General features: G+C 36.4%; 2 protein-coding genes and 1 non-coding gene across 3 annotated transcripts; all 3 read left to right on the top strand.

Annotated features, from left to right (window-relative positions):
• Nucleotides 1-13,177: 13,177 nt before the first annotated feature.
• Nucleotides 13,178-36,150, top strand: LOC103179349 (sodium/hydrogen exchanger 2-like). The gene is given in 13 exon segments (XM_007894579.2): nt 13,178-13,472; nt 17,132-17,595; nt 20,629-20,879; nt 26,325-26,542; nt 27,449-27,514; nt 27,517-27,644; nt 29,356-29,445; nt 30,047-30,117; nt 30,746-30,910; nt 31,508-31,610; nt 33,195-33,314; nt 33,783-33,846; nt 35,470-36,150. Coding segments are annotated over 13 exon segments (2,316 nt in total). The 3' UTR covers nt 35,751-36,150.
• Nucleotides 36,151-44,959: 8,809 nt separating this feature from the next.
• Nucleotides 44,960-54,979, top strand: LOC103177752 (transmembrane protein 182). The gene is made up of 5 exons (XM_007892067.2): nt 44,960-45,223; nt 47,895-48,009; nt 49,767-49,859; nt 50,005-50,142; nt 54,188-54,979. The coding sequence occupies exons 1-5, from the start codon at nt 45,056-45,058 to the stop codon at nt 54,412-54,414; spliced, it is 741 nt and encodes a 246-aa protein (XP_007890258.1). The 5' UTR covers nt 44,960-45,055; the 3' UTR covers nt 54,415-54,979.
• A 14,391-nt stretch (nt 54,980-69,370) lies between these two features.
• Nucleotides 69,371-69,442, top strand: trnae-cuc. Its single transcript has one exon. It is a non-coding gene; the product is annotated as a tRNA-Glu (tRNA).
• Nucleotides 69,443-72,089: the final 2,647 nt, after the last annotated feature.

Genomic DNA, 72,089 nt, shown 5'->3' with positions numbered 1-72,089 from the left:
ATATATGGAAGTCAGATAATACATAATTGCCTGCAATAGTTTTAGATTCAAAGCATTCAAAGTAGACATAACATAATGAAACAAATATTACTCATCCCAAACTCAATTTTTTGATTATTCACTAATTTCCTAGGCAACTTGTGTCTGTTTCCTAAATAACAAACTACCACAACAGTTATTTTCTTCTTTTGCCCCTAGTTTTAAAGGTTATTAAAATAAAAAGACGGAACTAGACCATTACGCATATTGGAAGGTAGCATTGCCCTGACATTATTTTTATGAAACAGGAGGGAAGCTGGCCTAACACATTGTGTAATGAAACCAGTAAATGAAGGATATATCCTGTGTTGTGTAATGAAACAGAAGAATAGGAGCCCTGACATCCTACATCTGGCTCTGAATTTGAGATTTTGGAAAGCCTTGATTTTGAATTTGTAGGAGATGCCCGTGTCCCTTTAAAGACAAATGTCACTGAATCAAACTTTATCTTTGCATGTGGAGAGCCAGTTTCCTGACTGTATAATGCAATAATCTATAATACCTGCTGTCTGAAACTGGAGACAAACAATTATCTCATTTATTCTCCTCCAAACTGGTGCTGCAAATGAATACTTATGTCTTCAAACTGAATAATGTTTCCTGTGCCTTTTAAATTCATTTACAGGGCTTTGTCCCTGTATTGAGTTAGGCATTGAAATGAGATGGGATTTGGTTAATGGTGGGCATACATCCATTTCACTAGTTGTTTATGGTATGGTTATATTTGCAGTGGTAGTTCACTATTCCAGATTACTGGTGCAACAGGCTTTGTCCCCTTTACATTGAGGTGCAGGGTCACTGTTTGGCAAGCTTTGAGGAGTATAGCAAAGAGAAAAAAAAGCTTTATATATACATATTTTTTAGTGTGTGTATATTGGGCTACATGCAACACTAATAGAATACATTTGGAGATTATTAAGCTGTTTAGGTTGGTGTAAAATGTAAATTAATTCAGTTTATGTGAATTTTGCAAACGTAAACAATGATATGGTAAATGCTTCACCTTTAACTTTAAACCAGGTAGATGCTGTTTGTACGGAAACTTTGAGTTTATAAGTTCATCACTGAACAAACTGAAAGCCATTGTAAAGTAATATATTATTAAACCTGCTTGTTGTCCTGCACACACCATGATTATAAAACACAATATACCTTCTATATACAGTATCACTCTATCAAACACAAACAATCCTGTAAATGTCTGCAACGTTAATAAGTTACTAATACAAGTTGTTGCATTTAAGAAAATGTCACTGAGTCAAACTTTACTTTTGTATATGGAGAGACAGTGTCCTGACTGTTAATAATAGAAGGATGTTTTATTATTATGGTAGTGATCTGGGTAAAAGTACAACAGCATTAATGCCATCTTGTGGCTTATGTGGTGAATAACAGAATTGTAAATAAAGGAATAGAAACTGGGAGAGGATCAGGGATAATTCATTTGTTGACTGTCACATTTGAATTTTTTTTAAAAATAATGTGATTTCAAATGCTCCAGTATAGAACTTAACTGTGACTTCAATGAACTGAATTGATACACTCTTGTCTTAGGCTCTTAGGCTTCGCTATGCCTTTTATCAAGGTATTGTTATGTAAATAATAATAATAATCCTTGCACTTGATGTAGCGCTTTATCACATCTTCAAGATGTCTCAAAGTGCTTCACAGAATACATTGTCAAGTGTAGTGACTGTATATTCTGTGGGTGAAATGCGGCAGCCCAATTGTGTACAAATGTTTAAGAACATGTATTGGAAGATCTGGAACTCCACATACTTTGCATTCAGTACTGAGTTCTAAGTGAGAAGGCAATAGTAAACTGGACAGCTTCAATGACACGGATGACAGCTGTACCTCAAATAGTTAGCTGCTACAATTATAATTTTGTAAGGCATTTGATTTTATGAAAGTCTCAAGTTTTCTAAATCACTTTAACATTAAGTTATAACTTGGTTATAAATCTTTATACTTGTATGATCTTCCACCTCCCTCGATCCCACCGCCCTAGCCTCCCTCCAAACCTCTCAATTCCCTTCCCTCTCATGTATGCATCAAATTTACTCGTAAATGCATTGATGTTTTCTGCTCAACGACAAGCTTTTGACAGTGAGTTCCACATTCTCACCACCTATTGTATAAAGACGTTCCTCTTGCTGCTCTATGTCCTGCCAATGAGCCCGGCTGGCTGGGCTGTCAACAGCAGCGAGTTGGAGGACTTCTCTTAAACCTCGTTTAGATCTGTTATTGGCGACCATTATTGAACCCCTTCATAATTTTAAACATATCTATTAGGTCTTAGCCATTAGTAAATGGTAGGTCATAAGGTTCTCTGTTATAATTAATTATAACAGGAATTCTTCCCTCTCAGCTCCTGTTAACCCAGCAAGCCAAAGTTCTAATGAGCTGGGTGATCCCAACTGGACAAGCAGCAAACAATTTGTCAGACAGTATTTTCAAAGGTAGAGCTATGTCGTTTTAGCTAGATAAACTCCAGCAGTACCCCAACGCACACTCTGGGTGCACCAAGTCTTAGCTCTTGTCAACCTGCACCTAATACTATCCAGAATTAAGTAAGAAGATGTGTCGTTTTGGGGAGAGAGTGTGTATTATAATTCAAGATCCTCATCCTCACCTACAAGGCCATTCACGGCCTCGCTCCCTCCTACCTCTCTGACCTACTATCCCCCTACCTACCTGCCCGTACCCTCTGTTCCTCTGGCTCCGGTCTGCTCCACATCCCCCGCCCCAACCGCCTTACCATCGGTGGCCGGGCCTTCAGCCTCTCAGCCCCTAGGCTCTGGAACTCTATCCCCCAGTGCCTTCGCCTCGCTTCCTCCCTTTCCTCCTTCAAGGCCGGTCTCAAGACCTTTCTCTTTGACCGTGCCTTCAGCTCCCCTCTCGACTCTCTACCCCTCCTCGCTCCCTCCCTTCCCTCCCCTCACCCTGACCATTTCCCCCCTGCTCGGGTCCTGACCTAACTGTGCAGCGCCTTGGGACGTCCTCCTGACGTGAAAGGCGCTCAATAAATGGAATCTTGTTGTTGTTGTTGTATTGCACTTCAAACACGGGAATTTCATCGTGTAGATGGCATGCATGAACTCTGTGTGGTTTGGATTCTCTTAAGCAAGGTCATGAACTTCCGTCTTAAGATGTGACAGAAAACCTTTTATAGTATCAAATGATGAAAAGCAATAAACAGTAAATTGTACCTTAGGAAATGGATGAAAATGAATGATTGGAAAAGAGGCAGATTTTCCTTTAAAATTGACTTTACCTCAAGGAGGGATGAAAGAATGAGCTAGAGAAGAAAACCCTAGCTAATGCATATAACTTTGCAAAACATTTTGACAATCAATAATCTCCTTAAAATATTTTTCATAAGAAATTACAAGTTACTCATTGAAATATTACAGATAACACTTCTGTAACGGTCCATTTCATGAGCAGTGAACAGTTGACACTATTCAATCAAACATGGATTAGTAGCAACATGTACACTGAGCTACTATCATTTGACCGTTTAATGCTCCAATTGCATTTCAAGGATTATTCATTATTTCCAGCTGAGATAACCAATTAATTTGCTTCTTTAATTTCTGAACCAAATATGAGTGAGAAATTACTTATGCTGGTGAGTGTTGATACACACTTGTAATGGGATTTTCCCATTGTAAGCACATATCATAAATTATTCTATATTTTGACAGAAGTTAATTGATTCAGCATTGAGGTTCTCAATTTAGTGAGTATTCATAATTAAGACATGAACCTGCTACAAACCCCAAAGTGTTTCAGGCAAGTATATTGTCACCTTTGATGAAATGGATATCATGCCCAATGGGTACTTTGAATCTGGAATTATCTTGCATATTTATGAGCATTAGAGCCACGAATAGGTTATCTATTTAACAGAAAGAGTCTTGATTTTATTAGGTGTATCTCTTTAGCTGTCAATATTTCAGAGATTCTAATACCATTTTCAACCACCATACTGCCATTTAATGCCAACAGTTGCAAGATACAATACACAAATTTACCATAAAAATTTACATTTATAGTGTCTTTCACGTTGGGAGGACATCCCAAGACGCAAAGATCCCTGGTTGGTAGATTAGATCAATATCTCAAATAGACTTTGTAACAAAATCATTGAGATAATTAGTAGCAGATGCTTGTAATATCCAACCAGACACTTAAAAGGTGCGATTTCCATGTATAAGTATATAATGAATTTAGCAGAAAAGGTGTAACTCTGGCTAGTACTGCATTACAGAAACCACACAAATGAAGACAATGTCAGTGTATGAGACAACACTCATGATCGCCAGATAGAGAAACTTCCAACCTTAAAATATGGAAAGGTTGTCAATTATTATTCACACAAACTGGTAAATTACAACTATTGTTTTGTTGTGAAAACATTACATCAGCTAACCGTTCAAGGTCTTCCCTTTGTAACAACAAATTACAATTGTATAGCGCCTTTCACATCAGGAGGATGTTTCAAGGTGCTGTAACTATCATTAGTGTAACTTTCATTGCTGATCTAATCAGTCTTAATAGATAAGATGCCGAAAAATGTTTATGGTCAAATTATAATGGTTAGACTCAATGGGTTGAGACTACAAATGCATTTCAATGTGGTTGCAGTTCTCAATTCAGGCTCAGATTCATATCTGGACTACAGACAATGAGAGGATAATGATCCATTCTGACTGCTGTATTACAAAAGTCCATCTTTATTGTTAAAACTAATCATTAAAGTTTCTTCAATCTTAATGCATTTGCATTTGGGGTAACAAACACTGTCCATTTGATGGTGGGAGTAAATTGATACAGCCAGATATTTTTATGAAATTACCAGTATTGACACCAAACCCATATACTTTACCATTTTCTCAGGTGCATATCAAGGAGAGATGCTCTAATCTAATCTGCATGTAATTTACTTCAGCAACGAATCATAGATTGGATATAATTTTTCCAATAAAATTACTTGATACTAGTACATGAATTCACCTTCAAATATAAGCAAACACAGAATGAGAAATCTTATTTGGGCATCAAGCCCTCTTACATCAGATCAATGAAAACATACTCAATTGTAGCCTCCCAATCTATAGACTCCAACGCACCCAATCTGCTGAGAGAAGGCTTTGCAAGGCTCTCCCAACCCCTAAAGACAATGAAAGAAAAGTCCAGACCTTTCCACCTTAATAGGTACCCAGCAATCGGTTTGATGATCCTATGTTCTGAAACTCTGCCCTGTGTGTGGAGCCGTTCAATTGCGGAATTAACGCAGTTACTTACTGAACTGGACCATGCAGCAGGTGTTGAGAAGTTGGCCCCAGTCCAGGACAAATCCTCCAGCCCATTCAGTGCTCATCAGGGTTAATTTTGTCCTTGTCTATGTGCTTGCAATTGCACCCTGTTGTTATGCCAACTGCTGTAGGAAAGAAATAGAAAGGCACGCACACCTGCGCAGAACATGCAGCTGTGGACATGAACCTCCAGCAGGGGATCATACCATTTGGATCAGGACTCTGTGTTCTTTAACTTATGTCGCAGTTTTCGAACATATGGACTTCAAAATTAGTCAATTAAATTGCTAAAAATAGATTACCAAGACTACTATGAGTGACTCAATCCTGATACTCTATTATCAACTTGGAGCCACTTTAGCCCAAAGGAGACGTTGCTTACCTCCACACCTTATCTTGGAAATTTGATTTTTATCTCCTTTTTTTAATGTAAATCTCTACAGCTAATTATACGCCTCTAGCGCATTCGAACTATCACACATCCTCATAGAATAAGGGTTATTTAAAACAGTAAATCTATTTAAAGTTAAGAAGTTCTTAAAACTAATGGGTTAAAATGTTACAAACATTTTTAAAAAGTACTTCCCAAAAGTAGAAAACGACTGTCCCCACTAAGCATGTGGGGGTGAAATGTGCATAATGTATTCAGTGCAATAATAATCACAATAAATGCATTATGAAATGCCATCGATTTAACTGTTATTTACTAAAAAGATAAATCCCCCCCAAAAAATTAGATTGAAAACCTGATACCAAGGCTGTTGATAAAACACTGAAGGTAGCGACTCTATACTGCTTTCTTGCATAGTTAATATATTCAATTATTCCTAGTCACGCTTGAGCTATTTGTTGAGTCCTGGCTCAGTCTTTTTGTCACTATAAATGACAAACCAAAGATAAATTATGCGACAACGGATACCATGTGCGTGACAAATCCTGACTTCACTGGAAGATATCTACTCCAAGAGGTTAATACTGAGAATGAGTGGGGGAAAAAACTGCGCTAAAAAAAACCCAGAAGATTAATAAATAACATCAGTAGCTAAGAAAAGTACTGCTTGTGCTTGGAAGGAGGTGAAGCAAAGTAAAGACAGCTGCCTGCAATAATATATTGATGTATTGAGAGAGATTGCGACCAAACCTGAGAAAGATAGTGTCAAGGTCAAGGATCGGAGAATGGAACAAGATTGATTGGGACAGATTGGATGAAACAGTGGGGGACAAGTCAGGACAGACATTAAGAAGATAACAGTGGTGCATCAAGCAAGAACTTAGCAAATCTAGAGAAAGCATTTACAGACGGTTGGACGCACAGGGAAGATGCTTATATAATAATAATAATAATAATAATCCTTGCATTTGATATCGCGCTTTTCATGTCGGGAGGACGTCCCAAAGTGCTTCACAGAACACACTGTAAAGTGAATTAACTGTATATTTGTGGGCGAACTCAGCAGCCAATTGTGCACAGCAGTGTCCCACAAACAGTCGTAGATTGAAAATGACCAATTTATTATTGTTTTTGGTTTTTTGGAGGGATTATTATTAGGCGTGTGGAGTAAGGAATCTTGCCCAAGGTTTCGCCCTGCCTGGAATTGAACTCAGGTCTCTCACTTGCAAAGCGAGTGCTCTAACCACTGAGCTGCAGGACTCCACGATAGTACATATAAGGATAATACATATGTGTGTTCTTTTTGAGGATTGAGGTTTTGACCAACTGAAATGTCACTGTTTTTTGAAGTTAAAGAAAAAAAAAAGTGACCTGGGCCACTGAAGAGCAGAGATACAACATCCCCTGTACATGGCTAGAGGAATTCTGAGAACTCATCTTTACGTGGAATAAATTCAAACCCTCCCTTAATCTGAGTATCAGCACTTTTTCACAAAAGTGACACGTCACATTTCACAAATTCGGTTGTAATGAGAAAAGTTTCCCCTGTTGCATCTTTTACCGTACATACTGTGCTCATCTAGAGCCAGGATTTAAAACTCATCCACCTTCAAAAACAACGACAACAACAATTTACATTTACGTAACAGGCCTCAGGCAAGATAGCATCCCAGACTGCTTAACCTCCAGGTTTTAATACAGCATTATGTTTTGTAACAATCATCCCTTAATAGTATAACCACTGGAATTGTTTGTTGCTGGCCATTGAAATGTGTTCCTATTGTGTATTTGATTGAGCAGATGGACCACAATGAAAAATGTGACTACCTCTCCCAAATCTGTAATGATGTAAATGTTATCTGCTTACAGAATAGTAACTTTTTTTTATATATTTATCTGCTGAGTTTTGTTTCTGAGTATGTCAGGCAGCTTGTTCTGTTTGACCTTGGTAGCTTAAATTGATTCACTGTTACTGAAAGCTCCAGTACATTTCTTTGACTTCACCCTTGCCTTTTAGAAAGCTTTCTAAATCTTAATGCTGACTATATCAATCCCACTGCACTGCCAACATTTAAATTAGCAATATGCAAGCATCACTGCCAACATTACATCACAGAACACGTTGATTTCTGAGGGCTACACAACCCTCAAGAAATCTCAGGGGATTTATATTTTGGTTGTGAGTTGCAAGCAATGTGAAAAGCTTTAGCTGGGGCCAGGAAAGATTCAGCAGTTATCATATCACACTGTTCTCTATGACACATCACCTGTATGTGGTCTGGACCCTTTTATATCACCTCATGTACTGTATATTAATAAGCTTGCTTTGACTTGGACAAGAAATGGGAATATCTTTTAATTCCCCTCAAACACAAATTCCAGCCTTTAGGTCTTGCATGGGATATTCCAAAACCCTACAGTTTTGACACTGCCTGGTTATCTGAAAGTGAATTACTATAAATGGGAATCCACAGGACAAAAAGCACATAATTTATCAGTAATTCGCCTCTTCTGTTCAAAAGGGTGGTGGGGTAAGAATGGGAACGGGGAGAGGACAATTTCATAGTGGTAGGGATATTCTTCTGAGATTTAGGTTAAAAACATTATGTTTTTACAACTGTTTCCATGACTGTTTGTGAGGAAACTGCTGTTCGCTATTGGCTGCTGCTTTTCACCCACAAAATATAATCACTCTACAGTATATTCTGTAAAGCTCTTTGAGATTTAATAATATAATAATAATTGTTGCACTTGATTTAGCACTTTTCACATCTTCTAAACGTCTCAAAGTGCTTCACTGAATATACTGTAAAGTGAATTGACCGTATATTTGTGGGCGAAATGCAGCAGCCAATTGTGCACAGCAATGTCCCACAAACTGTCGTGGATTGAGTGACCAAATTATTATTGATTTTTTTTAAGGATTATTATCCTGGAAAAGCGATCCACCAATCAACTAACAACTGGGTTTCTACTTACTGCTAGGTAAATAGAGGCGTGTGGAGTAAGGAAACATGCCCAAACATTTTGTCCTGCCGGGAATAGAACTCAGGTCTCTTGTTTGCGAGGCGAGTGCTCTTACCACTCAGCTACACGACTCCACATGTCTTGAAGATGTGATAAGGTGCTATATCAAATGCAAGGATTATCATTTTTATTATTATTATTATTGTTATTATTATCAGAGGAATCCAAACTCTGAATATAACTATAATTATACCATACCTGAACATGGCTGATACTGATACTGTACTCTCAAAGTAGGAAAATGTTCCATTTCCTATTTCATCCATGTTGACCATAGTATTCAGAATGAATGGAATGTTGGTGTTAGACGGTGGACAATATCATAGATTGCAGTAGAGATAATGTGAAGTTATTTAGAATTTTTAATTCAGAATTCTAACCTGTTTTTCTTTCTTTATCTTTATCTATGACATATCCTCTTTATGTGATCTTGACCCTTATATTGGTACCTCATGTATTGTCTATAAATAAGCTTGCTTATAGTGTGTGTTTGATGGGAATGTGTTAATTCTTCTCAAACACACCTCCCAGCCAATATGGCTTGCATGAGAAATTCCCATCCTTTGTTTTATCTTTCTTTATTTTCCTTTCCAACCTCCTTGCTTTATCAGAGCTTCAGCCAGGGAGCAATGATTCAAAAGAGCTGGCACTCATTTTTTTTCTACATTCGTACTGAGCAGATGCGCATGAGCCAGTCTTCAATCACTATTTCTACACACAAAGATGTACAGAGCAACAATTCAGTTGAAAGCTAATAGGATTTGTCTCACACATGACTAATTCTCGAACAAATCTGTTACTATTAAGATGGGTATTATTATCAAAAGTATGTCAGTCTCACAAAAGCAATTATATAAAGCTTTGCATGCAACTGTCCAACAGTGCTCTGAAACTATAGCCTGCAAGAAAAGTGCTATATAAATATAAGTTGTTGTAACATACACTGAGCATTTTCATCCTATACATTATGTATAATTTGTTTAATTTTTGGTTACAGTAATTGGATCTTTGATATAATAAAATAATGCTGTATTCCATTAAGCAGGTAAGGTAGTTTGTTATCTGCTGAGTCATCACTTCTCAGATTGCTACTGGGCAGTTACACTGGATATAATACAGCCAAGAATTGATCGTTGACAAATGGATTTAAAAGATAGAATTCAGGCCAAAATTGAAGGAAACATTAAATTGTTGAAGATAAACTAAATCTATTTTTTTTTAAATGAAAATAATAATCAACAGTGAAGCAAAATGACAACATTTACCCGATAAATGAAATATATTTTTTTCTTGTACAGTCGCAAATTTGACAAACCAGCAGTAATTGGAGTTATAACAGGAGAGCCTATCCCTACACTGTGATGTGGCACTGTGCAAAGCACAACTACGGGCCTTCATTGAAAAATAAATAACAGAAATCTGCTTTTACTATAATTCAATCATGCTAATTGCTAAAGGGTCTTGCTCTAAATCACACAGCACTCTGGCTCTGGAAGTAGCTGAGGTTTTGATAAATACTATTCTGCATCAGTATACAAAGCAGCTTTCAATATATTACAATAAATTATGACTCAGTAGAGATGATACCTAATGTTTCTATTTTAACATAGTTTATGTCTTATTCCAAAAGTGTATTTGTAGAAATAATACGAAGCAGAAACACTGATGATTTGTATCTAAATACTGCCCTTACATCTCTGATATTCAAACCTCGTTCCTTTAGAAAATTTTGCTTTGATTATTTCTGATAAGTGTTGAGGGTCTCAAATGCATATGCTTGGGCAAATCCTTTCTCAGTGAAAGTGAACACATTATAAGTTCTCAGCAATAAATTACACACCATCAGCAGTAGTAAGTAAAACATCTTATCCAATCCTTAAAACAAATCTTGGGAATAATCTACAAAAGAATCTCCTTGTAATGCTGTGAGTTTTATAGTTACACTCTCCAGAGGTGAAATAGATTCAATCGATCACATATTATCAGCATGAAAAGCAGCACAATGTTTCCTCCTGTTGCGACTGCTTGTTCATGCAAGTGAGAGAAACCTTCTGTGGCCTTCATTTACACTAGCTCTGGTGAGGGTGAGATGGCAAGCTGATTAATAGTCCAAGCTGAAGATAAGACAGGTGGAAAAGGATGCAGACTATGGCAGTTCCCCAGATACACATACGTCTGATAAATGAGATGGACAAATGGCATTTGTGGTAGTACTGAGCAGCAAAAGCTCTTTGTGGACACACACACACATACTTATTGGAGGAGCAAGGAAAGGGGAGAGGGAATCTCAAACAGCACACTTACTTATTTTTTTATCTGTTGAATTGGAAAATCAATGCTTTTGTCAATTCAACATGCAAGAGCTGTGCGTGAATTAAACGAATAACAGGATATATAATCTTTCTAAATCTTGTGCTGACGCTTCATTTTTGTTGCTGTCTATGGTGTACAGAACACTCCTGAGGTTATTTCAGAAGCTCTGGCTTTGATATGGTTTTACACAAAGTACAAAAAAACACAATGCTTTCATATTTTAGCCACTCAAAATCATTTGATACACAGAAAAACACTGAAAGCACACAGTAAAGCGAAAAATTGTAGAAAAGATTTTCCTGATCTAATTTGTAGGTGAACGCAGCTGTCAATTTGCACACAGCAATGTCGCACAAACAGTCGCAAATTAATTTAAGGATTCTTTTTAATTGTTACTAAAAGGGGTCCCAACAGAAACCTTTAATAACATTGAAAAATTTAACAGTAGTTGGAGTTAATTCGCTCATGAGCAGAGCTATCTTCCGTTCAGACTGTTTCAGCAAAATAAACAGGGCATAAACATAATGAATATTACAGTAGTATTCACACGAAACAGTGGTAGGTTCCCCAGTGGCTTAGCCTCTGCTAAATGTGGAATCTGACTCATGATAAGGCTCCAGTTGATTCATTGCTGGTCTACAATGAGCCACTGTAGTTCACCTCAGCCAGAGTGTTATAAATGGCCTCAATGCTCTACGCCTGGGGAACGGAGGAATATGGATCTGTCTGCATGTATGTGCATTTCAACAACAACAACAACTTGCATTTATATAGCGTCCTTCACGCGGGGTTGTGTCCTAGAGCGCGTGAGAACAAGAACAGGGGAAGTTTCAAATGAGAAGAGGATTGTGCTAGGCTGTAAGGTCTCACTGAAGGAAGGTCTACCTTCCGTCACATAGTAGATTCTTAGATCTCCATTCTTCAAACCTCAGTGCTCAAGAACATAAAGAACATAAGAAATAGGAGCAGGAGTAGCCCATTCGGCCCCTTGAACTGCCCTGCAATTTAATAAGATCATGGCTGATCTACTAACCTAATTCCATTTTTCCGCCTTAGCCCCATATCCCTTAATCCCTATAGTTTTTAAAAAGACCTTCTGATATTAGATGCATGACAGCATCTTATACCCCTTGGGGAGCAGTCAAAGATGTTATCAATTGATCATGTAGGGTGGCGTGTTCGTAAATATTTTGTCTTTATAGCACTATAATATGTGTCATTTACCTCAAATTGTTCAGGTTGTTGGTTATGATTTTTTACCCAATAGTTTTAATATTGGGCATTGGATTGCTTTTCAGTTTGGTCACTTAGCACCTACACCAAGTGCTCATTAGTTTACCTGAGATTGGGACCGCCCCAGAGTGAAGTTCCCTCTGCTTTGCCTCAGCAATTCAGCATAGTCAGGACTTCAACAACTCCCTCAACTGAACCAATGTGATCCTCCCAACCTTCCCCTCCAATCTCCAGGACACATGAACATTAAAACATCTGCTTTGTGGTGTGAATAATAATAATAATAATAATAATCCTTGCATTTGATATAGCACCTTATCACGTCTTCGAGGCGTCTCAAAGCATTTCACAGAATATACTGTAAAGTGAATTGACCGTATGTTTTGTGGGAGAAATGTTGGTAGGATACTGAGTAAGGATTCACATGATGGAATGAATCTGGTGAGTAATAACCTTCAGGGAGGGAGACTTTCATCCCATCATGTCTTGAATTAAAACTTAGCCCCGGGAATGAAAAGCCAATATTCTATTTCACTGCACCCCCTGCTTGAATTTCTATGAATATTTCATCAGAAATGATTTTTATTTCGAAAGCTGTCAACATTTTTTTTTACATTTTTTTACATTTATTTTTATATATAGATATATATATTAAAAAAAAGGGAGAAGCAGAATTTGCAAGAAGGACAGGTCAGCTTCCCATTTAGTCCTGAAAAAATGCAGAGAATGTTATAATAGAAAGCATTGCTGCTTTAAACGCAGAGCAGTTGGTGCATATCCTGAAGGGTGCAGTGTGGAGTGAGCACAGACTGACTGTATTCAGTAACGTGGTTGCTTCAGATTGCTCATCATGTCCCACTGCAGTCTATGTGTTTGTATCCTCTTATTTGAACTTTCAACGCGGAGTTTGTTCCTCAGCGTTGTTAATGAAGATTCATTGCATTCGAAACTAAATGCACCGCCTAATAACACCAGCAACCACCTGAACCCAGGGATCAGCGAAGGTTCGGACTCTAAACCCACCACCAGTTTTGAAGGGAAAGGCAATGGGAGTCAACTGAAGGTCTTCTCTCTGGATTACTCTTACGTGCAGATTCCTTTTGAAATAACACTATGGATTATGTTAGCATCACTGGCCAAAATCGGTAAGATTGCAATTACTTGTAGTTGTATTTGAATGCTGCTGATCGTTTGAGAACTTCGCTCCTGATTTACAAAAATGATTTGACACGTTATTCTTGCCTTCCTTATGGCAGTGGCTGCATCAGCTCTTCCAACGTTCAATGTTGTCTTTGGGTTTTCTTTGACAATGCAGTAGGTTCACGTTGTTTGTTTAAATCAGTCAATAAGCATTCGTTCTCACAGATCGCCTTTTAATGTTTGTTGATGTGTGTTCTGATTATGGACGAATTAAGAATATATTCTTAAGCATATATTCTTAATTCCTAGGAATTGAGAGTATATTATCTAACTTTTTGAGACAGTTTACCAATTCCACCAATTCTCATTTTAAACTCGTTGGACTTATTTTATATTCTTATGTTTGCTAAGATGACCCCAGAATCATATTAAAATGATATTTGAAACTTCAGTGCTTGAATTGCAAAAGGTTGCACACTTTCAGAAGCATCTCCATTTGTTTATTTCCCATGAGTTTGTAAAGTGACATCTCTGCCATATCACGTTCTCATCAAAATGATAATAATTCATATCTGACTGACTGTTGCCTTCCTTCACTTTTTCCCACACATTCGGTGTTTGGTGGAATATATAACAATAGTGGTAGCTTTATTCATTTAACTAAGTTTGTTTGGTACCTGTCAGCTAAGTTATCTGAAATATTAATTATCCAGAACAACTTCCATTTTTGATAAGATAGATTACTGCTTTCATCTTGATTGGACAACAGAACCCCACATCCTGCACTCAGATCATCATGCTGCAGTAGAAAATTGGTCAAATTGTATTCTGCAATGAATAATCTCTTATCCATTGCCAAGACCCTGCCATTGCCTCATTTTGCTTGGATATAAGAATTGATGCCAGAGTTTCTGAACTTCACTGAATGAATGTCATATGAGCATTATCAGTATTAAGATAACTTCATGTTAACATTGGGGTTACTATTGCAGGCTTTTCTTCCGATCTGTATTCAAACCCTATATCTCTCGTGATCTGCCTGTCTCCTTCAAGTTCATTCTGACATGAATCATTCCAATTCAAAACATCTCAAAAGATCACATTTGCCTCAATTCCAGTTAATATGAACAAAATGTCAAAATTTAAACCCAGTGTACTGTTCTTCAATAGTAAATACAGGCTCAGAACCTAATGGCTCAGAACCTAATGAAAATATTCCTTCTGATTCTAATTCTAGCAACTAGATCTCTGGTATGGTATCCGTATGAAATTAACCCGTCTTCTTATTCCTAATATTTGGAGTGTACTACGATTGACCCAGAAATTGCCTACTTCTAACATTTGCCTTCCACCATGTTTGTTGTATTACAGCAATTCAATTGTAAAACATGGCCAGATTTGAGCTGTGGCCATTTTCAGGTTTACATTATTAACTTGTCCAGGTTTGTTGTTACCATTATTTCCCACAAGGCTTGGGTTTGACAATAAGCTGTATCTATTTATGCTATTGATTCATCTCATGGCAGAGTTCTAACAACCATTCTGATCTCACGCAGTGAGCACAGATTGAGTTTCTAATTTTGTCTGGGCTGTTGGATCTGAATGAGTTTATACTCAGTGCCTAATCATAACAATGCACAGGATGGTGTGGCTTGGCTTTGAAATATCTGATTAAATTGTCAAATTGTAGTTCCCACAACGCTTGCTCCAGCTTACAGAGCAAGAACATAACTGTGTTGCCGAATTTATTTTCTTTCAAATTCATCAGTGCCATTGATTTTCAGGTACCTCCTGGTATGTTCATTAAAATATAACTTGCCATAACGTTTAAATCAATTGTGCATGATCGGCTGCCTCATTTCACCCTCAATATACAGTCAATTTACTTTACAGTATATTCTGTGAAGGGCACAGTATCAATTGCAAGGATTATTATTATTTTTTTTCACCAATGCAATGTCAGATACTCCCATTAGCCATTGTTGGGTTGGATAGTTTGGTTAGGTTAGGGTTTAGTGCTTGATCTGCTCTGCTACTGATCACATTTTTTAAAAACAATATCTTTGGGATTACTGCAGATTGTTTTAATCTTGTCTTCTGTCAGAAGTTTATATTTTGAGAAGGGTTATAGATAGAATAAATTAAACTGAGGGACGTGTTACTTCTGAGATATTATGAAAATTACAGAATTCAGGATCCTTTTTCAGACTCTTTAAAATACTGAAAGGGTTTAGTTTGCTAAGTGGAAAAATTGTTTAAAGCATGAACTTATGATCTGGACATGCTAAATTAGCCAGTAGCAGTTATTTAAACTAGAAGATATAAAATCTGAGTCTGAGTAACCATTCAAATACATTTGCCAATTTCATTTAATGCAAGCTCAGCAATGAGAAAATATTCTTCAGCTGTAAGCTAAATTGAGCGTTCATCATTCTAAAACTTCCAGATAATGCATGAATTAATCACATTTCTCATAGTTGATGTTTTAGGTTTGGTGTTATGTGACCATTTTCTCTGAATTGCTCGTATACATCTTGTCCAGAAATGTTATTATGTCTCAGATGTACATTAGGCTGAGATCTAGAATTTTGTGACTGGATTCCTCTTTACACGAATGCAATTTTGTAGTAGTAGAAATTGAGGTTAGACTGCTGGTAGTGAGTACTATCTAAGTTCACAATAACTACTTGCCAGGCAATATACAACAGAAGAGTGTTATATTGTAATGAAATGATGAGTCATGTACTCACTTACCTTTCTGTTGAAAGAGCATTATTGGGGCTTCCAGCTAGTTTCATGATTCTACTGTTGAGATGGCAGAAACATATCCATAAGTTTTTTCTGACAGTACAATGAACAGAATAATGTGAAGATCTCTACTGATTTCAAGAAGCTCAGGGGCTCAATGTTGCATCTTCAGCAATAGCCTGGTATTTGTAAGCTAACATAGATCATTCTTCGCAGGTCAGCTACTAGTTTCGATCACAGATTTAAGGGTTAGAGAGTAAACAGACAAGAATCGTTTCTAATAATAATAATAATCATTTTTGCATTTGATTTAATGCCTTAACACGTTGTTGAGCTGTCTCAAAGTACTTCACAGAATACATTGCTAAAGTGGATTGACTGTGTATTTTGTGGGCGAAATGTGACAACCAATTGTGCGCAGCAGTGTCCCACAAACAGTCATTGATTGAGTGACAAAGTTTTTTTTGGTGGGGGGGAAGGATTATTGCTTCCGAATGCATTAAACCTTGAAAAGAGAAGCAAAAGGTACAAAATTAAAAATAACTTACCTGTTTATCTCAATGTCCTGGATGATTGACAGATTTAAGTAGTTATTTCTGTTTGTTTGTTTATTGAAAATCAGCTATAGACGTTTATTTTCACACCCATTTAGAAAGTTGCATTTGGGATGTGAACTCCTCATTTATAACAGTACCCGTGCTTCGTTCCCCCTAAACAATACACAGTCACTACACTACAGTAAATCTTGTGAAGTACTTTGAAATATTTCAATAATATGATAAAGGCACTATATCAGGCACAAGGATTATTATTAGTTAGTGTCATTAACAAAACTTGGTGATTTAAATAATGTTCGCTTTGCAGGTTTTTTAAATTGTAAATAATACTGATTTTCCTTTCTTTAATCCCTATTCAGGATTTCATCTCTATATCAAGCTGTCCAAAATTGTACCAGAAAGCTGCCTATTAATAATTGTGGGCCTTATAATGGGAGGAATAATCTATGGAGTGAATGAGAGCCAGGCACCTGTTATGAGCACAGATGTATTTTTCCTTTACCTGCTTCCACCAATAGTACTTGACGCTGGCTATTTCATGCCAAGTAGACCCTTCTTCGAGAACATTGGAACCATCCTTTGGTACGCAGTGGTGGGAACTATGTGGAATGTTTTTGGAATTGGTCTGTCTCTATATGGGATTTGTCAGATTGAGTCATTTGGCCTGCAGGATATTTCCCTGCTCTATAATTTGCTGTTTGGCAGCTTGATTGCAGCTGTGGATCCTGTAGCTGTTCTTTCGGTGTTTGAAGAGATTCATGTGAATGAACAGCTTCATATTCTGGTGTTTGGTGAATCATTGCTCAATGATGCCGTTACTGTGGTAAGTAATGTTACAGCAAGTTTACTGAATGATGCTTTGCAGCATCATTCCATATCTAAATACGTAATACAGTATGTCTTTCATCACTGTTTGTACTTGCATTACATTTTCTATTCATTATCCGGAAAGGCTTACAATTTTCTTTATCCATATCCATGTCCGTGTCAAAATTGTTGGTCCTTTCTGTTGTGCAAAAGCTGTTAAAGCCCAGAACATTGAGACATTCCAGTACATAACTGACGTGGATCAAAACATTCTAATCCTATTTTCATTATGGAATATGATAAGTTTATAATGACGGTAGTTTATATATTTGTGTTAAGAAGCCCAGCTCTAATGTCATTGCAAGTATTCAGTCATTTTGTGATTCTTTAAACCATTTGTTTGTCTAATTTTGACTTCCTGGAAGCAAGATAAAGAGATAGCTCATTAGGACATTCAAAGAAAGCATCATGTTCCTTGTTGCGCACTTAGTGTACAATTCAATTGTGGTAGTTGGCAAGCTTTGGGCAATAATAGAATGCAATGGTTGTTGAGAACACAATGTTCCTTTACACGGTTAACAACAGTGCATTGTTGGCAGCGTTAATGTAGAAATAGTGAAAAACAATATAAAATTCTGTATCTTTCGAATGAACTTTCATACTGTGTTTTTCATGAATCTAAAAGGAGTTTACCATTAAAAGCTAAGTTTGTATGTGCACAACATCATATTAAGATACACATATTCAGGATTCAAGTGTTGTCTGCAAATTTACCATCAGCCAATTTAAAAATGCTCAAATTGAATTTTCTGCCAATTTAATTTGTATTAAATATAAATATAGGATTTGTATATCAAATGAGTCATAGCTAAGAACATTATACCTGCATGCCTCCAAATTAATTTAGAGGAAATTAAAAAGTTAGAGAGTAGCTCACATTGGCAGAAATGTTTTTGATACATTATTTGAAAGTGGATGATATTGTCAGTATGTGGTTAAAATACTTTCAATGTTATAATGCTTTCATTTTATTCCAGTCTGAAATATACATTCTTTTTAAATAATTAATGTTGCACACAGTTCCATGACAACAGGTAAAGACTACCTGAACTTGACCAAGCAAGTCACATCTGAGCAGCAGTGATCTCAATTGAGATTGTCTGGAGAAAAAGCAATTTACCATACAATCTAAAGCGAGAAAGGCAGGTAAATTGAAAGAGAGAGAGGAAGGGGAGCAAATGAAACAGGGTAGAAACAGTGATAATCCAAAACAACAAACGGAAAGCAAAAAATGCCAGGAAAGTATCACTGCATAATTGAATAGTATAATTAATACGTACCACATGGCAAGCAGAGAAAAACGGATAAACAAAAGCGTACGTTCTATGACACTAAGTGTTTTACCTCTATAAAACAGAGACGTTGAGGATGAATTCAAGCCCTAGCAAGACTGCAACAAAAAATACAAGTTATATTTATCACTATATCAAATACAAGGATTCTTCTTCTTCTTTTTCTGATTATTATTATTTTATTATTATTAGGGGAGTAACAGAAATAGCACCAATGACAAATCACCTCCATCAAATCATCTGTTGAAAATTAATCTGTAGCCACACTATTATGAGCATTAGAAGATGTCTCACAAGATGGGACTTTGAGGAAACCTCTGGTGAGGAATTTGTGAGGAATATAGTAATAATACTCATCTTTGCATTTGATATAGCCCCGTATCATGTTTTTGAGACGTCTCAAAGAGCTTAGCAGTCCCAAATAGTATTAGTCCTAATACCCAGAGACATTTTATATGGTCGGTCTCTCCAGCATGGCAATTCAAAAGAAAATAGTTGACATGGAATGTCATATTTAAACAATGGAAGAACAGTACAAGTTATTAGTATTATATAATTTCAGCTTTTCCAATTCTGCCTTTGAAAGAGGGGACATTAATAGGTGTGATTTTCCCATTCCTTCTTTTAATGATCACAGAAGGCTACTGGGGCTGAGAGTGCAATGAATCCAACAGTAACAGCATGGAGCATAATGATATCAGTGCAATAAAAGGTTAACCCAAAATTCACCACTATTATGGAAATCAATGCAATCTGTTTAATTGGAGTTTGATGTATTTGAAAATTCAAGGTCATTCCACTAGGTGCATCAAATGCAACAGGACAAATGTTCTATTAATGTGCAGTTGGCATATGTTTCCAAGAACATTATTGCCAAGTCTGCATCCATTACACAAACTCTTCTATCTTTGCCAATTCTTTACAATTGGGTGATGGATTGATGTAAATACACCATGACTTCAGCTGACATTAGGATCATCTACAGATGTTCAGAGGCCTAACATTTTTCTTGGTCTTAGTCTTAAGACCAATGTCTTGACATTCAAGATCACGCTGAATTTGAAAACACTTACAAGTTACTGTATCAGTCTGTGTTGCAAGTTCCACAACATGGAAATCTCTCCTGAAAATACAGTCAATCTGTCCGAGGACAACAATGACAGATGGATGGTAGAAACAGATAATGAACAAAGACATGTGACCAGGAGTGACATATGGTAACACATTTGTGATAGCTTTATATACTTCACTATTGATGGGATGCATAGTGTGTGGCACAGTTGGCGATGTGATGGCAGCCATATTCTGTCATTGGACCATGGGGTGTCTTTTAACTTTGGTATTTACAGCACAGGAGTAGGGCAGGGACTGAGTCTGCCCCTGCTGACTTCTTGAAGTGTCACGTTCCTCAGTACTCTCAACCTTGTTAGGCAGCAAGAGAGCAGAGTCCTGATCTTCCTCGAAGCAAGTTGTATGATATTTTCCGACCTCCCCTCCCCCCTTTCTGATTGCTCAGAATATGTGGTTTGTTACTGAAGATTCCTCTCATTCATACAATGGATATACTATTTATATGGAAATATTACGAGTGCAATATTGGATGCATATGTTGTAGATCATCCTATCTGTAAAGTAAAACAAAGTAGCTAATAAAACAATACAATTTCATAGTGTTGCTTTTTTGTTTTCAATTGCAGGTTCTGTACAAACTATTTGAGACTTTCTGCACGATGCCCTCGATTGGAACGTGGGATATTTTTGCTGGAATTGTTAAATTTTTTCTCGTGGGATTTGGAGGCTTAATAGTAGGCGTTGTTTATGGAATCATTGCATCGCTAACCACACGCTTCACTGAGCACATCCGTGTCATCGAGCCTCTCTTCGTCTTCCTGTACAGCTATCTGTCATACCTGACTGCAGAAATGTTTCATTTCTCTGGTATTGTGGCGTAAGTATATCAACTAAAGCTCTGATTTTAAGATTAGGAACCTTTCCAAAGGTCTCCACAATCACTTACAATGTAATAGTGATAAGCTGAATTTATCACGGAATTCGGACACTTGCGCAAGGATTTTCTACAATTTGCAATAAATAATATAATTTATTATTATTATGATATAGAATCCTTGGCTTTATGTCCAGAGGAATCGACTACAAAAGTAGGGAAGTAATTTTTAATTTATACAAAACTTTCATTAGAAGGAGAACCATATGGAGTTCTTATTCCATGATAGAGGAATGATATTGGTGAGTGAAGTGTAGATTTGCAAGGATGTTACTAGGGATGAGTGGCTACAGCTATCAAGAAACGTTGAGCAGTTTGCAGCTTTTCTGTCTGGAGATGAGACGATTGCGACGGGACCTGATATAGGTGTTTAAGATTATGAAAGGATTTGATAGGGTGAATGTTAGTATTTCCATATAACTACTTTTTGACAAAAAGAGAGTTTAAAAGGAATTTCAGTACACAGAAGGTGGTGAGAATGTGGAACTCACTGATGGAAGCTGTAGTTAAAGCAAACAGCATTGACACATGTTAAAACAATTAATGCTATACTCATAAATACCTGTAAAAATATATCACTACCATAACGGCTCAGTGGGTAAATCCATATACAATAATTATCATATTACGTATTGCATATTTCTTTCCATTGTTTTTTAATGAGCAATGCTCCTGCGATCTAGGGGACTCTGCTGAGATAGCTGATCTCTATTGGGGCAGCAGCGGAAGTGGTGTTGTATTAACCTCATGTCCGAGGGATTTGCTGTACGCTGACACCTGCTGGAAAGACTACATGTAAATATTGATGGGAATATTTTGGCCCAAGCTTTATCTAACTATCAATACTCAAGGTGCAAGGATTGCAAACCTGCGTTTGCAGAGAACTGAAGAGGACCCTTAATATTTAGTATTTTGATTAAGAAAATCAGATGTAGGTAATAATATGAATACATACGATAATCAAAGCTTTCAGTGTTAAACAATTGATGTTGTTGTATTGTGAATTATTTATAATAGCCGTAAATTCATAATCATAATGGCAGGGGCTGGTACAGAATGAGATGTAGTTTAGCTTTATTCCCACATGAGCTCAGATCAATGATAAAAGGAATTTAGCATATTCACATCACTTTTGATCATCGTCAGTGAGCAATAATGGACATTCTAGGACTGATTATTTTTGCAGTTCCATATTTCATGTGTTGAATCATTGCAGTGGTCTATCACCAATCTGTTTCTTTACTAGCGATAGTAGAAGCATTTGGATTATATCAATATAAATATAGAGTCAACAATGGTTCAGAGTGTTGAGGGTATCTGTTTAGTTTAGATTTGTTACATGCATTTTTGCAAAGATAGAGATGCATCAAATACACTTTTGCTGCATTATTCAAGGTTGTTTAATTCTTCTTTTCTGCATTGTGTTGTGAAGGAGTCAAAACTACCCATCCAGGCAAATTTGTTAGCATTTCATTGGCTATTTCATTGATTATTCTGTTATATGTATTTTGCTTATTATTAAATTCAATGCCTATCTAACCAGCTGACATGGATTCCATTCTCTGAACTCATTTGTGTATATGAGAGCAGAAAATAGCACAAAGCGACAAAGAGCATTATGCTCTTGTGTTATCCTAATCTTTTTCATAAAATGCAGCCAGGCCTGAAATTGATCAAGTTATTCCTAATCTGAAATTGATCAAATTATTCCTAATCTGAAATTGATCAAATTATTCCTGCTGTACGATTGTCAACCTGAAATCTTAATTAAAACTTCTAATTGCTGCAACACCTATTAGATTGAACTCAGAGAAAAAATAAATCACATTAATGTACCTCACTGTCACTGAGGAAGAGTGTGTCCATTGCTATTAACCAACTAAATTAGTCATGCCTATTCAAAGTGTAACCAATGGGATTTTCCCTACTGGGATTTTTTTTATTTGCTAAAATGATGAAACACCAGTAGAACACTAACATCCTGATTTCTAGACTAGGCATCTGCTCTCATACAATATTAAATAACCTTAGAAATAAACAAATAACAAGAAAGTAAAAGCAAAATGTTAAGCTGAGGCATCATACAATAACATATATTCACGTATACATTAAATCAATAAATTACAATTAGAAAAGTATTTTTTTTTATGTGAGTTTTATACATAGCCTTTTTAAGAATTAACATCCACATTGTCTGAATACATTGATATTCAAATAATGTGAAACAATTGCATATTTTGCTCCCTGCATTCAAATACTTACAAATATCAGCTTTAGCTTGTTTTTTTTTGACCAAAGGTTTTGATAGACAATGTGCAGTAAAGAAAGCTAAAATGCTTCTGGGAAATTGAATGTAACTAATTTAAGATAATTTTGTTTCAGTGTTTAAAATAAACAGTATAGCTAACATCTAACAATGCCTTCATTTGCAAATACATGACAGCTATAGACAACCCAGACAATTGGAGGTAACACTGCAGGATGTCTTAAATCCTTGAAAATCACGTAGCTATTTTTAACTTCTTATATGTATTCTGTGTGCAAAATATTGTACCATCTACTGACAGCAGGATGGAATAAGTGTCAATGCAGTTTAGTGTGCAAGGTGACAAATGAAGGCATAATATGATTAATGTATTAATGTGTTTCAGGGAATAAAACTGTTTCAGTAGAAAGTTTTCAACACTGGAATATGTTAGTAGGACAATCCACATTGTGCTGGTTAGCATTAGGTAATTATGCTACATTAATGTGGAGACAGAGACTGGTGTCCACACACTAATATAACATCATGAGGTATTTTTATTGTTATGCAACTTAATTCTGGATCTAAGTGAAAAATATTCAGGATGATTGTACAAAGCTACCGAGGATCAATAAAAGGTCATGAGGAAAAGAGAAATTAAGTTCATTCCATTCATCTTTAATGCGCAAGAGAAATTGTTGACACTTTCCTCAGGAGATTTAAAAGAATGGTTGTGTCTATTCAGGAGCAGATGAATTATAGAAGGAACACACTTAATGGACCAATTGGCTTTTTGCCTATTCTGGGTTTTCCTGTTTCTTATCAGGGAGAATGACAGCAGTTTCATTAGTTCTCAGATTTTTTCAATTGTGGTATCTTTGTAATAATGCAGATGTGACAGCTTTTAAACAAAAATTATTTACAGAATCATGCTGCAGTAGCTTTTTTTAAACCTTAATCTAATATATGATTTATAAAAGCCAATGCATTTTGTCTCCTGTTTTGAATAATTCATCAGATTCTACTGAAATTCATCAGGTTCTACTCCAACTCTTTATTTTAGTCTAAACGTTCATAAGTGGAATGTGTTTAATGGTATAGGGCCATTTTGTAGGGCTAAACTCCCATAAGCTGTTGTCTGTTAACTATATGGTATATAGTTTACCTGATAAACACCATTTTTTTTTGCAAGATACAGCATTCTTAAAGATTGAAAAGCACATCTGTTTTATTGGTCCAAAATTCTAATTGTTCAGCAAGTGATCGAAGAACCTATCACAGAGAGAATGGTATTATTGCGATTCAGAATGTTGGTGCCATGTATATACACAAAAGAGTATAAAGTTTATAAAATAGAATTTAGAAAAGCATCAGAAATGAAAAAGCCATATCTAATAGGTATTCCTGATATAGGATCCATCTACTGTGCAGATCAAAAAAATCAAATGCCCTAAGAATAAATGAGCTGGTCATGTAAAGTTCACAGCATGGCTATTTATTCCCTTATAATGAACCCCTTAGTTTAGTAATAATTGATGTGATCTTCTCTCTTTTATATTATATAATATTCCTTGCATTTGATATAGCGCTTTTCACGTCGGGAGGATGTCCCAAAGCGCTTCACAGAATAGACTGTAAAGTGAATTGACTGTATATTTGTGGGCGAACGCGGCAGCCAATTGCGCACAACAATGTCCTACAAACAGTAGTAGATTGAAAATGACCAATATATTATTGTTTTGTTTTTTTGAGGGATTATTATTAGGCGTGTGGAGTAAGGAAACTTGCCCAAGGTTTCGCTCTGCCTGGAATTGAACTCAGGTCTTTCGCTTGCAAAGCGAGTGCTCTAACCACTGAGCTACAGGACTCCACAAAAAAACTTTTGGTTAAAGCTCATGAAAAATGCTTGAGTTGACTCATCAAAATGCAAACTCTGACCTTTGTTCTATTTTCTCTTCTGAGAAAGACAATTTCATAAAGGAAAGATCTTAGTTGGAATATTGATAGTTTAAAATGGTATTCAGAATCTCATTGACTTGTTTTCTTCGAATCATAATTTGAACCTTTTAAATCACAGAACATGGTACCAATACTTTCAGAATGTATATTAGCATAGAAAAGCCCTTTTAATTTACCAAAAGAAATAACTAGTGTAAATGTCACTGATGAAATGCCACGGTTAAAGTTGAGCACAGCTTAATCAAAGCTAGTTGTCTTTGATGAAACACACACTGAGCTTATACACATTGAACTTTGATTTGGTCTGTGTATATAACACCCCCCCCACCCCCCCCCCGCCCCACCTCCCACTCACCCACATTAATTAGATATGATATGCTTTCAAATTCATATTTATTAAGTAAATACTTCAGCACAATACATTCTTCACAAGAACATTTTGCCAGATGCATTTTTGACAAGATAATTATTTCCTGATTATCTTAATATTTGGAATTATTTCCTCTTATTAAACAGGGATGTGTCTTCTGACTTTCTGGCTAGTTTGCAGGGTTTTAAGCAGAAAAAGAGAAGGCATTACATCCAGTTATAATATAGCACTTGTGGACACCAGTTCATCGCTGTCTGGGTATACGTTTCCAGGTAATAGCACAGTAAGTCCCATTCCACTCAACCTGACAATAACGTTTCCTAACCTAAAGCTCAGAGCAGTGCCCTGACTGAAGCAATAAGATTGTTTCCACTTCCTGTATTAGCTAACTATGGCTTGAGTAAGATTTTAACTCAACATTTATTAATGCCAGACTGAATTGAATATTTCAAATTGAATTCTTACAGCCAGTATGCGAAATAAACAGATTTTATGATTTGCCTAAAAAAAGTTCCCATTAAGAGTGCTTCACATTCATTGGTGTATCAGCTTAGATTGTGTGACTTCCAAATCCCGATGTGGGAGCTATAACTTTCTGACTCCGAGGGGAGAGTGCTACCACCGAGCCAGGCTGACACGTAAACTAGATTTCAAAGTGGGTCACCAGAGGGGTTTTTTGGTTGCCAATGATTAATTTTTTGAAAGATATTTACATTAACTGTAGACCACGTTTAATTTGAATCAGTTCTGTTTGTTTGGGAAGTCATGGTTATTCTTAAAACGCTTGATAATTCTATGCAAAATTTGATTTCAGAATTATAGCTTGTTCCATGAGCATGAAACGGTATGTGGAGGCTAATATCTCTCAGAAGTCTCACACTACAATCAAGTACTTCATGAAGATGTGGAGCAGTGTGAGTGAGACCCTCATCTTCATTTTCCTTGGTGTTTCTACTATTGGGGACAACCATGACTGGAGCTGGCCCTATGTATGTTTCACAATGATATTTTGCCTTGCCTGGAGAGCAGTAGGTAATTTGAATTTATTTCCTAACTATTCTAAAATGTATTAAAATGCTTTACACGATTTACTGTAAAGTGTAGTGACTGAACATCCAGGCAAGCATTTTGCAGACAACAGTGTCTCACAAACAGCCAAGTGGATGATCAATTTTATCTTTCACTCTTGCTTCTGAGTAAGATAGTTGTGGGTTCAAGCCCGACATCAAGACTGTGCTCACAACCTAGGCTGACATTGGGAGAATGCTGCAGGTGCCTTCCTTCAGATGAAACATTAAGCCAATGTTTTGTTGCTTGTTTTAGGTTGATGTTAAAGATTCCATAGCACTCTTTGAAAAGAGAAGGGATCACTCCCAGTGCCTTGGTCAAAAATTTCCCCCAAAAATTGATCATTCAGTTGCTGTGTTTCGGCTGCCGTGTTTCGCCCACAAAATTCACTTGACAGAATATCCTGTGAAGCACTTTGAGGCGCCTCAAAGACGCGATAAGCTGCTATATAAAAAGAAGGATTATATTATTAAAAATGTCATCACAGCCCAAACCTGTTATTACCTGCTGTCCACACATTCAAAGCTGCAAATAATGATCAAAGGTTGAGATCCTGGTGTATTTTCACTCCTTAAACTGTGACACTAAGACAAGTCATAACATCCCTTCCTCCCTGGCTGAAATGAGTTTACTTAGCGCACGCCAGGAGTTGAACCTGTCCAGATCTTCTGTGCCTGTAAGGCTAATTACTTACTTGACGATTCACTGAATTCTCTTTATATAAAATTTTGATTTATAAAAAAAACATTCAGTGTAAACTGAGATTTAGCCGCCAAAATTAACACATTTTATTGATTCAATTTTTTTTTACCTGAGGTGTTTCATTACATTTCTATTATCAGTGCTAAGTGAACAATTTTTCATTTCCAGGTGTCATTGTTCTGACATTTATTGTGAACAAATTCCGTGTGAACACAGTCACGAGGAAGGACCAGTTTATTATAGCTATGGTGGATTAAGAGGGGCGATCTGTTTCTCATTAGTATTCTTACTTCCCAACTTTCCACGAAAAAAACTTTTCATCACTGCTACAATAGTAGTTATATTTTTTACAGTGTTTGTTCAGGTAAGCAAGATGTTTGCTGATACCGTCTCTTGTTCATTTCAAAATCCAGTCCACAGTAGTTTTTAAAATTGAAATAATTTTGCACTGACGTAATACGACTGATTCATTAGGAACCTCGATACAGTTGAAATCATAACACTAATATAAAGCATTATCAGAGAAGGCAATGTGATTTTTTTTATACTGGATCAAATCAAGAGTTGCTTTTCCTCTGATGCAAACTCAACAACATCAAGCTCCCATTTTAAAAATTAATGCTTAGGCGAGAAAGCTTGACACCTTGACACACAAACATTTTTATATTGATCCTGATCACCAGTAAAGTATGCATGACATGAAATAAATCCTTAAGGAGTTTTAGTTAGGAGCTTCAACTGCCAAGAAATAAATCAGTCTGTATTTCACAAACAATTTAATTAAAACTAACAAAAAAAGATGATTTGCAAGGATAATTACAGCAAAGTGATAAATACACGTTTCCCGTGATTTCTTTTATAATTAAGTACATTTATGTGTGCTAAATAAAATCAGATATCACATGCTTTATTTTCTCTATTGGCACATGTAAAGTGCATATGAAATTATCAAGAAAGATGACAATGCCAGGGCAGATTTTAGAATATGAAGAAAATATGAAATATTAAAATGAATAAATTGTGAATTTTCACAGCTTTCTTTGACAAGCTTAAGTAAACAGATGTAATATTAAAAGCAACTTAAAGTGGAATATATATATATGATATATGCTCATGATGGACAAAAACTACAGTAATAATACACAATCTTTCACAAGGTATTTTATAAATATTGATTCAGATTTGTACAAATTCCATTCATATCTGGATTTAAGCAAGTATTATATTACCCATTGGTAGCTCTGGAGTAAATTGATAATTTGCTGACATACCAAGGTGCGTAAATTTACCAATGATCAGTGAGGACAAGATGAGGCTACGTTTTGATATCCTTCACGATCAAACAAACATTGGCAGTAACTCTCCAGATTCATGCATGAAGAATGACTGCTCAAGTGAAACACCTAAGAACACCTTGTACCTGTGAATCTGCACTCAGCGTGAGTTAGCATTGTCAGGAGAGGAGTGGAAAAAATTGGAAGTGGTGGAAAAGAGGTTTAAAAACTCAATACACTTTTATCTACAGATTGAGTGATAGACACACATGCACAAAAAACACACTGGCACAGAGAATAGGTTCAATAATTGGCTCGCTGATGGTATACACTATACGCATTACTTTTCAGTAATGTTGCCAATTATGTTTGGTAGAAATTTGTGTTGATTTTCAAATGGACTTGCAATTGGTCTACAAAGAACAAATGGGTTATCTCATTCGATTGAAACTCAGTCAAAGATCAATAATGAGTTTTGTGCCAGCTTTTCTGCTGTGCAAACAGATCTATACTAAAATACACTAGGTAGCTAGTTCATAATAAGATGGAAAATAAGTGCTACCATTATTATGTACACCTTGCCTAAGGTTCATTGATTCATTAGGTGCCTAGCCAGCTGTGTGAAGTGCTTTAGGATGTTCTCCTGGTGGAAAATTAGATCAGATGAGCCATTTTCAACCAAACTAATCTTGTAATCTTGCAAGAGGCACTAGCCATATGAATGTAAATTGCAGTGTATTTGTATTGTACGAAATTTACGTGTTTAATAAGCATGTTGCATTCATTTATATTTTACTGCAGGGAATGACAATTAAACCACTCGTAGAGTTACTGGAAGTTAAAAAAACAAGCAGAACTCCTCCAACTATCAGTGAGCAGATTCACATTCGGGTATGTATGCACCACCTACTGTCTTTGCAGCCCCAGCTTTGTGTTAGTGCATGAGCAGAGCTGTGATGCCTTATTCAATTGCTGTGGATTCATATCTGCTGCACATAATTCTACCTGAATGTATCAGCAGATCTGAAACGTTTTTGGGAAATTGGGTCATGGGAACTTCTTTGCTGGCTAGTGACTAGAAAATAATTTTAAAAGTATAGAATTCAAGTTTAAAAAAAAAGACTGCAGGCTATGTTTCAGAAACTCATCTAACACCATAATGGTGTCATTCATCTCTGAAATGGCTGAGAAAGAAACCATTGTCCAATTTTTTTTGTGTGGGGAGGGTTCTCAGGACTAATCCTATTGTAAATTAAATGACAAGTAATGACCACATATCACTGGTGATACCTATCACATCACATACAGCAAATTAATCCCCTGACTAGTTTTCTTACTGAATACTCTCCTACTTTCAAATGTATTTAGTGATTTGTTTCAGCATAAACTTTGGTCTTTTATGCAACTAAAAAGCAAGAAACCTCCCTCAATGTTGTATCATTGTTGTTAATAAATAGATAATTACAGTCTTTGTTTATTTTGCTTTATTCAGTTTTTGGACCATTTGCTTGCTGGGATAGAAGACATTTGTGGACACTGGGGCCAATATTACTGGAAAGACAAGTATGAAATTCATTTATTTTAGTTAACGGGTGTGCAATTTCCCCAAATGATAGTCATATGTTTAAATAGGTAAGACAATATCATAATGAAGAAAATATTTTTTAACCCGAATAAATATTAAATTATATAAGCTATTCAAGGTGGAGCATTAGAATTATGGATTTATCTCTAACTAATGAAAATGCATCCGTACGTAAGTGCATTCTTAATCTGAATTTCAGTGGGTAGCTACAATAAACGTTGCTCTGAACATGTCCATAATATAATGTATTTGTGCTGATCCTGTCTCTGCGGTATAAAATTGTGGTGGTTTAAGCTTAAAATGCCATATTGTGAGGGAGATAATATGTATTTCATTCTAAACTTTTTAAATTCACTGATTTAAGTTAATACAAGATTATTGTTTTTTCTATTTATTTGGATTGGTTGTTCACCTACAAACTACACAGGCATTACACTTTACAGTAAATGTTGTGAAGCGCTTTGAGATGTACTCCTGATGCGAGATACTATACCAGATACGAGGTTAATAATTATTTTTACTATTATCATTGGAGATGGCACACAGAAGCTATGATGATATCAGCTTGTGGAATCTCTCCTAAAATGTACTTAAAATTTCTTGCAGATTTGAATATTTCAACAATAAATATTTAAATAAGATTCTCATCAGAGAACACCACTTGTCCAAATCCAGCATTGTCATCTTATACCAGAAGCTGGAGAAAAAGCATGCCATTGAGTTAGCTGAGGCTGGACACCTAATTGGTGCACCATCACTTGCATCTCTCCAGTGAGTGACCTAACTTTGCTTTGTTCCTCTTTGTGTTTTCATTGTGAGACAGTTTCTCTACACTTTTCTGTGGTATTTGAAAGCATAATGTTTTTCAGCAGCGTTTAAAAGCACTCAGAGTTTCGAAATGTTCCAGTCCTCTGGAATTGTTCTCCAATGCTCAGAAACAGTATAGATACAACCTGAACTGCTTTCATATTTCTCCTGCACTGAGTTTACGACTGACCTAATTTTCAGTAATTGTGCACAGAGCCATTCACGAATCATGTAGTACCAGATGTGCAAATTGTCAGCTTTTAGCCTGATCTAAACTGTGTGTAGGTGCAACCTTGTGGCTGTGATTCCTGGTTGATTAACGACAGACGAAAACACCCAGTCAGCAGAAGGTGTTATTGATCGTGAATATCGCTAAAAAGAAATTGTAAATAGTGCGGATTTACAAAAAAAGTCTATATTACATATTATGCAGGAATGTATCACCTGTAAATCATCACTGAAATAATTTCCAGTAAAATAATTGGTGTGATTTGTTGTATTTTAGACTTTCCACGCAATGTGATAACTAATAACAATATTTTAAAAAATTTCCTGAAACAGTGACCAGCCATCTCCCACAGTTTCCAAAACTCCAGTTCCTCCAGAACAGCTTGATAACATGCGGAAGCTGCTGATAAGGAATCTTTATCGAATAAGGCAAACGGTATCAAAGTTTTTTCTGTTCTATACTTGTATCTGATGTGTACGGCAAATCAGGTCAAAGAACTGGAGCGTGCTCCAGTCTGCTAGAGATGAGCGATTGTCTCAATGGTATAGTTTTTACCCAAAGGCAAAGAATATATAGAAGAATTGTTTTTGACATTATAACATTCAGCAAGTTGCACTGCCACCTCTGCTCAGAAGATTATTATATAAGTCAAAACAAGAGCTTGACCTCATTCCAGAGCAGTATTGTTTGAACGCTGCATTGCTGATTGCGCACTAAACTGAGGTCTTACCTGCTTTTCATGGTGGCTCAGATGAACATTAAGGATCTGGCGACACTAATTTTAAAGAGCAATAAATTCTTCCGTCTGATATTCCTTCTTCATTCCTAATTCTCAAAAATTGCTCATTTACCTCATTGTTTTTTGTGGGACATTGTTAACAGATTAGCTACCACATTTATCTTCATAACAGTCACTGCACTTCAAACAAACTCATTGTTTAAAGCGATTTGAACATTTTAATGTAATAAGGCACTACATCAAATGCAAAGAATGTTTGCATGTGGCCCTCACCGTAACGGTTCCTTTAGAGTTCAAAATGCTCGCATACTTAGAGCTCAAAATATAAAGTGCATTTTACATTTTTTGTGAATTGACCTTAAACCACATAGGTTTTCCACATTAGATGTTTCTCTTTCTAGGTTGGTAAAGGTTGACAAGTTTATCCAGACTAAACCGTAAATGATTTAGATACAATTTCCTGTCCATCCATCAACTTGTCTACTTTACCTAACAGCAGTACTTGTGCTATATACAAAGGCACAGCAGACTTGCCAAGCAGCATTCTCTTTAGCCTAATTTAATTTATTAACTTGACTTATTAACAAACTTATTTTGTTGCATTTCACAGTTCCTGATTTTATATGAGATTTGTGACCTTTCTTACAAATCCAATCCTAACATTGCCCTACCATTCATATGTTATACAAGTTTTGTAATACAGTAAACTCCTAATAACTCAACACTGGCTTGTCTCGTCACTACCACTTAAGTCATCGTGCTGTCAATGTTCCAGCCGCATATACATATTTACATATTTGTATCTATCTATGCCTAACTCGCCACACTGGATAACTCATTACTGAGTCCTTTTCTCATGGAGTGACAAGTTATGAGGAGTTTACTGTATTTTTTTAAATCATCTTGTATAGTCGAAGCACACTTCCTGCCATTAGTCTCTTAAATTCCCACAAAAGCCCCATCTAGTGATGGGAATAATTATAATAATAACCATCACATCTCCCTGTTCTCTGATACAGCCTGAGAATAATTCTGCTCTTTTTAAAAAAGATCAATGGAGAGGCGAAGGGAAAAAAAAGTACCTTTTATTTCCATATATTTATAAATCCTTCACATGTGTGCACCAACATTGCTTCTGGCAGATAGTGTCTAAAATAGGACCTTTCATTGCTATCCCTGTCATTGTAGATAATTATCATCAACTGATGTGCTCAGTGTGATTATTTTAAATGCAAAGTCATCATATAGTGACATTTTGTTTACTGATCCTATTTGAACAGACGCAGTCCTATAGCAGACACACTCTGCCTCATGGGAAAAATACAAGCCAAGCTAAAGAGATTTTTCTGCGCCGTCAAGAGAGTCTCCTTAAAGATGATTCTTTCCTGAGCACAGTAAAGGTAAATTCGGTGTACTATCTCATCTGATAATTCATCATTTCAATATGTATATATTTTTCAAAATCACATTTGCAATTGATACAATTTTATTTTTAAAGATTAACTCACTTTTTTTGTTTAATCATCTCTTCTTGTCTGTTTAAGAACAACTTCTTGATGGAGAACATTCAACTTTGAACTAACAAATTTTCTAAGTGTGGCTTAGTTGTATATATAAATGATGTTGTAACAAGAAGGCCAAGTGGACAAAAGAAGTATATGCCATTATTCTGTTCACTCTGCATTGCAGGTGGAGATATAATGCAGTACAGAAATGATTGGCTTTTTTAGGCTCTTCAAATTTAAAATGCTGCTGTCCTCATGGATTGATCAATTCCACACTTGCTCTTTGATGCTGGAAGGCATAATACACAGGCTTGGAACCAAAACTAAGAATTGTTCTGTATCTTTGTGTTTTCTTTATTCCAGAGGAGATCATCTACAGGGGTGGGTGAGTCACAAAAGAAGGGTAAACTGGCTCGATCCCTAACAGGTAACAAATTTAGCTTGTTTGATTTGAATAATATTGATCTACATCAACTGTCTGGATTCATATACAAAGACTCAAGGCTTAAACACAAATGTGCAGACACACACACACACACACACACAGTACAAAGATTCCTATTAAAAAACCTTGCATTGAATTGCTTCCGTAGTCAAATCAGAAGGCTACATTAGGACCATTATCTTTCTACTGTTTCTAATAAAAGAGTTTGTACTTTTCTGTTTGTTCATTTTTTAAAAATTATTAACTCTCAGAATGTAAATTGCGGTTATAGATATGAGAATGTGCATATAATAAATGAACTTCAGATTTTTTTTTGAAGCTAGTGTTTCAAGACGAGTGAATTAGAGTTGATTTCTGTCCTAGGGTCATGTGCTTAATATTAGTATAAATTAAATTAAAATCACATCAAGCGATGATCTAAGATGAGGTGCGTAGCTAACTGTATCCAATAGAGGAATCATGCACTTCAGACAACAGAAGCTCATTTAGATGGGATCTGACTCATCGTGACAGCAGTTTAAAACCCCAGTCTGCTGATTCCTTTATAAATTCTGGCAGTGGTGACCCAGAGGATCGAGCTTTCTATATATAAATCTTGGTCATTTTGGTGCCTGTGTCACATGACTTGCGCTGTCTTTTCTTCATATACAAAGCTTACTGCACAGATTTGGGATAATTAAAATGAAGCTTTACTTGAAATGCATCTGTAATTGAGAGGGTACCGTGATCAAATGGTAATCTCTGCCCCTGGAGAATTGGGTTCAGATTTAGCCTGGGGAAGAAAAAGAGATGAAGGTCGTTTTTCAGGAATTGAGTGAAGTGAGAATTAAATGCAATTCCTGGCACAAAACAAATCTCATGGATTCTTAAATTAAAAGGTAATAAGTAAACCTCGATTCTATCAGATAACAGTAATGGAGCATTTTTCATATTTTGCTCCGAGTGTCAACATAAAACACTGCTAAAGATCAGGGAAAGTATTGGAGAAACGTCTAGCTCTATAGTCCTCCTCAATATACTTCAAACCCAACCTAGGTGGAGCATCTCATTCTGCAACAGTGATGCAGAATGAAGGTGCTTTGCAACAGCATTCATAAAATATTCATCAATATTGAATCAGATGTGTCTTCTGCTACCTAAACATCACAGGATCAGTTTAGATAGTTTATTAGCTTGTGACAAATAGACTTCACAGAATATACTGTAAAGTGGAGTGACTCTATATTATGTGGACGAAACGTGGCAGCCAGTTGGCACAGTAGTGTCTCACAAACAGTCGTGGATTGAGTAACAAAATTATCATTTTTTATTTACTTCTAAGGGAATATTACCCCCGGAAAAGCAATCTGCCAATTGGCTAACAACCAGGTTCCTACTTACTGCTAGGTAAACAGAGGTGTATGGAGTAAGGAAATTTGCTAAGGTTTTGCCCAGCTCCAGGAATCAAACCCATGTTTTCTTGCTTGCGAGGCGAGTGCTCTAACCCATACGCTACAGGACACCATCATATAGTGGATATGAATCCAGATCTATGCCACTTACAATGAAACATAATAATCTTTATGTGTGCAAGTGTTACGATTTCCTTTGTATTTTTTTCTGCAGTTGGAGGATATGGGGGCAATAATAATGCCCAGAAGAAATCTACACAATTACCCAAGTCTCAGTCAGCCACAGCACCTCAGCAACTTAGCAACACTGAATGGATCAACGAGGAAGAAACAGAAAATGCACAAAGTCCTGATGCAATTGATGAGAACCGTATATCAGAGAGACATGTTGACAATAGCACAAAAGACATGGTTGGACCCAAATTAAAGTTGAGATTTGCCTCTCAAGATACAGAAGAAATTGAATCATCACCAAATGAAATTAGTAATGGGTAGAGACCATCCAATATACTGCCATTAGTCCACCAATTCTCTGAACACATTAGTGATCGGGACTACACAGAATAAGGAAGTATATAACAGCATGAAATTGATGGAGCACAAGTTGTTCCTTGAAATATTTAATATGTACTTTCATTGAAATTAAAAGCTAAGCCTACACATGTAAATAGCTCTTTCTAGCACCATATTGCACTTTATGTAGTTCAAGGATGATATCAATTGTCACCACCTTCGGCCAGGTTTCATTCCTTGAACAGCTAGCAATAGCCTGCTCAAAATTCCTACGAAATGTCATCTATGTTGGTCATGAGATAAGCTGTCACTGAATGCTCTTGTATAATCGTTGTCATGTATTTTTCTTCCTCCTTGTTGGTCATTACCATCGAAGACGTGAAAAGCGCTATATCAAATGCAAGGATTATTATTATATTATTATTATTATTATTATCAAGGACATCTCTATTTAAAGATCTAGTAAAACACAACAGGACAAAATTGCAATCTAATTTGAATTACTCATAATCCAGATTTGTTACATTAAGTTTAACTTGCGGTGAGTAACTTCTCAGTTGTCGAATCCTGAGTCATCAATGTTCAAAGAAAGCCCAGAAAGCAAGATGACCAGTCAATGGCCATGTTTTGTTCAATGAGCTGTTTATGAATAATCCTCACCCTAGCACCGACTTGGCATTTGCAATTCACTAGCTGCAAATTTCTCCAATCAATTTATCAAAAACCAAATTTGATGCATTTAATGCAAATAATCTGTTTTTCAAATGTTTAAAGTCATTAGTTTGGAAAAATTCTCAATCGGTAGTAATTAATTATTTGCATCAAGTTACTCTATACTGCTTAAAATTCATAAACAATGACAATGTTTATAATCTTATTTACAGAAAGTACATATAATGTGAATGAAAGGTGCTTAGTAATTAATAATTGCATATTGTACAGATTAAGAAATTCCCAGATAGGAAAGAGTTAAAAAGTTGTAATTCAGTTGAGGTGCCCTGATGACCTGCAATACTATGAAAATGAAGCTCTCATACACATTTTTTAATATCCCAAACTCTTTTGCTTTATTAACTGGACATAAATCTCAAAATCAAAAGCAGGAGTGATTAGTGAACATACGGATGGAGATGATTACTTTTGACCTGAAAATAATAATTGTTGTGAGACTTCAAATGAAGCAGCAGAAGACAGAGATAACTGCTCAATATCTACAGCTATCTGAGTCAGACTTGTGCCTGTGGTCATTTCCAACCTGGTTCAATTCTTAGTGTTAATTTTCACTTGAAATAGTATCTTTAATTGTCTTCATTTCTGCAAATAATTAACACACACATTTAGAGTAAGTAAAAAGAGTAAATAAACAGCAAATGAGAAAAAAAGAAAAACACGTTGACCAAGATAAGATTTCTGGAATTGCCAGTCAGTTTGTGTTGGGGCTGTAGATGTCATTAGTAAATCTATGGGAATAGTGGGGATTGATGAGTTGCACAGGTAACAAAGAATACAGTATATTACAATTGCATTTTTGTTACTTATGCTGACATACATGGAGAATGATCAGTACAGTTTCCAAACATTTTGTGGTCGGTTATATTTTGTAGCCATATGACTGGGACAGATACGATTTTCACCAATTGAGTAGGTGCCTTATTTCTTGAGAATGTTGTGTCACATAGTTTGTATTATGTTTCTAAATTGAATGAAAATTAACCACATCCATGGAAAGTAAAACCCAGAAATGATTGTTGTTCACCTCTTACTATATACTGTACTTTCTACTGAATGTTTGTTGCACATTTGTTACTATTTGAGTTCTTTGTGTGAATCCAATTAAGTAAACAATCAGCTACCATTTGCCCCATGGAGCTAACAAAGTCCTAACAAAGCTTAACTATTGCTGATATACTGCAGGTCTGCTTCTCTCCAAGTATATCAATTAAAAACATTCCTGAAATTATGTTGATCTGTTTCTTTTTGTAAAAGCAAGAACTTACCAACCACCTCAGTGTAGTTCATCATTCTTCATTATCAAGTTTTAGAGTGCATCCAATAGTCCAAATATAAATAATGCATTTGCATCTGACATGACTCCTTATCACATTGTTGAAACTTCTCAAAGGGCTTCACAGTACTTTACTGTGGAATATTGTGACTGTGACTTTAGGTGAATACAACAACCAATTTGTGCACAGCAATGTGCCACCAACAGTCATACACATTTGTTAGTTAAAAGTTATCTTTCCATCTCTTCCAATAGCTCAGGTGGTGCAATGAGCAAAACATGAGGAAAGTGCACCAATGTGTTTAATGAAACTGGCCTAGGAATGAAGCAATTGATATTCACTCCATCTAGGCAAAAATTAGATTTTACAATTATTCATTTAATTAACAATTGACCTGGATCCAGCTTATCCTCAGCAAATAGCAAATGCCGCAACTCGGCTGTCAAACATTCTTCAGTAGCTGTTGAAGCCTTGTGGGATTTTAAGATATTTAAGATAAAGAATAATATTTGATGGCATTACATTGTCTTCCCTGTCAGAAGCATAATTGTTTCTACTAAAGCTGACTTCAACATCCAATATGTACGTTTTAAACACTTCTTTTAACACTGCCATCAACCTGTCAGTACTCTAATCCAAAGGATTTCTTTCCTCAGGATCAAACAAGCACTAAATGTATTGGTTCTGATGAAACATCCAGCCTAAAATGCTATAAAAATCCTAATATTCCTTTACGTCAGGAGGACATCTCAAAGTGCTTCACAGGTTTTCTATAAAGTGTAGTGACTGTGTATTTTTAGGCAAATGCGGCAGTCAATTTGTGCACAGCAATGTCCCACAACCATGAAGTGAATGACCAATATTATTTGACCAAATTCACTAACTTATCCTTCTCTTTCAAATTCTTAATTTTTAAGAATTGATTCTTATTTTTTAAGGCTGTGTATTTCCAGCCTTCTTTATTTTAAGAAAGTATGATGATAATAAAAGTACTTGCATTTGATATTGGCCATTATCACGATGATAAAGTGGGACATCTTGTCTCTAACACAGTGCAGTGTACTTTGAAGCATCGTGATTGTTATGTAGCCAAGTATAGCAACTAATCTGCACCCACATAATCCTGCAATGTGATGAAGGCCAATTAATCTACTCTGGGAGACTGTTCATGTGACAATTATTCATGTGTGAGCTTTGACAGTGAGTGTTGGCAGGCTATTTGACACCAGAGGCATTCCAACCAAGATGGATCCTGTCTTTACCTGATGTCAACACGCTTTCAGCAAAAGCCTGGATAGTAATAATAATTATAATAATTCTTACATTTGATATAGCCCTTTCACGTCAGGAGGACGTCTCAAAGCGCTTCACAAGATGTACTGCAACGTCGAGTGATTGTGTATTTTGTAAACAGGAATACTGGCTGATTTACCCCTCACTAACCCATCAATTGTAGTGTTTTGAAGTGTTTCTGGATGAGTAAAATTATGGTTTTATTGAATGACATGACTGTCATTGTGTATTACCAAACAGGAGTGGAGGAAATAATGATTAAAATTCAGCAGTAAATACACTTGGTTTCGGTTCACACATGCATAACAATTACAAAATTGCATTATAAAATTTCTAATATCCATTCGCTAGTCAAATTAATAATATATATTTCTTCTACATTTTTTGTACTCATTTTGGAATTTCTCTTTCTGCAAGATGTCCCACTTTATCTTCAACATTTGGGAGAATCATTGTGAACCTGCCTGTGAACATCAGTTTTGGAAATGATTAAAGCTTCTTGCTGAACATTACATGACAGGAGGTGTACATGAGATACTATTGGAAGCTCCCTGGATGGGATGTCAAAGCTTGACTAGCAAAGAAAGTGCAGTCACAAATATCACATCATATTGTGGTTCAAGCACTGGCTTCCTTGTGGAAACAAATGAAGTTGATCTGGATAATGTTATAGTTTCAAATCTTCTCATTATATCTACTTGATTATTGCTGTTTGTCTTGGTAAAAAAAATATGTGCACTTGTGCTGCTACTGCATGGCTAAGAGAATCTTCTTCTTTTGAACACCATCATGCCACTATACGGAAATTCAAAATGTTGGCTTAATTATCTGAAAGAACTGAGATTCCACTCTCAATCCTATTATATAAATATTTAACAATGTCTCTCCTTCCTAGCTGTCTGCTAGATTGCCTTAGCTTTTGTCAGTGTGACATTCAACTAGAAGGTCATTTACTTATTCAAATTGCAGACATCCTTCAGTTAGAGGAAATTTCAATAAATCTTCCGACACATTTTGTGGCTCAGCGATGGATCTCAGCTCCAAAGTAAAATGAATTGGCAAATTTATGAAACAAAATAATTTCTGGATGAAACGTATAATTACAGCTATGTAGAATTTTATTCTGCAACAATTTTTAATGTATGTTTTTAAAAGTACCTTAATGATGATCCATCATGTCTTTATTTTGGTGCTTTTTGTCATTTGTTATTTTCTTATTAATAGATACTACGTTGGTGGTGAAGTCCTGCATCAATAAATGAATGCAAAGCTATGTTACTGGTACACAAAAGTTTATTATCAGTTTATTATTATTAACAGTTTTATATTCAGCTGAAATAGAGGTGCAGGTTCCAGGGTTTGTTAATTTGTGTATTAGAGAAAAATCTATGCTGTTCAACATTGACCTCAACACCTTTTTTAAATCTGATATTGTTAATGGGATCATTATTATCACATCTCATCACTTCTGAAGCATGCAAATTTACTCCTGTAGTACACAAATATTATTTTTTAATAAAATCCTGCCATGAATTGCAAATATAACAAAGCTTTCTGCAATAATTAATTTTACCACATGATGGAGACTGTAGGCAATGATTGCTGTGGAAGTTGAAAATAATTGGCAAATGCTACTTTGGTGAACATATCAGAAGAGCATTTTGGGAAAGAATCCATGTTATTGGATTTGACCTATTTTAATATGAAGTCACTTTAATATATTTTGTAATTAAAAAAACATTTGCCTGTTGTTTAATTTTTTTTGTTGGTATCACTTGGCCTCAGGTATCTCACTTAAATTGCCATTACATTTATGTGCAAGTCTTGACACGGAATGCTGCCAACCATTTGACCACAGAGAGAATCAAAGCAGAACTCAATCCTGTCCTCACTCGTGCACCTTCCATTAGTGCTACCGGATGGCAATTTGGAGCAAGACCTCTTCCTGATTTTCCCCACCCATGGGAGGCCGAGGTCAATTGTACTGTTCTACTGTTGCACTGACTGCAGTTGAACCCAGCTTTGGGTTTATATCCAAAATAATTTTGGATATATTTGCAGAGCATAAGGGGAGATCAATCCAAATATCTTAACTTCGTGTTATCTCACCTCATTGTGTTCTCTCATTAACCTTTCCAGTTTAGAATCTTACACTTTATTCCACATTCTAATATAATTTCCATTTTAAAACAGTGATTTTTTTTTCCAGGTGCCCTCTGCCCATAAATCATGCATGGAATACTTGTCAGCACCTGAGTGTAATAGAACTGCAGGGTGCTGCACTTTGCCAGCAGGACAGCCAGCAAAATAAGGTCTTTGAAAAGTTCTCCAAATGTGTTCTTTTTTTTTGGCCACAAAGTGCAGCATCATTAAAACTGGATTAAATATTACACTTGATGCAATGAAATAAGAATGTATGAAACTCTATTCTGCTTGATGTTTTGACATTTCTATGTGCTACATCAAATGCATTAAAAAGCCATTTCGCTCTTAATAAATGGTAAGAAATTCCATGAACAGATCTGCAGCTATGCCATATTTAAATTTCCAAGTATTGACCGTGAACTGGATTGGAGTTCAGCTGATGAAGCAGAAACAATTGAAAATTGAGATAAGAGCATCTCATCCCTTATGGTCTGCAGAGGGCGATATGATTCAACATTCACACATTCATGCTTTAGTTTTCCAGGATTTCTCTCAGATCCTCTTTAAAGTTCAGTGCCTTTTGATATTTGTTATTTTTTTTAAAACAACAATGTTATTTTTTTGAAAGGGTGATTTCTGGCGATGACATTGAAGGAACTGGCCTGGTAATATTTTTTTAAACACAGCAGTGACCAAGGTGAAATTAACATCAGTACAAACAGAAATTAAACCAACAGTGCTTCGATGAACTTACTTGAACTGATATTATCTTCATAGTATCTCTACCCTTGAAGAACACAAAAAATATAATTTAACACCACTCTCAAGTTAGTTACAATTTATTTTAATTGTTGGTTGTTCATAGAGGATCACTGATGATGAGATTCTCTCTTTAAACTGCCAGGTTTGACAACCTTCAGTGCTGTACCGATGTGTAATTTAGCTCGACCGATTGAGGGAACTTTGAATATACCGCAATGCTTCACACCACAACTTGGAACAGTGACACAAACCTGAAGGCAGAGGTTCTGAGAACGCGTTTAACACAACTCATCCCTCTTAAGAAAGAAAGCTGTCCACAGGAACTGAAACCTTAAATTCTTTTAGGAGCTGAGCCTGGAGGGAGGACTATATAAACTAATATAACTGCTCTTATAACTCAGAAACAGCTGAAACAGCTGCATCAGTCACTGGGGAATCAATCTTGGCTTGATACTGACTAGTGGAAAGACCAGGGCTCCACCAATGATTCCAGACATGGTTTAAGTTTCTGTATTTGTACCCAATGCAGCAGTTTATCTTTACTCAGTCCAGATGACTTATATTCTCTATGAGAAGTGAAAGCGTTTAAAATCTTTGCTATATATTTAAGCCTTTTACTGGTACAAACTTGTGCTAAAATAAAATTCCTTCACACAATGTGAATCTACAGTTCACTTTTGTCTAGTTACTTTTACAAGAGGAATACTGTACAATTCTTGATCTGTGTGAGATTCTCTCACTGCATTGCATGTAAAACAGATGTACTTTACTTCAAGTCATCTAAAATGTTTGTCAAGTAACTGATAATGACCTAATTCCAATACAGTTTGTAATAATAAATTATAATCCTTGCATCTGATACAGCATCTTTAATGTCAGCAGGACATCTCTCAACTATAGTAACTGTATAGTATACTGTCTAGCCATCATCAGCCACTACACCCCAACCTATGGGACTCTGATTGCAAATGTGCTTCATTATGTTAGTGTTTTTTTGATTAAAAAAAAGAATTTCTCGCAGATACGAATATGTTTGAATATGTTGAATAAAATGTGCTTACATATCCATTTTCTCAATGAAATTGTTAGAAAATCTATACCACGTGATTCTTTTTATACTTGCTGATAGTTGGGAGCCTGTCATCTTTTAATTGTGAATCAGCAAATGAATCAAACCCCTTGATTTTCATAATTCAAACAGTCAACTCTCCTCAGGCTCTGTACAAATAGTGACAACACTATTCCATATGAACAGCTGTTACTATGCTTTAAAGCCTCATCAGAATTATGTGTTCAATGGCATGTGATGTACAAAGATTTCAATGATTAACCCTTTGCTTTTACTAGGTAGCTAAACAGAGACTGCTTCAGTAGTTTTTAAAAGGCTTTTAAACAGCAGCTAAAATATGAAGGCAATGGATCATCATACAGTATTTGAATTTTTAAAAAAATATCATTTATCACACAGGGAATATTTAACATTTAATTTTAATTTAGTTTTCTTCCCATTGTCCCTTTTGTTCATCTCAACTTTATGAAAAATAATTCTCTGATGAGGTGAGTGTCCATGTTTCATCTGATTTGGACTAATCAAATTGCCAATAATTTGTTGTAAAATCATTTAAAATAATTTAAATAAACTTGCAACAGGGGTACTTGCATTGCATCACAAATCTCTGCCCCAAAACGATCTCTGTAAAGACCTATGCAATGCAATTTACATTTACAATGGAGTCTTTCACGTTGGGAGGACGTCTCAAGAGCACTTGAGAAGAACTAGAAATTTGCATAGGCTGGAAGAAAAAGAAGAATAGAATATCGGGAGGATTATTGCTGAAGCAGTTGATACATTTCTCTTTGAAAACAGCCCATTTAGATTTGTGGAGTCCTGTAGCTCAGTGGTTAGAGCACTCGCTTTACAAGCGAGAGACTTCACTTCAATTCCAGGCAGGGCGAAACCTTGGGCAAGTTTCCTTACTCCACATGCTTAATAATAATAATCCCTCCATAACAAAAAACAATAATAAATTGGTCATTTTCAATCTACGACTGTTTGTGGGACATTGCTGTGCGCAATTGGCTGCCGCGTTCGCCCACAAATATAGTCAATTCACTTTATAGTGTGTTCTGTGAAGCACTTTGGGACGTCCTCCCGACGTGAAAAGCGCTATATCAAATGCAAAGATTATTATTATTATTATTAGATTACTAATGTTACATTATAACAATGACAACTCCTTATTATTAATAATAATAATCCTTGCAGTTGATATAGTGCCTTATCACGTCGTTGAGGTGTCTCAAAGCTTCACAGAATATACTGTAAAGTGGATTGACTGTACTTTGTGGGCGAAACATGGCAGCCAATTGCACACAGCAGTGTCCCACAAACAGATTGAGTGACCCAAATTTTTTGGGGGGATTATTACAACGGAAAGCAATCCGCAAATTGACTAACAACAGGGTTCCTACTTACTGCTAGGTAAACACAAGCATGTGAAATAAGGAAACTTGCCTAAGATTTTGCCCCGCCCGAGAATCAAACCCAGGTCCTCTTGCTTCATGACGAGCCTACTAACCACTAGGCTATGGGACTCCACACAAGTTGTTATTCTCCCATAAAGTTACACTGTAGTGTCAATTCTAGAGGGAGGGACACAAATATTTATGGCATTTGTTTTGAAAGATGTTTGCTCTGTGACACAACACATTAGGAAATTGCCACAAAGCACTCATAGTAAAGTAACAGTACTTTATGGGTCCAATGCCAGCTTCTTAGCATCTTAACCTGGATTCTTAAAGAATTTCCAACCTGATTTCTCTGTAGAAAACAAGTAAGCAAAATTTGAACAACATTGTATTAATATATTAATAATAATTAATATTATTTACATTCAGGCACTTTTTTTGCAGCAAGGTCATCTATTTTGATATGTGTTGTACCGCGCCCTTGTGAAACTTACACCGTCGTGAAATGGAGTTCACCCACGTCCTAAAATAGCAGTCTGATTCAGACAAACATTCATTGCAGACACAGCTTCCAGCAAACACTTTAGCCAAGTTAGAAACTTTTGCTGGACCATGAAAGTTAGCATTATTGCCTTTGTTGCGGGGCTTATTGGAGCCATTGGGGTGCTTCTATTTCTGATAGCATTTGGGACAGATTACTGGCTGTTAGCAACTGAGAACTGTGAAGCATATGATCATGAATCTGAAAGTAAAACATCCAGGCCTCGAGCTACCACAGAGGTGAGTGCCCGTGTTTTGTTTGATTTCAACTAGTCAAATTGCGGAGTGTGTGTCATAACAAGGTACTACAATTCCGTCTGTAATACTGGAGGCGATTCTAGATGTGATTTCTCTTTTGAAAACGGGCATAAGTGTAGAAAGATGTTTGTATTAGAAACATAAAATGAACTTTTATGTGATTCCCTTAAACTGTACTAAAATCCTCTGTTTGACAATTGATGTTCAGCACAGGTTAACTGGAACACAAATGACCAAATTCCTGTATCTTTTAACAACCGCAAAATTTATATAGTTGAGGATTGGGGTAGAGGAGGGAGGGGGGAGAAGCAGGGAGATCGAAAGCACGGTCAAAGAGGAGGGTCTTGTGGTGGTGTCTTGAAGGTGGCGAGGGAGGGGGCGAGATGGAGGGACTGCAGGATGGGGTTCCAGAGGATGGGTGCAGAGTGGCGGAAGGCCCGCCCGCCGATAGTGGGGCGAGCAAGGCGGGGGTCATGAAGTAGCCTGGAGTTTGTTGAGTGGAGGGAGCGAACGGGGTGGTAGGTGGTTAGGAGGTCGGAGAGGTAAGGGGAGCGAGACCGTAGAGGGCTTTATTATTTAAAACATTTATCGATTGAATTTTTATTGTTGAAAAGTTAGTAGTTCTTTCCAATTTGACACAGAGTAAAGCCTAGAGAGTGGAGTAATTTGTTACGTATTCTAGTAAAGAGAGGTGCTACATCTAGTGAGGTACTTTCTCAATCAGAGCTCAGCCTCTATCTTGTGAAGTGTTATTCAACAACTCACCAATGACAACCTAATAGCAGCCACAGAAAACTTTTGGTCAGTTTTAGATTCAAGCATTGAACCGGAGACGGGAGAAGAGAGGGGTACAGATAGTTGGTCAGTGTGTGTGTGTGTTTGGAGGAAACAAAAGGTTTTCATTTGGCCACAGCCAGTCAATGATTTTCAACTGCTTCGACTCCAATTCTGGCATTATCACTGGAGTTCCTGTAATATCATATGTTATATTTTTGACCCTCAATGTTTCACTATATTGTGAATATTTTCAGTTAATTTGCACAAACACGTGACAAACATGTGCTAAGCTAGGAGAAGAGATACCAATGCACCCTAATAAGGTTCATCCCATTTCTGAAAGCCACAGCTGTCAAGCTATTGGCAAAGTTGTAGGTGAACTGTCCCAGAGTAATACTTAATAATAATAATAATAATCCTTGCATTTGATATAGCGCTTTTCACATCGGGAGGACGTCCCAAAGTGCTTAAACTTAAAAAGCAGGACATTGCCAGAGAGCAAGTGAGCATATTGCAATATTTATATTGTACTTGTGGTGGCAACTCACTGCTATTTGGACAGGAATTTTCTGCAGAATATATGGGGGCCTGGTTAGTGGGAACCATCACAAGGGCCCTGATCATTTCTTTCCCTTTCAAAGTTCTCAGGCCTATATAAATGCAAGTTGTTATTGTTGTTATTGTAGCTTTTAATCCTAATTACAACTTTGTGGGAGACACAGCAGCTCTGCTTTGTCTAATTTCTCTCACTGTTAGTACAACCACATTTGTAGGGTTGAAACTTGTTCCATTGCGCAGTGCCTTCGAAGCATCATTCCTCCTCCTTTTCCACCTTCCCTGCACCCTTCAGCAATAACAACAAACTGCATTTATATAGCATCTTTCACGTTGAGAGGATATCCCACTAAGTATTGTAACAGGTTAACTTTTAAAATGGATGCCAATATTTAACCTCCTCTTCAAGTATTCTGTCTGTGTTTTTGTTTCTTCTGTGTGTTCACTTATTGAAGAAAATCTCAGCACTTGTGTGTTTATTTCACAGCTATACCTACTCCCTTTCAGAAAATGTGGAATAAAATCCTTGCCTCGAAGATTGTTCAGACTCAGCTCTGTCATTTTAAAGTTTTTCTGATTACTACTGGGATGATAGAATAGAATACTTGGATGAATCATCAGCAGAGAGATTATAATATCAATTTGGCAAACACATCTCCTGTCCACTGATAAGGAATGACATTGGCAGCGTTTCATCAAATTCCTGACTGGAGGTGGTGATAGGAAGCCACAGTATAAAAAGGCATGGATTATAATAATTATTATAATAGATTACAATGTTCCTGTTGTAAGATTTGTGATGTCATCACCAATGCACAGATGATATATATACATTTGTCATATCTTAGGATGGATGCGTTAACCCATTTGTATGCATACAACAGAATAATAAGTGTGAAGTATTAACCAGCAGAGGGTTGATTTTACAGATGATTTAGACAATGTAGGAATGAGTTGGTAGCTTAGGTAATTGCACAACAGAAATCACTTTTCTCTTTGAGAAGGTTTAGTGTGTGATATACCTACTTCATTTGTCTGCATTTACTATGGAACACACCACGCACGGCCCATTGAAGAATCCAAGTGTTGTGCTGAGAGATTTGGATGCAGGTTCAATATTAAGGCACTAATTCAATATTAAACTCATCAGGTCAACCAGAGATCAGGACTATTCACACTCTGCCAGTCAATGGCACTAAATCCACTGGTGAAATTCAATTCAGTTCACAAAACTCAATTTGTTTCAATAAAAATCAATTTGCAGATTATTTACTGAATTGAGTGCATTGCTTATAATATACTGTATGTCATTTGTGTGCAGGAAGCTAGTGAAACACACGATGAATCTTCCATCACCTTTCACCATGAGGGATTCTTTTGGCGGTGTTGGTTCAGTGAAGACATTTCCCATGACAGCATCTGGAACTTCTGGTTTAGTAAGTTATGTAACTATACTCATTTCACTTTGCTTCATTCATGTATACCCTAGTTACACCACTTTGCAGTAATATCCATTAAAGCACTTTGAGACATCTCGATAATATGATAAGGTACTATATTAAATGCAAGCATTATTAAATTCCACATCTGCTTAAACCACTGTAACCCCCAACGAGGTTTTCTCTGAATAGCAATGGTCAAGAATTTTTCAGCTCTCAAATACCTTCACTACAGAAAAGGTCCCTTTGTAAATGACTGAACCACCGGCTCAATGGTTGAACCAGAAGCTAGTATATGTTCCTATTCACTGCTCGTAGACATATAATATTCTAAATTTTAATAAGGGCTTGTGCATGATTCCCTGCTGCCCCAAACAGATCACCTCATCAGATGAAACAAACTTTATTTTTAAATCCAGAATGAAATCCACTCTCTCTCAAACACTCTCTCTCAGGCATACTGAGAGACTAGTAAACACTGCTGGAGGTGCAATGTGGTGGAAACAGTCAAGGAAGTAACATATTACCACACACATTTCAAGACATCATTGTAGAGACATTTTCTATGCAAAAAACTCTGAGGAGCTTTACAGGTGAAATGAAGGGAAAGCTACTCCTTGGATTCCACATTCAGGAAATTCCTATCTGGTCAATCCAAATTATTATTTAAAATATGTAAAACCGCCTGACCTTTGTTACAAAGATAAGGTCTCCCATTTTGTCGTACTGATTATGTCTTTCATAATTTTATTACTGTGAAAAGATCGCTTATAAGAACATAAGAACATAAGAATTAGGAGCAGGAGTAGGCCATTCGGCCCCTCGAGCCTGCCCCACCATTCAATAAGATCATGGCTGATCTTCAGACCTAACTCTAATTACCTGCCCTATCCCCATATCCCCTAATCCCTCTATTTTTTAAAAATCTATCAGTCTCAACCTAGGAATCTAACTTGCAATTTGTACAACCCACATGTGAAATTGTGGATTTGGTGCCTTTACAACAACTTCAACAACAACAACTGACATTTATATAGCATCTTTCACACAGGGTAGCATCTTAGCCCGACACTGAGCCAGGGAGAAGGGAAGGTGATTGTAGGCACGGTCAAAGAGGAAGATCTTCAAGTGTGATCTGAAGATGGGCAAGGAGGGGGCAAGGTGGAGGGATTGAAAGGAATTTAACCATACTTTTTGCTGTTTACTTTACTTTGGACACAAGTTTAGTCAACACATTTAATGAGTCATTGATAAAAAACAGCTTCTATTAAATGCTTCACTATTAATTCTTTCCAAGGCTTAAGTAGCAGATTTTTAAAAGGATTTTACCTCCCCCTTAGTCCATTATAAATACATACCAGTGAAGTTGTTCACTTTATCACCCAGGGGATTGGATCCAATAATGTTAGATACAATGCATTCCAGCCCTGGGCATCATTAGATTTTGACAGGAGCATATATTTTATTTTTAAAAAAATCATTTTAAATCATCAACTTTAAAGAAGAACAAAAATTCTTATTTGCCCAGCAGGTTCCCTTCGCATTGTGCGAACACTGACTTTAATCCAAAATGCAAACAGTAGAAGTAGAACCTTTACCAAAAATATTCCATCGTTCATGAGGATACTCTACCTCCAATTTGTAAAATTAAAACGTTTGAATTGAGTCGAGTATACATTCAGTAATAAGCGTGCTAGAGTTATAACTTTACTTTGAGGATTTTTACTAATTTTCTATTATCTTTTTTTGTGCAGCAAACCAGCCCCCATCAAAGTTCTGTGTTCGTGGCTACCTCTTCCCTTTGCCGATTGCACTGGGGCCCCTTCTTTCCCACGACAACACGGCTGGTATGTTTTGTGACATAATTAGGCTTAAACTTGGGTTGCAGTTTTTTTCTGTACAATTATCTGAGATCCGCGTTCTCTTCGTGATGATTGCAATGCTTCTTACTAGATAGTTTGACACCTTTTTGCATTCTTTCCAATTACACAGTGTACCGTGGCTTTTGGACGGTGTTCATAATATTAGCTGTGACTGCTGCTATTGTGGGAGGATTCCTGTTAGTTTGTGCAGTGCCATTTGTGAGTGCCAAGCTCTACAAAGTAGGAGGTGGATTTCTTTTGGCTGCTGGTAAGTTGTTGCTCATATATAAGAACCAGTACATATCTCCAAAAAGCAATTTGCATACAATAAAATGTTCCCAAACAGCCTTTGACTTGCAAGCTGTTGTAGAGCCATACAAACATGAAAGGTCCCAGATTCAAACCTTGGTCTGAATTGCTCGTGAATCTCAGCTGCAGTGTAATGGAAGAGCTCCAACTGGCCTTAGCCACTGCAAACCTTTGAATATTTACCAGTATGTGGAGTTGTACACTTTTATCTAATAGGGTGGAAACGTGCCAATTCATTGTAATGGGAGAAGCATTGTATTACATTGCATCATAAATAAAAGATACTCAGTGATTCTAATAGCCTAATAACATTCTTGCTGTGATAAAGAAAGAGGAAAGTGTTGAAGCAATAAGTACTAGGTGTACTAGGTATATGTAAAACCTGAGATTTGCTTTACTGTTACGACTAGAGTACATATACAAGTGGATCCAACAATAGCATATGGAATTCAAGTTCCGAAAATTGAATCCCACCACCCTGAAACACAATTAAAAGATTATTTCAGGGAGAAATCTCAGTTTGGCAGAAATGTATGTATTTTTCAGCCTGTATAATTCTGGCCGTAAAATTAGGAGTTTTTTTTTAATCCAGGAGAATATAGTTTTCTCTCATTTCTATGTCCCTAATTCCGAATGCTGGCAAGGTCCATTACGTTTCTGCCAAGAAAGATGTCAGCGGTGTGATGCAAGAGAACACATATGCTGAATACCAATTGTCATTGTAACATAACATAGCAGAACCGAACTGAGAGTCAAATTGAATTTGAATATTTGAATTTACTATTATTATTATTCATTTATGGAAATAGAATTGAAATCCGTCACGTGAATTATTTATTCTCCCAGAACAAATGAGTTTTAAATTCCTTTTTATAATAGTGTTTACCTATTAGTAGTTGCAGTAAACTCCTGATAACTTGACCCTGGCTTAACTTGTGACCACCACTTAAGTCATCATGTGGTCAATATCCCAGCTGCATTTATTTATGCATTTATACATACGCCTAACTCACCACTGGAGATAACTCATCATGGAGTTCTTTTCCCTTGGAGTGATGAGTTATCAGGAGTTTTCTGTATTTGGTACAATTTTACAATTTGTTAGACCAGTTTATTTACTTAACATTAGCATTCTGAGGCTATTCGATGTGAGAGGTACCTTCCCTTGGTGGGTCTGGATGGCTTGGAGACACCCACATTTACTCCACTGCAGCATTTGCTAGGAATTGGAAACCTCAGCTGGTTTAAAGATAACAGGCAAGTCTTTAAATAGCTAAATGTAATCCTGTAACATAGTGATGGCACTCTGTCAGCATTTGATGCAATGCACATAATGCAGTGCAAATAAATAATATCACGGCCATACTATGTCTTACGAAAGAAGCAAACATTGCCCCCTGGTTCTTAATAAGCAATATCTTTGGTGTAGAATTAGAGGAACAATAAATATTGAAGAATATTTTCTTTTAGTGGAGTGGACCATAGAGTTCTCCATTTTGTAATAATGTTGTATGTCCCTAAACGATCTGTCTTTAAGCGCTTCAAGATGCAATCCTACGTGGAAAGCTCTATACAAGCGCCTGTTGTAATGTTGTTTCCAGAAAACGAAAGAGAGGAGAGGATAAAAAGAAAGACTGCTATTGTCAGAAACAAAATCTCCACAATATATTTTTTCTCAGGTTCTAAGATGAACAACTCCAGAGCGATACAGTGTAAGGGAAGGTATGAAAGAGCACAAGAGATTAGTAAAGGAAAAACAGTGGTCATCTCTGCTCTATTGTTGCCTTTTCGATCACACCAGATGTAATTGTAAAGCTCTTTCACGCTGCTTTTCAAAACCTCTAACTGGGCCCTCAGAAGACAGACATCACCTCCAGTGCAGCGTTTGATCTGAATTGAAAGTTTTGAAAGCAAAGGTTACTCAACAGTGGAGATGACAGCTGGATTGCTATGAATTTAATACACGAGAAACTGGGTTTAAGAGGAACCATTTCAACTTGAGAAAGGAATGTGCAATACAGAAGGAAGGAATTTTTTGGCATCTTTCGTGTTAAATATGGAGATAGTGGCAACCATAATGGTCACGACAGAATGAAACATAGTGATATCATATGCACACAGGCATTTAGTACTTATAGGGAGTCGATTTTATAATCTTTCTAATATGTATATTTAAATTATGATTAATTAGCTGAATTCATCAATATGGAAATGTATTACCACGATAATGTATTAATCTTAATAATATAATAATTATACTGCCGTGTTTCATAAGGATACAGCTGCTGCGATTTGAGTTATGGCAGAAAGGCTCAATGCCTGATGCAATTTACATATGCAAATTAATTAATTAATATATTCCATTAATATGTCCTCCCTTCTAGCAGATTTAAACATCTTCTCCCTATTTCACAACGATAAGGCTTACAGATGTTAAGTGATCTGTTAAAATATGGAGAGGCTCATGCCAACATTGATTAACTTATTTTCACCCTATTCCACAGGCAAAGATGGGGAAAAAAGTCAAAGAAAATAAGAAAGAATAAATAAACTGTCAGAAAGCACAATACATATAACAGAGAAGGGTGAAAAGATGTTGCAAAAGTGAAGGAAATATACTGGAGATCAGTAACACTGTTTAAACCATATTTTTAATAAAAGGGTAGAAAAAATAATGAAATAGGACAGGTAAAGTTAACAGAGATTGAAAAAATGGGAATAATGGGGAAGGGAGAATGTTAACTTTGACTCTTTGACTGTGCCTACAGTCACCTTGCCCCGCCTCGCCCCCCCACCACCCCCGCCAGCTCGGAGTCAGGCTCTGCCCCTGTTAAGCACTCTGAGATGTTACCTGCGTAGAGGGCGCTATATAAGTGCAAGTTGTTGTTACTTTTTTTTAAAAAGTACGTTTTTTCTGAGAGGGATAATATTACAGTGATTAAGTATAACCTTTCTGTGGGGCCATGAGGGTTTTTTTTCACGATCAGCTCGGACTGCCAGTTATATCTAATCAAATTTGATAAAACTCCATGATGATAATAATAATAATAAGCCGAGCATTTGATATAGTACCTTGTCAGGCTGTTGAGACGTCTCAAAGTGCTTCACAGGATATATTGTAAAGTGGATTAACTGTGTATTTTGTGGAAGAATGCGGCAGACAATTTGCGCACCGTAATGTCTCACAAACAGCCATGGAGTGAATGACCAATTTTATTTGGGGGATTTATTTGGCCAGGACACCAGGAGAGAGAAACTCCCTTCTCTTTTCGAATAAAATCATTAACACCCATCTGAACAAGCAGTCAGGATCTCTATTTAACAACTAACATCAAATGAACAATGCAGCACACCCACAGCGCTGCATTGGAGTGTCATCTTAGACTATGCAAGTCCAAGACCCGATGTAGGGCATGAACTCACAATCTTTTGACTCAGAAGCCATAATGCTATCACAGAGCCAGAGCAACAGAATTTCATAAGAGATTCAAAAACAGATTTGATCATTACGAATTATTATAAAATGTTGTATTTTCCAACTGATGTTTATTTTGATGAGTTGCTGAATGAAAGCCAAATATGAGGATGCAGGTGTGGAAAAATGTACAGTGTCTAATCAATGTCTTCCTAATCCTAAATTCCTATGTATATTGCACTTCAATCTAGAGCAACTATTTAATCATGGTTGAAAATGTCTCAGGTATGTGTCTTCTTCCAAAAGAAGGATCTCAGTGGTGCTATTTGTCTGGCAGTTCCCTGAAGATGTAAAATTCAATCATTATAAAAGAGATGCAAGATGGATGCAAGTTGTAACAAGTGGCATCATAAACAACCTGACAATGCATTAACTACATTTGCTGTTTTTTTAAGAAATATTCATTTCAAAAACTCATTTGTGTATATTTCACATGTGTATAAACCATTACCAGTGCTGGGTGAGTGGAAGGAGTATTCCAGTAGGTTATGATTTTATCCAACAGTTAAAAAAATCTCTTTCTTTACAGGAACTTTATTTTCCATTCTGATTTTTCTCTTTGTAATGTGGAAGGAGTTTGCTGCAGATTTGGAAAAATACATCTTGTCGGAGAGAAGTGGCAGCTGTAAGGATGTATTAGTGTATGTACAGTACGGTTGGTCTTTCATGTTTGCTGCAGTTGGGATTCCTCTGGTTTTACTTTCTGGTCTCTTATTTTATGTGATTGGCCGCACCATCGAAGCACATAACAAATAAAAGGCACATTATGGCTCCAAGCATCGGATTCTTGAAACAAAATCTATGGTGATATACTCCACATGGTCACTGTGATATAAAAAAGCAAACAAAAGTGCCTCATACATTTCCACCTTGTTGAGATTAACCAAGCGATACTTATTTTTACACTACTACGTACACACCGTAAAATATAAAATAGCTCAAGTCCCAAAATCAGTTGAGAAAATGTATTTGGTTTAAAATTATATATCATTTGAGTTATATATCATGTGAATTAACGTTGAAAACCGTATATATGTTTGACCTTTTGTTTCTCTTGAGGGCATTTTATGTTTCTGTAAAATAAAAGCTGTTAGCAATGCATTCAGTCCAAAATGATGTTCCACCATAATAAAATGTTATCCATGGCATATAGCTTACTTTTCCATCCACTGGACACACTACATAATTTTCTCATTGGCACATCTTTATTTCACTAAAGTGATGTCAACTCTTATCATTGATACTTTTTCTTTCATGTGAAGTAAAACTTTTACGGTGCAGTGATGGTTGGATTACATTAAAATATTGTGACATGCTGCAACAGTAGTGTTTTCATTGGGAATATTCATGTGGCAGCAGTCAGTGAGAACACATTTTTGCATTAAACTTAGAGATGGAATAATAATAATCCTATAATAATCCTTCCATTTGATATAGCACTTTATCACATTGTTGAGATGTCTTGAAGCGCTGCCCAGAAAATCCTGTAAAGTGAATGATTTACTTAGTGCTAAAACTAATGGCTGATAGAGCTCGGGATCCCTGAAGATTGGTTTACCATATGTGCACTGAAACCTTCCTCACAGCGCAGTGTTGCAAACATTAAAAATGCAATGTTTCACAATAATTATTGTATCAAATGTTGCATTTTTCATCCCAATCGTTTACAAACACATAGACACTGAGTAGTTATTTGTTGTATTCTAAGCATTTACAAAATATTATCTTTTACAATATAGACAATTTTGTAAACAATAATATGTAACATTTTAAAATCATGACAATCAGTGCTTGCTCCTCAGTTCGAAATGTCTAATGTTGTTGCAATTCTAATTATAATGGCAACAAGGAGTATATTCACTATTACTAACCGCAGTATATGTTAAAGTCTAATCTGCCAGTTCATGTCTATTTAACATAAACTACTGGATTATTGAAAATCATCATTTTGTAACATTTTTGAAAATGTATCAAAATGTTATTGCAATTAAAAATGTTTGGAAAATCCTAAAAGTAAATAAATTAGGAAATTTGAGACAATATAACAAATAATCAATCACCTGTGAATTATCTTCCAGGTAATGGAGCGAAAGACATTTTAGGACGATTTTAGGCAAAAGAAAATCTGCCAGCATCTTCTTCAGTATTATCTGCCAAAATATCTGGTGGACGAGAATAAATTCAACTAATAGAGAATAAAGACATAGAATCATATACACTAATAGCATATTATCACCTTAATGCATTAATTTCTTCAAATTCTTATTATCTAAAATAAAAGCCCCGATTGAAGCAGAAATGATCAAGGTATTTAAGAGAAAACCTGATGCATAAATAGGAGACAGGGGAATAGAGGGGGTTTGGGGGGGAAGGCTCATGTGGAGTATAAACTTTAGCACAAACTAGTTGGGCTGACTGGCCTGTTGTGGTGCTGTAGATTCTACATAATTTGTGCCTTAATCCTTAGTTAGAGACATGTGGTGATTCTGTCAGTAACACTTATTGTAAAACTGGGTGAAAAGTGTTGGGAACAATTCCAATGAGGCAGCTAGATACAATAATTAGGCAGAGAAGGTAGGTGCGGGCCAGGAGGTCAGTAATATTAGGGACCACAGTGCCTCCCCCATATATTACGGGGAGCTATTGCTCACCAGCAAAAGGACGAGACATTGTTCAATAATGTTAAAAATGTAGAAAAAGTAAAAGAGACAAAAGAAACTGGCTGATAAGAACCAGAGATGTATTATAGACCCAAACCATCCTATCCACGCTAGTCTTTCAACTATTTTCCTTGTTAACCCTGCATGGGATGGGAAGTTTGAAGTTGGCATTTCCTTCACAGACTCTGAAAAGTTACTCACCATTTTGTGTCGTGTACAGAGTAGGACACTTTGTTTTCTTGATCAGAGAAAAAACATGGTAGTCAGTCAGCTGAGAGTCCAGCTTTCACCCTGGTGTTGTGGATCCTGTTGCCTACAGAGGTAGGAAGATACAGTTAATGTCAAAAGATAACTGCCCTTACAGCCAATGGCATCCTCATATCTACAGTTGCTGAAAATACCAGCCACTATGGATACAAAAGAACCCTGCATTTAGAACTTATTTGAATCTTATTTTTCATATGGAACTCATTCTATGGGCTCTGCAAATTATTTAAAATTTATGCACCAAGTGATGATCCATAACTTTTATCTTTCCTACAAGTCACTCGGGCATTGCTGTTAACGTTATATATTGTATACAGTTATTGCATAGAAGTCAGATTAAATATGAAACATCAAGTGAGCCACAAATGACAAGAGTCTAATTTGTCATTTTCAGGAATTTTTTGTGTCAAGTGTTTTAATCACTTGGTTGTGAAACTCATTTAACAATGGTAGTAAAATCTTCCTAGAAATAGACTGTTGAAAAATTTCCTTTCCTCGGCTTTCATTGCACACATATGTTCTTTGTCAATTTAAAGTTGCAGAGCACGCTACTGTGCCAAATTATACAAGCTAACGCACACTGCAATGATTTGGCATGGCGTTACTGGGCCATACAATAAGGCTCCGTATGATTGATCCAGACATCTCAATCTTTGGTTCAGGATTCCAAACATGCACTCAACAGCTGACCTTGTTATAGTGTATGCCTGGTCGCAATTACACTCCTTTTCATTTCATAGATTTTCTACAGTCATGTTGAACCAAGGTTTCAAACTTGGTCGACCAAAAGCCATCCATGCAGATAGTTAGCCTGTTCATATAATATAGGTTCACGTGAGTTATGCAGAAAGAAGGAATCGTATCTAGATTCAAGGTATTTTGCAGTGACCAGCATTACAATATTCCATACATTATGGATTACCTCCTTATTCAGGTAGTGGAACCTTACAATTGATGCAGACAATTGCAATTTCAGACAATATCTAGGTCTTGATAGGTGTAGAATCAAGGCCACTGTGAATGCTTGGACATTCTGTTCCTGCAAACAATTTTTGCTGCTGTGACAACTGTTGATCCTTTGTTTTGGAAAAGTAAATGAAGCACAAATAATGGAAGCTTCAATCACATTCTGTATTTAATTTAACACTCTTCTTTAATCAATGGCAGGCTATGCTAGGAGTTTGGAAGAACCCTGCAGCAGAAAAGAAAGCTTAAAGGCAGTTTTAAATTTCACTCCGTAGATAGAGCAGTGAGATTCACAGATAGGGTTTCCAAATCTGGTTAAATCAGCATATGTATCTCATTGTTGACTTCCTGTTTGATCTAAACCTCCTCACACACTACTCTTTAGTTACACCAAGGTAATTCATCCCATGGTTTATAAATTGTTCACCTGAATAAGTAACTTGCTGAATCAGCATCCTTTTGTCTCTCCATCCTTTGATTCATTTTATGTTCCTTTTGTTCTTTCTCAAAACAAACAGTGATTTCAGATGGCAAATCAAATTTAGCAAAGCATCGGAAAAAAATTGTGCCAAGCTTAAAATCTGCCTCATTATAATTGGTTACCTTGGTGGTTTAACACTGTGCAGAAAACAATTTCTGCTCAAAGATAAGGCGAGAGACATGGATTGCTGGATAATTAGCCAAACACAATTTCAACCTAAATCTAATTTTCTGCCTGATGGAATTCAGGCAGCTACATTGCCAATAGCTGGAAGGTGGGTTATGTAGACCTTTTAAAACTGCACAGTTCAGTTTGTGGTTTAGCCTGTGCTCATAAATTGGCAATCTTTTTGTTAGTGTCTTATGAGGGGATTTCCCATTATGAAATTTATATGATAGATTCAGCGATGTATGTATTTAAAATTAATAGACAAACAATAAAACGTTCAAGTTGTGTTGAAATCTTTATGACAAATAGTTTTGCTCTGAATGTGGCATAGTTTTCACCAATAAGATTCTTAATCTTCACAATCACAAGATGAAAATATCTGCGCACTCAACTTAAACATTGCTTTATAGATATTATCGGTGGTCAATTAATTAATTAATTAATATAGAGAACATCCTGTGCATCCAGGGCCATGAAATGTAACCAACTATCGCAATAGGCACTGAAGAATAATGCTGAGGCATTAAAAGAACAGGAAGATGGTATCTTAGATTTTAACGTGTGGTCACCTCTCTCTTTCCCTACCAAAGAGATCAAGTAGCAGAATAAAGTCACTAGACAAAAAGAGAGATTTGGATAAAAAGGGTCTTTCAGCCAATTTGTTTCCTTAGGCTTTGACCAATACAAATCATACCATCTTCTCATGATAGTTTTACCCCCTGAGTCAAGTGTACAAGTTTCACCTGTACTCCTGATAACCTGTTCCAGCTGTTGATTCTTTTTTGTGTGAAGAAATATTTGTCGGTGTCTTCCTTAAACTTGCTCTTCAGAACCCCAAATCTTTGCCCTCTTGCTTATGGTAGGTCAAATTGTAGGTTGTTTGGAGAGGAACATAGGTTTATGTAGGTCAAATGGCTCATTTCTCTATTCTCCTCTGCACTCGGGAATTCCTCCTCTTTGAAGATCCTCCTGAAGTCAGAAATACAGTCCTGATGCTCCTTTTTTGCCAAATTCAATACTGAAGCACTTTTATTCCTTTTTAAACAAAGGGACTTTTCAGGACACATCAACCTATAATCACAGTCCCTCCTCTGGACTAATGGTGGTGACTAATGGCACCTACAACAATAGCATTACAAGCCTGTTAAGGTAGCAGATAAACAGTTGAAAAGGGGATATATAACAGCGTCACACTCACACTTCTATTTGCTTCAATAGAACATGAGAGGGTCTACTTAGCAGACCCAGGGTAGGGCTAGTCAAGGAATGCATAACATGATTCTGTCTCAATGATAAAATCAGGCGATAGTTTCATTGCCCACCATCATTGTCGGAATTATCTTAATTGGTACTGTCAGGGTAATAGAAAAATACATAACACTGCTTAATGTAGCATCACAGTAATGTATTCTGAGTGGCTATCATCAATGGTATTATAGAGAGAGCATAAATAGTTATGCAGTAGTTATCACTCAGCATACAAGTTTTTGCTGGTATATATGTTTTACGATTTATTAAAAACAAATCACCCTACACCACTCCTCCCAAGATGGTGCAGGAGACACCGCAATGCAATCTCAACATGTTCAGCACAAGGTTATAGAAATCATTTTATGTAACAATAATAATAATCCTTGCATTTGATATAGTGCCTTATCACATATTCTAGACAGAAGACGTCAGCCTGCATGGCTCATTTCTCTGTTCTCCTCTGTCCTCGGGAATTTCTCCTCTTTGAAGATCACATATACTGTAAAGTGGATTGATTGTGTGTTTCATGGTTGAAACGCAACAGCCAATTGCGCACAGCAGTGTCCAACAAACTGTCGTGGATTAAGTGACCAAATAATTTTGTTGTTGTTGAAGGGATGATTACCTTCGGAAAAACGATCTGCTAATTGACTAACAACCAGGTTCCTACTTACTGCTAGGTAAACAGAGGAGTGTGGAGCAAGGAAACTTGCCCAACGTTTCTTTTCGCTCTGCCGGGAATCAAACCCAGATCCTCTCGCTTGAGAGGCAAGTGCTCCAAGGACTCCACATGATATGAATGTATCCCACCATGAACCGTAATACAGTAAATAACAAGCACAGCTAAAGGAGTTCGCTAGTGTTTATTAAACTGTCAGACTCAAATACGTCAAAGAAGTTAGGCTAGGGAATTATAGTATGGACATGTTGTTACTTAATAAAAATTATTACATATAGGATGGTTAGTGCTTTAAAAAACGTTAAATTCTATAAACATATTTACATATACAGATGTATTCAATTATGGATTACACTCAACATAGATTATTATTTAAAATCTTATTTTAGAATGCAAGGCAGTACAACATAACTGGCAATGAGATCACCTAACATTATAATAACTTGTAATAACAAGATCAATACCATCACATGTATTTATGTATTTATGAATTTCTAGACATGCATTTCATTTGCGGAGGTTTCTCTATTTAGGCACCTTACCTGGATAATATGGCATCTGAATTATTGTCATTTTAGAAGTGTGCCATGGCATCTGTTCAATAGCTGTGGTTTGTAGCAACTCTTAAAGGCTTCAAAGAGAATCTTTCCCCCGTCCACATAGCATTAGTTTATTTTATCTCACTATCTTTGCTACTTTTAATCATGCGGGGCTGCCTTCTTCTGTCGGCAATCTTCAATAAGAAGTTGCCATGTTTACTGTATATCATATGTCTGCCTTTAGATTTGTTTCATTGTTATTTGCGTTTTATATAACATAAGCTTTTTGTAAGGAGCATTTGCCAATTTTTTTGCACCGGTTCATATCCAACTCCTATGCCATCTTCCAGGCAGAGGAGGGAGCTATTGACTGTGTTCACACTTTTCCAGCAACACTCTGCATTCATATTGTGCAAGGAAACCTCTTAAAATTACTCTGAACTTTGCAGCAAATATATTGAACTCAGTTTCAGTCAAACAAAACAAAGTAAAAATTACTTGCCATTATTCAATTGCATCTTTCAATTACTGTACTGGCATTGCTACTTGTACAGTGATTCCATCCATGAAATTTGCAATTAACCTTTGTACAGAGTAACACTGGGTTCAACGATATTCTTATTACAACATTCTCATTTCAGCTGATACTAAGTATGAGAGGTTAAACAAGATATTTACTGTATGGAGGGAATACTTGTGAAGCTAAATAATGAATTTATTTTAATACAAACAGACATGAACAGCAGTAAGTTCAGACGTATCTCAATCCATCCCATTTAGATCTGTCTTTATTCAAGAAACACATGTGACTAATTGAAGTAGGTACTTTATAAGTCATGTTTTATCCTCTTGTACAGCTCTGTAAGATCTACTGTGTGATGCCTCTTTCCAAGGCCGAAAAACTATAATGCAAAGCATTAAACAGCGCCTTGGGCGTCCGCCCGATGTCAAAGGAGTTATGCAAATGTGATTTGTTGTTTTTGTAAGCAAACATCATACAAGTGTACTACACTATGGATAGTGTTGCTACAGGAGACAGCTATATGACACATTGAGTCTGCTCCACCACTTCATGGCAACTCCTCGACTGATGGTAGGCAATAGAGTTGAAACCTTTTCATTAAGTTGGAGATAGATGTTCAGAAGGAACACTTGTACACATTCTGTGGAATTACCCTTGTACTCATTTCTGTACTCTGCGCCTTGGGGATACTTTGCTGTTTTGGCACTGCAACCACTGAAATCTAGGGCTTTTGGCAAAGAGTAAAACTATCTCATCAAACTCTCTCAGAATATGCTGTTGAAAGCATAATCTGCATACTATACTCTTGCCTTGGTTAAGAGGAATTCCCCAACGTTACAATGTTAAACAAATCACGGTTAAGATAATGTTTGATGACAGACAGCATGTGAAAAACTTGAATTTTGCCAACTTGGACCCAGTAATGTCCTGAATTAGGTACGCAGGGTGTCCCGCTCTGAGGAAAGAGTGCACACACCATTCCAGACAAAGGGAAATGTACATGCTTGGGTGCCATACAGATATGGAACTCTGGTTTACATACTCTCAAGCATGGTGATGAGTTTCCATGTGTGTTAGAGATCCACTGGATGCAAATCAAATGTTCGCATTAAAGGTGAAGCAAAATAAAGGTTATATCCCTGTTGGGTGATAAATGAATCACATATGTATATATATCTTTTAAAAACCAAACACCTTCAAATATTGTGGAAACCACAACAACTTGATGAGCATCTGAAAGAGAAAGATTGACTCGAATTTTAGGGGTGACCCTTCATCAGCACCATTTTAACATTCTCTCTCTAAACCTGATCACCTGCTGTGCTTTTGAGAGTTTTCTTATTTTATTGCCAGTAGTGGGACACTGGGTGTGGTTTGGTTACTCTTAAGCATAGTGATACGTTTTTGCACTGAAAGTGCGGCTTAGAAGTGGCAGACATCCGTGTGACCAAAATAAAATTACCGGTAATATTTGGTCACTGAACTTAAGCATAATAGCTCCCTCTACAGCTACCTCTGACTGCTCCTCCTGTGACATGGCAAATCTATCAGCCTTGACCTTTTCTTCTATTGCTTCAACATCTCACCAGGACGTATACTGTATGAGTGATTACAATTAAGAGCAGACTGGGTACTGGAATATACAGGAGGACTTCAGTAAATGTTCTTCCAGCTAATTAACGTGGAAAGAAATAAAATGTAACAATGAATGAAATTTTGATTAGGGTAATAATTATTCGATTCAACATTTAGTGAATTGCATTTCTGTAAAAGTATTTTACTATTGCCAAGGAAAACAATTCCACTAGTGATTTGAGATATGATTTAAAAAATGCACTATCCGACAGGTGTATTAAATGCTTCAAATCAGATAGAGTCTTGACTAATACACTAAATGTTTTCACATTTATTTCACTGGCAGTCACCTTGTAGCTTCTATATTAGATCTCGATTAACTACAAGCACTGAGCAAATAGTGATCAGAATTGTTGGTAATCACTGTTATCATTCTTTGTCCAAAGCAATTTAAATGAGCTAGATTCCCACGGTGACTAAATTTTACAATCAAAATAGGCTGGTAAATTGCTGCATCATTTTACTTGCATTTTGAACCTTTGAACCCTATAGATTACTATTTCCAACAAAATTTACAAGCTGATTATATAAAAGTGAAACTCGTGTTTTGAAACATGCACAGCCAGGCAGTTGGAGTAAGAAGCATGAGGCAGGTGACAAGAGTGGGAGATGAGCGGGAGGAGATTGAAGAGGAGAACGGAAACTGATGAATTTAGATCATAATCATTACAAATAAAAAAAAGGCAACAAAAGAAGAAAGTATGGCTTAGAAGTGGAAGGTAAACTGCAATGACCGCATCTGAAAATCACTACATAATCAGACCCAGTTCTCGGTTTATAGTGGCAATGAACAATGTATGAATTTAATCCACCAGAACTCAATTATTGACAGTCATTAATTGGCAATCATTAAGTACTAAAAGGTTGCAACCCTAATGGAAACCCCTGTATTACTGGTACAGCAGCAAATTTTCTGTCAGATACAGTTTCTTCAATAATAACAGGCTTTGTGCTATAAGGCTTGAAAATCACACATCATTGTGTTCAATCAACCAGCTATCATTACTCTCTGTCACCAACTGAAAACAATCACCTTTTCTACTGTCCTATGATTACAGCCCTATTAACAAAGGCTGCCAGCTTTTGAATGCTTGATTGCACCATTTCTTTGAGCTTCTCATGGCAGGTTAATGTGCAGTGAGGATGCTAAAAAGCCACAGTTAAACATGTCATCACTGTTACCCTGTGGCAAATGAAACTGCCATTGGGACTGTATTGCAGCAAGATTTTCTGATGAACCCTGCCAATCACTGACAATTTACATAGTAACGGAAAACCTGCATCATATTCTGCCATACCTAGACTATTATTTGCCTTTGTAGATAATTACCAGTCACTTTGAAGAAGAAAAAGAGAAAAAAATTGAAATTCCTGATATCAAATTCTCATACCCTTTTCCTTATCTGTATGTGACAGCATCCTTACTTCTTCAGCAGCTTGAAAACCTTTGTTAAAATGTCAGTTTGTCATACTTTTGAATGCAATAAAACCACTGCAGCTTTTTGCTATAAATTGAACAGATTCAATGCAATTAAAACTTATTAGTGTAAAGTACCTCTGTGTGACATTTCTATTAAGCCCATAAGCTTCGGGTCTGACAATATTTATTGATTTTAACAGTCTATTTTTGTGTACCAGTTATATTTTCCTCCAACGTGTTTAAAATATATTTTCTAACATGTCTGAACACTTACTTACCAGAACCACAAAAGACTCGAGGGGCAGTTTGTGAATTTAAATAATTATGAGTAATGGCTAAATACGTTTTTGTAACATTTGATCACTCTATTCTTTGCTTTCGCAGAGCTGCTTGAACCATTGCAATCCTATAGTTTGAAAAAGAGGCAAACTATGCATAAACTATTTTCTAATTTCCAATGAACTGTCAATTCCTCAGTGGTATCACAGACAATTATGCTGTGCCATGCTTCCTAAGTAATGGAATAGGTCAGTTATTAGTCTGGTAGAAATGGACCGAGCCCATTATTTGTGTAAAGTGATGAATTTGGTACAGTTTCCCAATCATCAACTTATGACCCACAAAATATTGCACGCACAATCAACACTTGGACTCAGTGACATCATGAGACCTTTGAGTCAGAAATTTATGGGTCCAAGCTCCTTGTCGGTCCATAATATGTCAATTTTTTAAAAACTATGTAGTTTTAGTTAGTTAAACTGCAGCAGTACCCCAGCGAACACTTTGGGGTCCCCAAGCCTTGCCAACCTGATACTCTCTGGATTAAATAAGCAAAGTGCATCTTCTGAAGAGACAGTGCAAATTTCACTCCAGGAATGGCAAATTCCATGTTTATGATAGTGTACACACAACTCTCTGGTTTGGATACTATTAAGTGCCATGATGTGTTTCTGCAGATGTCAGATGACCCCAAAAAAGGTAAAGTATTCTAAACCTAATTCATGCAATAGCAAGAGACGTTTTAAAACAGAAAAACACAGGCTTTGTGGAGCAGCAGCATATTTTAATATTTCTATTTGGAGGAAGATACAGAATAGTGATGGGTTATTTATTTAAAACAAATAAAAAACACACAATGAATAAAATGGAAACGATTCATTTCATACATTTCCTGATAATTTACAACAGTTTAATTGAGATAGAAATAGATTATAACTAGAATGAAGATCGAGTTCACAGTGATTAAGTCTAAGGTAAGTTATTGGGAACTTACTGGGAAATCTTGATGTGCAGGAAACCTACTAATACATGATGAGAATGGAGGTAAAAATCAGACTGTAAAAGACATTTCAGCATGCATAGTATTAGTGAATATCTCAAATCTTACTCTGCTAAACAAGTAGATGTCGCATATGGTTAACGTAAATCTTCCAAGCTCTCCCAGCACTCTGAGATGCTATCCTGTGTGAAAGGCACCATATAAATGCAAGTTATAAATGCAGTACTGTGACTTGTACTTTAGAAACATTAGAAATTTTATTTTAGCCTTTACAGCACTGTTGTTTCAGGAATGTGTATGAGCAGAAGACTCAGCCTCTAAATCTACGGCTAAATCTAAGCACATCACCTGGTATTATAGGTTTTAACAAGCACTCCTCAACTCTTTCTGAGATACATATGGATGAGATGTTATTACCAATTACGTATTGAGGACCTTGCGGGCTTCTTTCAAAAATGGTTTTGAGATCTTCATAATTCTTCCCTCGTGATCCCATTGTTTGAGCCTTAAGAATTAATTCACTCCCCAAACAAAGTGAAACTTCTTTGAAATAGAGGCTCATATTCATAGGTTGCAAAAGGTTCTTTTAGGAATCATTTTACAATGTCTATGCGGATAAGGACTGCATCAAACATTTGGTTTTCACTGAAGAATATACTTCAAAATGTTAATAGAACCATTGCCCAATGTGCACTCTGTGCCTGCTTTGAAGGCTTTACCTTCATCTGACATGTTCACAGAAAACTGTTTTGGCTCAACAGATAAAGAGGATGCCGAAGAGCTGATTAACATTTTAATATATATGGATGATATGGAGATTGCGGATGAAACAAACACAGGTCAAAGAGTTGAAGTACAAGATAGATTCAAATATCTGTTGTGCGCCTTTACATCAGACATTATTTATTTGGTGAAGTTTTGCTGGCGTTGCAAGCTCTGGAATTTCCTATCACAATCTAACCAGTGTTGACTCACCCTTTTAAAAATGCTGCAACAATTTAGCATCACAACCACTAGTATAGTGATTGGGAGAAGCAAACCCAATTTACATTTCCCCTTCCCAATTCCCTGTGCAAGGACCTGAGGAGAGTTCTGCTCACGAGCAAATCAGTACGTACAGAAAACTCCTCGAACTTGAACCAAATCACAGTTAGATTTTTAATATTACTAATGAATTGGAATAATGTCCATTTATAATTAATAAGGTTAAAAAGTTTACGGCGGGTCCAATAGAACAGGCAAGATTTAAAAAAATTGAAGTTTGGAAGTTCCCCTTTGCTTATTTCAAACAAAAATCTGCTCGTAGCAATCCATTTTTCTATTGGTTTTCCAGAGGTAACAGAAACAAACTGTCAGAGACAAGCCAATATGTTAGATTTCAAAAATCTCTTTCCAAGTTTTCTGTATAAAAGTCTCAAAAAACATAGTATACTGCCAATGTGACCAAACTATAGTTTTTAATTTTAATAATATTGTTACACATTGCCGCTGTATGATAAATTACCAGCCATATTAAGAATGAACAAATGATTAACTTTATACATCAAATATTTTGCATCAAGTAAGACATACAATTAGCAATGGTATAGGTGAAAACAAATCTTTTTCTCCCCATTGTATGGAGCAAATTTATTCATTGACACCCCCACACATAAACCCTTGAGAGTTTATAGTAAAATCTCATTATCTTTGAAACCCTGGAGACTTTAGCATATTTCTGCATGATTAACTCAGAAAATTGCGCATGGACAATAAATTTATCTGAAGAGAATTTCTGAAAGCCAGTCAAAGTATCACAACACAAATTGGCTAATTGTGCTCCTGCAATACACATCTGTCAGTGTCAATGAAACTGACTGTTGTACACTTTGCGCAGGTATAACTTTTATTCATGGAAAACATGATTACAACATGTTAAGTTATCCCTGTACATGCATAATCATTAGATAACCATTACCAAGTTACATTCACGCCTTTTAGGTATCTGAGCATCTCTCTCACATTACTGGACAGAGTGAATGGCTCGTCATCTAATAATGAACTTTTTTTCAATCCTAACTTCCAAGTTTGCCTAATTTCCGTATTACGCAAAGCTCATATACAACAACAACTACATATATAGCACCCTTCATGCAGGTAGTGTCTTGGAGCACTTAAGGGTGGTGTGGATAGATGCTAACCTGGAAAGGTGACCCGAGGCATGGTCAAAGAGTCTTCAGACGTGATTTGACGATGGGCAGAGCGGGGGTAAGTTGGAAGGATTGAGGCAAGGAATTCCAGAGATTCGGGGCCAAGTGTCTGAAAGCACACCTGCCAATTATAAAGTAGAGGGGGCAAGGAATTTGCAGAAGACTCGTGCCAGCTGAGTGAAGGTGGCGGGTAAAGGAGTGAGCAGATCAGAGAGGTAAGGAGGTGCCAGTGTGTGAAGAGATTTGAAGCTGAGAGTGAGGATCTTGAAATCAATTTCTTGCTGCTCTGACCTTTCTTTTCTTGTCCCTCCCAAATGCTAAATACACCACCCTATGCATTCCTTCTTTTTCTTGCATTTTCATTGTATCGAAAATCAAAATCCATTGTGTGTGATCTTCTATTCTAACTTATTCTTTACCATAAATAATAAATAATCTTTGCATTTGATGTATCGCCTTATCACATCTTCGTGACGTCTTAAACCGTTTCACAGAATGTACTGTAAAGTGAATTGACTGTATATTTTGTGAGTAACTTAAAGACTATGGACCTCCTCATCTCCCTCAATCTTCACATCCTTACAATCTAGGGTTTTTAAGCTTAACTTTTTGTTACTATAAACTTGTTATCTTTTCAACCTTGGTAGCTCTTCACTCAGATCAATGGGAACAGTTTCAAGAAAATTTGGAATGTGCATTCTCTCCCTGATTGGAAGCACCCTGCTTACCTAATTTTAGAGAGCATTAGGAACAGATTGATGAGAACTAAGGGTTGTGGACACCAGGGTGTGTGATGGCGCAGTGCTGGAGTTTAACCGCATAATTAAATCTGCATAGATTGCCTTTCCTTTAGATGATTAAGTAACTGTGGTCAATAGTAATCAAATGTTTAAATAAAAGTTGTTGTATTTGTTTGAAAAAGATAAAAAATGGCAGGTTCATCCTATTATTTAATGAAAACAGGTATTATAGAAATGCCATTTGTTTAATATTACAGCTATATATTGTTGCATGATTGCATAGAACTACCTGAATCTGAATAATATGAAAGCAAGTGCTACAGATGGTGCATTTCATTCAGCTCATATACTAGTCTGTTTTCAAAAGCATCTGTGAATCATGAGTAGGCTTTTTTAAATTCAAAGAAAAACATTTATTAGAACACTTTTAACAATAGTGGATATATATATGATGATCAGCATAATGTATAAAATGTAACATTGTCAAGGGCATAACATTACTACTAGGATTTTCACAAAGTTTTGAAACTGAACAAATCCTCAATAACCTTATTAAACATGAAGAAGCCACAAAGCAACCAGTTTGTAAGCAACATGATCTGTTATCTGATGTTTTTGGACTGAAGCCTAAATTACACCATTTGGTGGCATAAGGAGACAGGCAGGTTCATCTAACTTGACAACAGTCTCAGAAAATTAGGTGAAATGAGGCAACACTGCAAACAAAGTGGTAGTCTGATTACAGGATTAGTCACAACAAAATATATTAGATCTTCCTCCAAACATAGTTAAGCTCTGGTACTGGAATGTGTTCAATCTAAGGTTGTGAAGTTGACTTTAGAAAATAGTGCTTCTCTTTGCTATATCTTGGGCAAGTTTCCTTACTCCACACGCCCAATAATCCCTCAAGAGTGGAGTCCTGTAGCTCAGTGGTTAGAGCACTCGCCTCTCAAGTGAGAGACCTGGGTTCAATTCCCGGCAGGGTGAAACCTTGGGCAAGTTTTCTTACTCCACATGCCTAATAATAATCCCTCAAGAAAAAAAACAATAATAAAATGGTTACTTCAATCCACGACTGTTTGTGGGACACTGCTGTGTGCAATTGGCTGCCGCGGTTCGTCCACAAATATACAGTCAATTCACTTTACAGTATATTGTGTGAAGCGCTTTGAGACGTCTAGAAGGCATGATAAGGCATGATATCAAATGCAAGGATTATTATTATTATTATATCTGAAAGTTCACAACATTCATGAACTGGAACCTTTGAGTAATCAATTAGCTCACCAGAGACTTCAATAATAAAGGAATGTTGATTGGAAGAAACATGAAATGTCTTAGCTGTAACAGCTATTCAGCCCGCGTGAGTCAGGGAGGGTAAAAGTCAGCCAGTGTTTCTCATCCTGATAGTTATCCAGAAACCCAACTGAAAGGTGTGTATGTGTGACCCTTGGTGACTATAGGGTTAGGCTCGGTTGTGATTCCAAACCCCTCCACAATCTGCCAACTTACTGCTAACTGGAGGGCAACTGTGGGTGAAAGAAAACAAAGGTAGCGCCTTGAGTAGAGACAAAAAAATGTAATTTCTGAGCAGTTCAGTTTTACAATTCTTGTACATTTAGAACTGAACATGGAGGTAAAGGCAAAGAAGCCTTCATGGAACATGAAAATGTTATTCAGCTAACCCTACCATCTGCACAAATAGGGACTCCTTCCAGTGATCAAACGTATGTCCCATTGACCTGCAGGAGCTCTGCTCTGACATGACCTATAATAATCCATACGTTCATACAATGCCTTTCACCTAGGAGGATGTTTTAAAGTGCGTTACAGGATATACTATAAAGTGCAGTGATTGTGTATTTTGTAGGTGAACATGGCAGCCATTTGTGCACAGCAATGTCCCATAAACAACCATTAAATAAATGACCAATTTTATTTGGGGGATTGTTGGCCAGGATACATTCCTGTCCCTTCCTTTAAGGAATTTCATTGAGAAATATTGCATACTAAAACCCAATGTGCTAAGATTATGACCACATATACTGGCTAATTTGTTCTTTGTGTTGCAATGATATAAAATCCAAAGCCATCATTATTTTCATTCTTTGACTCTTCTTTTCCCAAATCTTTGTCCTTTGAACTGAACTGTGCCAGACAGCGACAATTTCAAAACCACTATTAGCATTACAATTTTCTTAAAAAAATTCTGAAAATAAGCCTTTTCCCTTGTCCACATACATAAATGTAATGTTACATGAAATATTCCTTATACAACTATATAAAATAATTAAATTGGTAGTAAAATATTAATCTCAAAATATTATATTTACTGTCTTAGTTAAAATATGAAAATACATACACTTTAAATAGAGATTCTCCATTGTGAAAAACAAATGTATCCATTTTAAGAGTCAATCAGAATTTTTTTTATTATTGGGTATATGCATTATTATAATTTAAAAATATCCCTTGATCAAAAATAAGAAACCATCAGTGACTATAAATGTATCTTTTCATTGTATGATTTACATCTCCACTTGAGACATCTCACATCTAAATATATTTGCATTTTGTGGGAAAAATGCACTGATCAAAGAGCAACAGGTTCAGTAAAAAGCATTAGTTAATTGTCAACATGAGCTCATGATGTGGTGAAGTGTGATGAAAGGCAAGCTATTGAAAATGTGAAAAACATGTTTCACTTCAATCAGTCCCCTTCAAATGGGGTTTTGAGCCCTCTCCACTTGTTACTTCCTTTGCTGAACTTTCTCTGACTATACAGGTGCCCATCACATCAAAGCCCAGCTTGATCAAACAAAACAGCGTATTTCAAATTCACATGCATTAGTGTTTCAAGAGAAAAGATGTTAACGACGAGAGAAGAATAGCAGTTTTTAAAAAAAATAAAGAAAGTTCACATATATTATTGCTCTTGAGCCTTTGTGTATTCTAGCCATGTCTGAATAAAATTGTTCCCTTTGTATAAACAAATAACTATTTCCATTGGAAAGTAGCACTAGAGTGCAGTGCATATTATGTCTTCTGAGATATCAACCTTTTAACTCAAAAATGAACAATCATTTGGAAAAGCAACATGGTGTAACCTACAATGGAAACTAACAGACACAAACTAGAAAAAACGGTGATTTAACGAAAGTTAAAATGATAGTGTTACTCTTTAACTGAAATACGTCTTCATAGTTTGGTAACTGTTTAAATCATTCTGACATTTCACTCCTACTTACAAATGCAGGCTGTTAGCTTGTGCGATTACATGGCTCATTAATAATCAATGGTGAAGAATCATTACAATTAATTTTACATTCTGGGTGTCCTGAAAGATGCTTTGCTCATCCATTCAATTTCACATTTCTGAGCATCAAAGCAATAATACAAGTCTTGGTACAGTTGAGTCCAGGATTTGAATTAAAATGACCTTTTCAAGTAAGGTTTTTTGTTTGTTTGTTGATTGGTTGGCTCAAATTGATCTTTTTCTGTTTCTACAACAGAAAACGTAACTGTTGAGATTGAAACCTGAACCTGAATTTTTACCCAATCACACTGATTTAGAATAATTCGGAAACATCCAAATTTTTGACGACACAGTATTCTGTGAAGCGCTTTGAGATGC

Source organism: Callorhinchus milii, unplaced genomic scaffold (assembly GCF_018977255.1).
Source record: "Callorhinchus milii isolate IMCB2004 unplaced genomic scaffold, IMCB_Cmil_1.0 Scaffold15, whole genome shotgun sequence".
Classification (NCBI taxonomy): domain Eukaryota; kingdom Metazoa; phylum Chordata; class Chondrichthyes; order Chimaeriformes; family Callorhinchidae; genus Callorhinchus; species Callorhinchus milii.
The sequence above is the reverse complement of the archived record's forward strand: the minus strand, read 5'-3'. Positions and strand labels throughout refer to the sequence as shown.

What these genes read in the sequence shown, in the direction of transcription:
- LOC103177752 (XM_007892067.2), top strand. Translation starts at nt 45,056, where the DNA reads ATGAAAGTTAGCATTATTGCCTTTGTTGCGGGGCTTATTGGAGCCATT. An exon ending in GGCCTCGAGCTACCACAGAG is followed by an intron (nt 45,224 to 47,894) that starts GTGAGTGCCCGT and finishes ATTTGTGTGCAG; the next exon opens with GAAGCTAGTGAAACACACGA. An exon ending in TTCCCACGACAACACGGCTG is followed by an intron (nt 49,860 to 50,004) that starts GTATGTTTTGTG and finishes CCAATTACACAG; the next exon opens with TGTACCGTGGCTTTTGGACG.